Source organism: Diadema antillarum, unplaced genomic scaffold (genome assembly GCF_040938485.1).
Source record: "Diadema antillarum isolate AM-2024a unplaced genomic scaffold, OU_Dant_1.0 seq00001046_RagTag, whole genome shotgun sequence".
In the NCBI taxonomy this organism is placed as follows: Eukaryota; Metazoa; Echinodermata; class Echinoidea; order Diadematoida; family Diadematidae; genus Diadema; species Diadema antillarum.
Window position 1 is genome coordinate 383,495 of NW_027271877.1, and position 60,948 is coordinate 444,442.

At 39.3% G+C, this 60,948-nt stretch overlaps 2 protein-coding genes across 2 annotated transcripts; one reads left to right on the plus strand and one right to left on the minus strand.

Moving 5' to 3' along the window:
- Positions 1–4,395: 4,395 nt before the first annotated feature.
- On the plus strand, positions 4,396–25,558 carry LOC139743090 (integrator complex subunit 5-like). Its single transcript, XM_071653599.1, has 20 exons — positions 4,396–4,416; positions 5,121–5,325; positions 6,056–6,159; positions 6,829–6,937; positions 7,395–7,533; positions 8,161–8,359; positions 9,309–9,423; positions 10,820–11,067; positions 11,623–11,792; positions 12,762–12,870; positions 13,946–14,056; positions 14,642–14,906; positions 16,855–16,973; positions 17,857–18,093; positions 18,774–19,024; positions 19,901–19,971; positions 20,405–20,553; positions 21,429–21,533; positions 23,811–23,883; positions 25,396–25,558. The coding sequence occupies exons 1-20, from the start codon at positions 4,396–4,398 to the stop codon at positions 25,500–25,502; spliced, it is 2,907 nt and encodes a 968-aa protein (XP_071509700.1). The 3' UTR covers positions 25,503–25,558.
- An 8,133-nt stretch (positions 25,559–33,691) lies between these two features.
- On the minus strand, positions 33,692–48,928 carry LOC139743086 (uncharacterized). The gene is made up of 5 exons (XM_071653594.1): positions 48,820–48,928; positions 46,936–47,063; positions 45,160–45,227; positions 36,418–36,475; positions 33,692–33,836 (listed from the first exon to the last, which is right to left on the minus strand). The coding sequence occupies exons 1-5, from the start codon at positions 48,926–48,928 to the stop codon at positions 33,807–33,809; spliced, it is 393 nt and encodes a 130-aa protein (XP_071509695.1). The 3' UTR covers positions 33,692–33,806.
- Positions 48,929–60,948: the final 12,020 nt, after the last annotated feature.

The following is a 60,948-nucleotide window of genomic DNA, read 5'->3' on the forward strand; positions in this document are numbered from 1 at the left end:
GGGGCGCACCGGGTGCAACTGCTGGCAGTTGCTGGCAGTAACATCAGGAGAATGGCATAACGATTAAATGCGAGCGAAAGTCCACTTGATATGCTTTTTCGAGCACTTAATAGGTTTGTTTTTTTGAGGGTGATATAAAATCTGATAAATTTAAGAGGGGTCTTTTGAGGGTGATTTAAATGTATAAATAGGCAACCCTAAATTTTGATATATTTTGGCGAGCGAGCGCAGCAAGCGAGCCGAAAATTTTTATATTTCAGCTTTATACATAACATGGAATTCTTGTCATTTTTGGTTATTAAATCTTCAAATTACAATTCTAATCATAGTGACGGCCTTATAGATAACGATTTGTTCCAACAGTGTCCAACTCCATCCCGGTAGGGACTTAAAAAAAGTCCACATGATGTGCTTTTTCAAGTACTTATAGAAGGGGTCTTTTTGAGGGTGTTTTAAATGTAATAGATATTGAAGAATTTTGGCGAGCGAGTGCAGCGAGCGAGCCGAAAATTTTTGTATTTCAGCTTACAAAACATGGAATTCTTGTCATTTTTGGTTATTAAATCTTCGAATGACAATTCTAATCAAGATATAGTGACGGTCTTATAGATAACGATTTATACCAACAGTGTTCAACCCCAATCCCATCCCGGTAGGGACTTTAAAAAAGTCCACTTGATGTGCTTTTTCGAGCACTTAAAAGGTTTTTTTTTTTTTGAGGGTGATATAAAATCTGATAAATTTTGATAAATTTTGGCGAGCGAGCGCAGCGAGCGAGCCGACAATTTTTGTATTTCACCTTACAAAAATGGAATTCTTGTCATTTTTTGGTTATTAAATCTTACAATTCTAATCAAGATGGGATAGTGACGGCTTCATAGATAACGATTTATGCCAACAAACTAAGGACTTGGAAAAATACTCTAAATTACTACGAGTGAGTGACCCGAAATTTTTATATTTCCACGTCATCATTACGTTTTGTTCTTCTTTTTTTTTGGATAAATTTTGGCGAGCGGGCGCTGCGAGCGAGCCGAAAATTTGTATATTTCAGCGTTACAAAACATGGAATTCATGTTTTGTTTTTATCTTGTTTGATTTGGTTTTCTGTTTGCGCGTCAGCTTCGCGCGCGGTGCAGTAACGTAGTATTAACACGTACTGTACACGAGTTCTTTAGTGCGTATGATATTATGTAACTCCATAATGTATCATCATCCACACAAACATTAAAACAAGGAAGAGAGAGAGAAAAAAAATGGACGCAAAAGAAAGGAAATGCGGAATTCAAAACGGAAATAAAAGCGGTAAAGACAGCTTTTGTTTCATTTGTCAACATCTAAGCATTGCTGAAGAGGGGTGTTGAATACTGAGCTCAAACACCTCCCTCTTGCCCAAGGGGGGTGTTTGAACACCTTAAACACCCCCCTTTTGGCAAAGGGGGGTGTTTGAACACCCAAAACACCCCCCCCCCCTCGGTACGCCCTTGCGTATAAAGGAGGAGGACGAGGTACTAGTATATCTGAATTGAAAGTTTCCCATGTTTTGAAGACATGCCAACATTGGTTATAATGTGTCAGTTATATATGTTAATTAGATGGGGCGATTATGTCATCATTTGAATACTCTCAAACGATGATAAAACATGTTTTTGTCGGTAACATACACAGAACTCAAATTTTTTATACTGCAATATCGAATCCGAGTGCGACTCTCATTATGATGAAAAAGGCATGGTCTCTTTTATTAAAAAGAAAGAAAGAAAGAAGAAGAGGGAAGCTTTTTGATGTTAATTCAACTTTGGTTCCACTGCAGGATGAATCGACCTATGATAAATTAATTAATACGTGATAAACAAGTCGTGCACAGGTATGGCGATATTTTATAGCCTGGGTCCTGTTGTTTAGGTCTACATCATTAGATACCGACATAATTAGTATGATAAAGTCTGTAATCACTGTATTTTCAGTTCAATGCATAACTTTTCTACTAAGGAAATTCCACTCACTGCTTATACGGTGGTATTGTTTTATTTTGAAGTCATCACAACGCACATAGGCCTAAATGCATGTTCAAGTTCATCTCATATAAAACGTATAGATGAAAATTAAGTAAACAAAATGGTACAAAAATTTTCATATAATCGAGTACTTTTGATTTGAAAGGTGCAAGTTTTTCTTCATAATACACACAGAAAAAAAAGAGAGTAATTTGGTGAATATTTTGTGTGAGGGTTCACAATGGGAGGCTTTTAGACAGGAACGTCATTATCCCATTCGATTTGTCAAAATACTGTGGTTGCGACTATAATCACTGTCTGTCAATGAATCATGCATTTATCAAAGTCCCATAACTTGAGTATTTCATGTCCGATTTTGATAAAACTTGTCAAATTCTGTTTTTGCTGGATTTTACTCTATTCTATTAATATTAAAGCTAACTTCCAGTTTGGAGTGGAATCCTCTTGAAAGAATCTTGCATTTATTTTACAAAGGATTGAAATAGGATTTTTAATGACAATCTAAATTGCCATCGAGTAAAAACAAAACAGAAACAAAAACAAGAATACTGGTGATTAGAAATTATAACATTCTAATATAAATATTATGAAGAGTTTGGTAGCAAAACGAGTTAACTCTATTCGCGTTAAATTGAAATATTTTCGATTAAAGCAAAAAAAAAAAAGAGTAAGAAAATATTGGATACTTCTAATCATGATTATCCTCAAGGATATTCCCTGTTGCGTTACCTATATGAGATATCACTGGAAAGCTTTTATTTTGCTCAATCTGATGATGGCCTGATTTTAAAATTCATAACAATGACGCTTCGATCTTGTTGCATCTGATCGACAAATTGCCCTACATCGACCTAAATAAGCACTGAACTGTCAGTATTTTAGTAGTAGCCATGAGATAAAAGAAATCATGGGCGTACGTATACTTCAGCAGGATTCGAACCTATACGACCTCCAGATCTCCGGACAGGCGTCATCTCCACTATAGACCACCGAGCTCCCCATCCAGCAAGTGCTTCGCTCTTTTTGCGATAGAAACACTTCATTCATGATAATCAAGAGTCAAAGAATCAAGGAATCTTCCATGTTCATTACATATTATGTGCTTACAAATTAACTGAGAATTGCTTTCTATAATGCATAAATAAATTCCTAAATGTAAAAACTGTTGTTACTTTTACCTCATGGCGATGAATGAGTGGAGAATGATGTCGACCTCTCTTCCTTCTTTCTCTGCCCCTTAGTCTCCCTTTCTCTTTGATCTCTGCCCCTTATATCATTCTCCCTTTCTCTTTGATCTTCATTGCAGATGCATAATTGCTTCTATCAATATAATAATACATAGAAACGTTGCAATAAAATTCCTTCATACAATCTAAAGTTTATGATTTGTACTTCTTAAAAAGAAGGTTAACAATATGATTTATCAAAGTAATTTGTATAGGCCCTATATCTCTTGTTGGATGGAAATGAATTGAAATAAATTGAAAGGTGTTCTTTCCATTCGCGTTTCTCTCTCTCCCCCTCCCTCTCTCTCCCCATCTTTTCTAGTGAGTGAGAGCCATTGCAAGAGAGTGGGATCCCGCATCCCGGAAGGGGGCAGTATACTGAGTAGCCCCCAGCCCCCCCCCCCCCCCATTTTTACGCAGTCCCTGAATTTAGTACAATATGTACAATGATTAGGATAAGTACCCATGATTTGAGCAGCTTGTTATCACATTGTTAGGCGACAAAACAATAATATATTCAAGATTAGATACATAGATACATTTTGTACGGTAATAAACTGGCATAATTATCACCCCCCCCCCCCCCCATTGATACAGTCTGCATCGAAGAGCTTATAATGAGCAATGTTGTGTAGTGAGAACAAATTTCTTTCGTCTGCCGAGGTGTTGCCAATTTAACGTGATACATGTATACTCGTACCGTTCACTACAGTCCAGTGATTTAAACACATTCAAAGTCTCATGAAAAATATTAAAAAGTTGAGAGAGTCGTATGTACTTTTATCAAAGTAGTAATATTGTTTGAAATTTTGTGATTTTTTTTCAAATCTAGAATTTAAGAAATAAATTGCATCCCTGACAGGTGGAGAACAGTGTTCATCCACCGATGTTCATCGTGTCTGCCTTGTGTGTGCGTATTGTTCACTACTGAGACTGCGGCCAGGGGGCCATGCGTCCGCTGCTCACATCGTCTCGCTGGCGAGTTACCCACGGGGAGGGTAGGGCGCAGAACGTAGGCACCGCGCACTATCCAAAAGCAAGCACATCTAGCGAACACTTTCATTTGGACTCTAAACAAGTGCTATTGTCTGATTCGAAACACAGAACCAGTGGTTTGTTACCATTCCTGGAAAGACAGAAAAGAAAGAAAGATGGAGACTGCCGAAGTTCAGGTAGGCCTATTGCAATGTGTTGCGGTTGTAGAATAAATTATGTGTATATACGAGTACGACTCGCGACTTGCTTGCATCTCATCAACGACAACGGTCACACCACTTTGTCGCGCAGTTGATAACAAAAATACATCAACGCCACTACCTACACACACCCAGCTCCTGCATTTAAAATTGTGTGTTATCAGAAACTTTTGGACAATGAATGATATAATGAATTTTATGAGAAAAAGTGTCTTACATTTTGACCTTGGGTGCTCATAATATTAATAATTACCAATCAATTGAATTGTGTATTGGAGTAGGCTTGACGCTCTGTGGTAAATAGACTAGATCCTATATACCGTATTCCCCGGGATTAAATTATAGATAGCTCTGCTCTGGGTGGTTAATTAAATTACCTTGCCCCTTATTACTCAAAATTAATTTAATTTTAAATATGCATATTCACAAAACACAGGACTCGGGAGGGTGAACAGCATTCTGCATTCTGAAAGCCTTCGATTCGATAGTTATGCATGGTAAAAAATACAATTCTAATGCTTGTCCATCCATGTTATGTGAATGTATCACTGATATGCTGGGTCTAGGGACGAAGAGGTTTAATGTTTGAGTTTCTGGTATCCTTTGTACTCCCCTTGTACTCCCTTGTACTACAGTACTTTGCTCACATCTGTTTTCAACTTATCTGTTTGTGTTGACAGGAAATCCTCTTTAACGTTCGCACATTCGTGAAAGGGGTTGATGCTCGCCATGGCCGAAAGCTTAGCAGTGAAGAGCACGCACGATGTGCCCTCCACCTCCTGCAAACCTTGCCGGCTGCACGGACAGCGGTCCTCGACTTCCTCTGCCACATCTTTGATGAGAGTGTCAACCTCTACCTCTACGAGCTGGAAGGAGAGAATGCATGTAGGCAGAAATAACAGTGTACTCAGACAGCCTTGTACTTAGTCTATAATCTAGGCAGAGGATGCAGCTATTGTCTTTGGTGTTACGCTAAACGTCTGATGCGGTGAGATTATTGTCTTTACGAAGCGATGCATCTGATGCGACGAGACTACGAACTGTGGAAGCATCCACCGCTCGACTAAAGCAAGACGAGTAGATATAGGCGGTGGATGCTTCGCGTGCATCCACTGTTCATAGTCTCACTGTATCAGATCAGACGTATTGCTTTGCGAAGACAATAGTCTCACCGCATCAGACGTTTAGCGTGACAGTAAAGACCATACTTGTAGCTGCACCCTCAGCTTAGATTATAGGCTACCTTCTACTAGGTTCTAAGTTGTTTCCCAAGGCTCAAAATCAAGAGAAAGATGGGTGTCACAGTTTTTACTTTACAAGATTTAGATTTGATTTCTATGAATTAAGAGATGTTTGGGCAGCATTTTTCTTCCTCTTATGCTTGTGATAGGAAAGGGGAGAGAAAACTCACTTTACCAGTAAACACACTGTTTCGACAGACTTTCTTTTTACTTGGGATTAACTGAGTGTAGAGAAAAATAAACCTATTCTATACATTCTTTTTTATTTTCCCAATGAATTCAAACTTTTTAATTCATGAATCGTGAGTGTGTACGTGAGAAAACGCATAATTTGATGCCTTTGTCCATATTTTGCATTCATTTCTCTATTTCAGCGAGCATGGGACTGCAGCTGGATGAGCTGATTGAGGACATCTATGGTGTTCTGAAGAAACTGATTGAGAACAGCCCCACTGCATGGGCTCCGATCCTCTCCACTGTGAGTTGTGCAAATCTTGCCATCCAGAGAATTAAGTAACAATCAATGTTTCTGCCATACCTGCATTCAAAGGTGTGCTAACCAAGAAGACAAGCAGAGCTTAGGATAAGTTTACAATAATAACTTAAAACAGATTGGTTTCCCTTCAATTCTCGTCATTACTATCAGGGGTAGGAAGTGATTGTTTGACAAATGTTGATCTTGTTCCCAAGTGGAATGTCATATGCCTTCAGTGTTACTGGGAGATTTTCTAACTATATCATTGATGGGGAGATTTTCTAACTGTATTGCAGGATATGTTCATTGCACATATTTTGTCTTCTTCTTTTTTTTCACAGAAGATGAGCTCTCTACAACTAAAAGTGATGGCAGTTCTCATTAAATCTAGCTCAATACCTGCAGATGTTTATGTTGTTTGTATGATCAAATTTTTAAAAAGTCTTTGAATGCATGTATATTTTATTGTGCAACCCATTTTTCCACCTCCTTTTTTTTGTGTGTGTGAAAAGAGATAGACATAGATTATGAAGCTCTGTCATGTCTGTCAATCTTAGAAACTATACATCACAAAGAAAGATGTATCATGATAAAAGATTGTATTTCATGTTTGAGATACAGTAAATCAGAAAGATATTCTTAATGATTTCTAATTTTTGTGTCACTCTGTAGTGGTCCATTGCTCTCCTGGGACAAATCAGCAGTAACTATGCCAACAGGAGGGGAGTCCCCCACCCGTCCAGCCTGAATGAACTCCTACAGCTGTGGATGACTTGCAAAGGTACTTTACCACACCTCTGCCAAGTTTCCATTGTATAGTAATAGTAGTTGGTATTCAGTAATTTTTTTTTTTTTGATGGGGGAAATCCCCAGTCCATTCAGCCTCAATAAGCACCTTAACTGCTATTGAATTACAATATATACATGCCATATATGATAGCAAGTTTAAGTTTTCGTGAATCGGGACTTCCGGACAATAATGGCAAGTGGTTGAATTTGTAGTCTTGGAGTGCTTAAATTATCACACACCTTGTTCATGCACTGTGTACCAGTACATGTATGCATGCACATGCATTCACGCCAGGATCAGAGCTAATTAGTTCATGTGTTGTTAAATTCGCGAATAGCACCCAACTAGTAAAAATGCAAACCCTGTAAAATATGTGCCAAATACAGTATTCTATTTGTTAAAAAAAAGCAACCACAACAAATGATAACTTTTCCTTTTTAATGTATAGCCACGAGGACCATCATGGACCTCGCCACCAGCTGCATTGGGGCCATGAGCTCCTCCTGCCCAGACCACTGCGTGGATGCCCTCCTCAACACCTCGGTTCAGCACTCTCCTCACTTCGACTGGGTTGTGGCTCATATTGGGTGAGTGACCCCCAACCCTCCCCACCCCCTTCCCCACCCCCATCCCTCGCTGTCATGTACATGTAACTTTACTAATTGGGGTGTCTTATAGGGCACAACTATGCTTCAAAATATCTACACTTCTTTGATTTGTGTTTGTGACTATTGCAGCCTAGCATTACACAATTGTGTTTTAGAAATTGTATAAAATTCTTTGATTTGTATTTGTGACAGTGTAAAATACTGCTTCATTCCTTCTGAATATTGCTTCATTTTTTCTTTTCTTTTTTGTAATGATAGTGTTTATTCGTAGGACATACAGCATGTGTTTGTTTCATTGTAATAAAAGATCAATATGTACCTTGCACCAAAATGTGATATAACTTTGCACAAGTATAAATTTTGCATAGCCATTAAAATGTGAGTAACTCACAAAGGCTGTGTACTTTTGGTTTACATTCTACTTTGTTGAGTAAGGTAAGGAGCTCTCAATGTTGTTAATGATTTATTCTGAACTCATTGAAGACTAATCCTGAGTATACTCGAGCAGGTGTATGTGGGAAATGCGTGTTATAGCCAAATCGGCTTGTCCTCAACGGGTTAAAAGAAAATCAATCATCATCTCTCTTTTCAACCAATCCATCCCAGCTCCTGTTTCCCCACCACCATCATCACCCGCGTCCTCTCCTGCGGCCTGAAGGACTTCTGCGCCAGCCAGTCGCTGGAGGGTCAGCTGGTCGCCACGGAGACCAAAGTGCCAAAGGTGGCATCAGTGGTGGGCATTCTGGGACACCTGACCGCCCAGCACTCTCAGGACATCCGTAGAGCTCTGCTGGATCTCTTCCAGGTGTAGTGTCCATCCTTTTTTTTTTCTTCCTTCTAAGAAAATTTGGACCACCACCCCCTTATTATCATTTTAATAGCTTATTATATTTAAATGATGATTTTCCCCATGGAAAACATTTCCCACATGAATCTGTTTGTCATTTATTCTATTTATGACATTCATGAGAATGGACTTTTTTGTTGGAGGAACCAACTATGAAAGTGGTCATTTGAATGGTTAGGGAGGTAATTTCCTATGATGCATAAATTGTTTAGTGTTGATAGAATATGAATTTTAACTGCATCCTTGTGCTGGATGTTGTCTCAGTGGACACTGATACAATTCTTTCCAAGTTATGATACCATTTTTTGACAGTTGTTAACCAAACTGATAAAATCATGTGAATAATGAATGCAGAACTATGATCAAGACACAGACAGAAAGATCTTGGGATTCTACCACTGTTCGTCATTCAGAACACTGTTGATATTGTAATGTGCCATTTTGTTGGATCATATTCCACCTGTAGATCCTAAAAGAATCTATGCCTGTCCTGCATGTCGTTTCAAAATGAGCTGTAAAGTCAGGTAGTGAGGTACCATTTTGTTTTGCATCAAAACCACAGTCCATGACTTATAATGTCTTACTGGTACCACTTTAAAGAAGTTCAGTTGATAAGAAGAAAATGTTTAATACTCGCATGTGGTGTGGCATAATGCATTTATGAACTTAGTGACAGCAGTACATGTATTATAAGAAATGATATGTATTCATGAACCATAATTATGTGCATTTTTTATGTTAAAATCATAGACTGTTGCACATGAAGTCATTTTATTTTTGAGACCCATGAAGATATGATCAGATCATTTGTGTCGACACTCATGAAAAATGATCATAACAGATAAAAGGGTTGAATAATGTTAATTTCATACATGATTTGTATTTGTCTATGCCTTTGGTTGTGCAGGAGAGCCTTGATAGCAAGAAGGACCATGATGTGTTCACTGTGCCCTTCTTGCTCCAGCTGGCCACCATGTCATCCACCCTCCTAAAGATCATCACCACAGACTTTGTCCAAGCATGTAAGATGACATCACTATATTCTTTATGAGATTATTAGGAGCGTCTGTCGGCTAGCTCATGACAGATTTGAAAGGCCTGAAATTGAGGAGGAATACTAAATTTATGATTAATTCTATCGATGCAAATCTGCCCAGCTAGTCTGTGAGGAGGGAAGTGACCTTCAACTGTAGTGAATGTTATTTATCAATCAGAAAAACAGTAACTTTTATTTTTTGAGAAGAGATTGTATACTCAAAAACAACTTTTTATCTGAGAAACATATACTACATACACCATGATTTCATGCAGTAAAACAGATACAACAGATTTACGAATCTGTGAGAGAAATCAGACATTTCCAACTGCAAAATGAACATCAGTTGGAGCTCATGTACACGCCAAATGAATCTGTCTTTGTCAAGAGTTGTGATGTCTCACACGCAGTATTTCCTATGAGTTTTATGATTATGCAAGAAATGTTGGCAATATATATATTCATATATTACTGTATATGCCATATATTATGCAGGGTTTTTATTTTTGCGAATTTTGCAAGTCGGCCCTATTTGCAAATTTTAAAATAAGCCAAAATATCAATTCTGATCCTGATGTGAATGCGACGTGTATGTGTACATATCTCCATCCATTGCTGTACTCCATGATTGCAAATTTAACCACTCACAAAATCGTTGGGAAGTCCCAATTCGTGAAAAATTAGGCTAGCCAGATAGATGATGTATACGGCAGCCTCGCCCTGGCCTTTGTTCATCTGGCCTTACTCTCCAGGTGCCCATCACACATCTCAAGGGGTCACGGAGACCGGGCATTTTCCTCTATTGCTCCTCGCCTCTGGAACTCCCTCCCATCTTTCCTCTTTGAAATTGACAAACTTGATCACTTCAAAGCCTCCTCAAAACTCACATTTTTGACCGGGCATTCAATTGCTAACTGTCTGGGAGGAGTCTGTGCCTTTGAATGTTTCTATAACAGATATATGGCGCCATACAAATGCTGTGGATCATCATCATATACAGATACATATTTTTCACTGTAATTCCAGGTAAGATGCATCAAAGTCAACTCAGGATGCCCTAAAGAAGCCACTATGAAATATTCTTCTTTGTGTATTTTTTTTTTTAAAGTTACTGTGCATGTCGTATATTTAACGAGTCTTAATTTTCGCGAATCAGGACTCCCCGACACTTCCTCGAGTGGTTAAAATCGTGATTGAGGAGTTCAGGATCACAGTCAATATTTTCACGTCTTTAAATTCATGAATAGCACCTGACTTGCGAAATTCATGAAAAATAAAAACTTGCAAAATATTCAGTGTGTACAGTATTGCGGGGATGAGAACATTCCAAACTGAGCCCAACAACACTGGCTCCATCACTACCTTCCGTCTCCTGCCCTCAGTGACTCCGGAGGTCCTGAACAAGATCTCGGAGCAGTTCCGGGACTCGGCGGTCCTGAAGCGAGACCGCGAGACCCTGCTGCGCCTCATCATCCACCTCATCTGCCGGTCCGGGAGCGGGGCCTTCAACCTCCTCCTCTTCCTCCTCGACACCGCCTGCGACGGCCGGCCTGCGGGGTCGGTGGCGGAAGAGGCCAGGGAAGGGGCAAAGGTCAATCAGCTGGTTCGAGACACCTGCGCTCTGATCCTGGTAAGATGACTCTTCTGTCAATGTAAAATCCGTCATTCAATCTTGTGAGTTTCCAGCGGTGAAAGATAGACAGACAAACAGACACATGTGCAGACTGACGAAAAAACATGGAAACATAGTTTACACAGACATTGCTTTATATGAAAAGTCAAATGGGGAAAGTTCTTTTTTTTTTTTTAAAGGGGGAAGGGTATTTATAAAGTCAGTGTCTTTTTTTTTTGTGACCCAACTTGTCAAAGAAAATCTGCATGTGTGATATGATGAAACCTTTATTTCTGCAGGCACATGGCAGAAATTTGTCGAGCTTTGTTTATTAGCACGTGGCTAAATTCTCAAATCTTTCTAAAAACTTCAGTTGCATGAAATTTGTATAGATCTTGAGAGGATGAGCACACACACAGTCAATGGTAGGACATCAGTGGTAATCAGGTCAGCAAAGAGAGCGTGGCAGAGGATGTGCTCTTCTCTGAACTTGGTGTAATGATCACAAATTAGAATAGCAATCCTGTGTTTGTTGCCATTCTGGTCATTATTTCTTCTTTTTTCTTCTCTCAGGATCTGCTCCTGCTGGACCTACAGCGGTCAGCCTACAGCCAGTCTGGCAACCTATCTCTACTGGCCACGCCCCAGGTCAGCCAGGAGACAGGTAACATCCCCTTCCTCAGCGAACTCCGGAAGCACACCTCGCTTCTATGTGAGGATATCATCAGCTCCCAGGGAAGAAGGTTGGTGCAAAAAAGAAGAAGAGATCATACTAAAAGAATCCATGCTTGTAGATTTTTACTAACTACAAACAAAATGATCCTGATTTCATGTATTATGCATATTCATGAGATTGACTGAGCAGCCCATTATTTTTGAATGAACGTTCTCAGTGATGGTTTTACCGAGACATCATCACCGAATCTCTTTGCCCCATGCCTCTAAGTGCATATAGTATTACTTGTAATGTTTCCTACAGTACTAGTCACATTCACAGGATAGAAAAAGCAGTTTGGACTAGTTCAGACACCTCAGTAGATTGATAATCAAGCGAGTGCTGTTTTCCGTGTTGTAGACTTAATGATGAGGTCAACTCTAGGGTCATTAGAGTCATGTGACCAGTGTATGACAGTTTTGATTGGGTGGTTATGGCATGTGAGCTGCAGAACCCACTAGACATTTATAATTATCGACCTTTGCCCAAATTTTTTGCAGATCTGCTGTGTTGTGTGCCACTGCTTCATTCACATGACTGTTCTTTGCTTTGGAAAGTGTTTAGAAGTTTAATATTTTAGGGCATGAGAATTATTCACTGCTTTTTTCCCACATCATGGCCTGCAAGGATCAAACTGTGTATGCCGATCCAATGTGTCCAATGTGGCAGAACAATGAATAAGCCCTCCATATCCTATCAGTACACTTGTTTGATAATGACTGTCAGTGGCAGAAATCTTGTGTGTTCGATGAGACAAAGACATCTCTGTGCAGAAAGAGCGCATTCATTCCAAAGGACCACAGATCATACAAAGGTGTGACCTATGTGATGGGAGATGGTCAATCGTGCATAGGTCCGTTTAGCCACAAGCTAAGTTGTTTCAAACGACCAGACAACAACTGGGACGCCACACCCACGTTCATTCTTGACTGATGGAGTCCCTGCTGCTACTGCTTCACAAATAATTTTCCCCCTCCTGTGTGTGTCCATTGACCAGGGTCAGCTGGCTTCAGAGAATCCTTTCCCTCATCGCTGTCCAGTCCGGCGAGTCCTGCGCCTCCGACATTCTCAGCTTCATCCTCATCAACGAGTCAGATCCATCCAAGGTGAGACCTGGGATCAACTGGGATTAACTGGGATTAACAGCACTTGTTGAAAACCTAGAAAATCATGGCTATTTACAAACTTCTTCACGGGCCTGGATAACTTATGAAAGCATTCAACATTAACAAAAAGTCTTGCAGAAGTCATGCAGAATGATGGTACTGAAATTTTGCAAGTTTGTCAAACTCACAGCAACCTTTTTCCCAATTTCAAATCTGATATAATAACATTTATTAATAAATGCTGCAATTACATGTTTATATAATGTTGCTGTGATGGTGTCAAAATTTTACAGTCTTAACCATTTAAACGTCATGGGTTTGTTTTCGTTTTTGTTTTGCTTGTTTTTAGATGTTGCAGGAGCTCTATTCATCCTTCTCATGCCTCATATACTGGTCAACATTTATTCACTGTAATGATTTATTCGTAATATAAATCAGTTTTACCTCAATACTTCACACACAGACATGCAGAGGTTGTTTAGTTGTTTTATATTTTTAATTCATTTCATCTCAAAGTTTCTGTCAACTTGATTGATCCATACCACTGCTTGATGCTGGCAACATCACGCACCTACAAACCAGGAGTCATGACTTTACTGTGTCACGAATTAGAAAACAATCTCTCCTTGAAAAACAAGGATGCAAAATGTGGCGTAATATGTTCAGACTCACATTTTGTTCCAATAATATTCCTATCATAATCCAAGCCGTAATCTTTTGTTTGCTTTGATTGCCGATTAGCATAGAAACATCATAGCATTATACACACTGTCCAAAGACCATGGCATACAAAGGGTAATTAAGCATTACTCAAGGAATCCTTGTGAAGATGGCACTTCAATGAAGAGGAGATTGGGAGGTAAATATTCAAAATTGTCAGAACTCAGAGTCTCAGGAATAGACTTATTACTCTACCTACTCTGCTATATCAATCAAAGTGTGCCTGGCTGTGTCAGTGCATTCACCTTTAAAAGTCTTCATCTTCATTGTATCAGAGAAAGTTTGACACTCTGCATCTCTTACCTTGATGTGTTTCTTTTTCATTGTTTGTTTTTTCCCCCCAACCTGAATACAGATCGGCCTGTACATGAGAATCCTGTCTGAAATGGAGACTAGCTATCCCACTATCCTCCCAGCCACTATCCATAAATCAGTCAGCCAGCTTCAGCGAACAAACCCAACTCAGGTATGTCAGACCTTGTCCTAGGGTTGTTTTTATTTTAATAAAAGAAAAAAAAATCAGGTAACTGCAATTGATGTGTAAATGTTGCAAGCTATTTCAACTCTTTGTGTTTGGTAGCTTTACTTACTAAACCCCAAAGTAATAGAAAAAAAAAAATCCAATAGACAAGAACTGTTGTCATCAAATCTGTCTCAACTTAGCCAGAACTTAAGTTTACATTAACTTCTGGTCAGTGGAGTGTATATCCTTCATGATTTTCACAATCCACTCTTAGAATCTTACAGATATATGATCATGTAGTAATTGGTCAAATGTTATATTAGATGGCAAGCTGTTCAGAAATTAATGTTTTATTTTGTTTAATTAAGTCAGTCTTCAAAGTCGGACAGGTCTTGTGTAATTTTTTCTTCCCTTTATCGAAAAAGCTAAAGACCTTACAGCCAAAGGATCATGTAGTAATTGATCAAATATAATTTAGTGGGGAAACTGTTCAGAAATTCATATATTTATTTTGTTTGATTACGTCAATCTTCCAAGTTTGGTAGGTCTTGCATAATTTTTTTCTTCTCTGTATGTAACAAACTAAAGACCTTACAGCTGCTGACAAATCTGACGAAACTCGTGGCGTTTAAGTCCAGTAGCAAGACGGACACCCCAGCCGTCCTCTGCACCCACCTCACGGCCCACCTGCGGATGATTGCCAGTCAGCTTCACCACGGCGACGTGGGCGTAGCCGCCCGTACGGTGGAGCTGCTGAAGCTGATTGGTCTGCCGCCGGTGATTGACAGCGCCACCTTGCTGTGTCTGTGCCAGTCGTCGGTGGAGTTCTTCTTCACGGCTATGCAGAGGGAAGGTGGGAAGAATGATAGAGAGGGTTTCATGCTGCTCCTTTGCAGGAAAAGTGCTAGAAGTGTGAGGTAGAGAGAAGGGGGGAGGGGGCAAAAAAAGAAGAAAGAAAATCCTGATAAACATCAATCTGTGGAACCACAGTTAAATGCAGTGATGACACTGTGAACTTAAAGAAGTGTCAGAAATTGCAACTGATTGACAAATTGCCCTACATCGACGTAAATGATCGACGGAAGAATTTAATGAAGTTGAATAGTGTCAGAAATTGTTTGACAATGGTAAGCAATGTCATAAGCAGGTTTGTGAAATGTGAACCTCCTTTTTTTTCAAATAAATGCATACATTGTTGTTATTTTTCCTTTCTTTGTGCCATAACTATGGTCTCCGACAACTCTAAAGACGGCAACTCTGGCTCTAACTCCTAGTCCTCCAACCGACAACGCCTTGACTCCTCCAACGACGCTTCCTCCTCCCGTGACTCCTCTGACTGCTCCTCCTCATCCGACTCCAACTCTTCCTCCTCCTCCTGTTCTTCCTCTTCCTCTTCCTCCTCCTCTTCCTCCTCCTCCTCCTCAGACGACTCCTCCTAGTCTGACTACTCTTCCTTAAACGTCTTCCCTGACGTTTCTCTGATTTCTGCTCTGACTTTTCATACCCCTTGGATATTTCTCATTGTCGGTGACATCATTGTAACCATTTATCATTGCCATATTATTATAATCATCAGTGTGGACAGCATCTTGCCATCATGACTTTGCAATAAGAGACCAGAGAAGTTTGTAATGATTATTAAAGGACAAGTTCACCTTTATAAACATAAGGATTGAGAGAATGTAGCTATATTAGTAGAACACATCATTGAAAGTTTGAGGAAAATCAGACAATCCGTTCAAAAGTTATGAATTTTTAAAATTTATGTGCAGCAACCGCTGGATGAAAAGACTACTGCAGTGTTTGAATAACTTGCGTACAACAATATAAGGAAAATATAAAGAGAATTTCACAAAATTCCATCTTTTGAAAAAAGTACACATTCCCCTGACTCGTTACCGACAAATGTTATGGGCAATATTATTCCCCCTGCCTTTAGAAAGAGGCAAGTCAAGAGCTCTTTTATTATGCGAAAAAAGTGAAAATATGTTGAATTTTCTTTTACATTTTCTTTATACTGTTGTACGCATATGACTCACAAGCTGTAGTAGTCTCCTCATCCAGCGGTTCCAACACAAAAATTTTAAAAATTCATAACTTTTGCATCGATTGTCCAATTTTCCTCAAACTTTCACTGATGTGTTCTGCTAATATTGTTGCATTCTCTCAGTCCTTATGTTTATGAAGGTGAACTTGTCCTTTAAAGGACAAGTTCACCTTCATAGACATGTGGGTTGAGTGAATGCAGCAATATTAGTAGAGCACATCAGTGAGAGTTTGAGGAAAATCGGACAATCCGTTCAAAAGTTATGAATTTTTGAAGTTTCTGCTCACTCAAGGCTGGATGAGAAGACTACTATAGCTTGTGATGTCACATGAGTACAACGATATAAAGAAAGAATAAAGAAATTCAACATATTTTCACTTTTCTCGCAAAAACAAAAGAACACTTGACTTCTCTCTTTCAGAAGGCAGGGGGAATAACATTACCCTTAACATATGTCAGTAACAAGTCGAGGAAATGTGCACTTTATTAAAAAAGTCAAGTTTTGTGAAATTCTCTTTTTATTTTCTTTATATGGTTGTACGCATATGACATCATACACTGTAGTAGTCTTCTCATCCAGCAGTGACTACGCAGATACTTCAAAAATTTGTAACTTTTGAACGGATTGTCCGATTTTCCCCAAACTTTCACTGATGTGTTCTACTAATATTGCTGCATTCACTTAATCTACATGTAAATGAAGGTGGACTTGTCCTTTAAGTATGTTTTTTGTGTTCATCACATCACTCCCCAGACACCCTGGAGCGGCTCCAAATGATGCGATCCTGCACGGAGTACTTGACCTTCCTGAGTGCCAACCCAACTGCCCAGACCATCATCCTCAGGGTGCTGCTCCAGAGTGCTGTGCAGAAGGTGTGTATAGTGTATGTATGGTGTATGCTCCTTTGTGGATCTGCCATTCTACTCCCAGTGTCATACCATCCACCAAGTGCAGATTTTCTACCTGTTACAGGGATGGTACAGTTTTTGTTTACACAGATGTGCCTGCAGGTTTCCACCTTTGTGTGTTTGTGTGTTTGTGAGATCATGTGAAACCTCTTATGAAATATAAAAGAATGTGTAATTTTTAGAGGAATTCACAGTTTATTTGATGGCTGAGATATCAAATTACGTGATCTTAATAAAATGTGACAGGCCACAACTTTTATTAGGATCTCTTTCTTTTACCTTGTTTTTTGGATATCAGTCATTTCAAAACCGATTTTCATCAAACAATCTTTCAATTCCCCTTAGAATTGTATGGCCTTTAACATTTCATAGAGTGCTTTCTGAAATCCATATGTCATAGATTAAACCCTGCAGCTGAATTCTCACCTTAGCCAATACTATACTGTCCCTTTAATAAAGACACATGGTGTGTTTCATACCGTTTGACTGGATTAACCCTTATTGTGCCGCAAGACTTATAGGACACTGCTGGTACAGCAATGTACCAGCTTTGCTTGTTTTTTTCTTTCATACTCACTGTCTGTCTTCTTTTTTTTGTCTGTCTATCTGTTGTTTTGCTCAGTGTTATTGTTCTCTTTTTAAAGAAAGAGATGAGGCACTATTTTGGTAGGAGAAGTAGGAAAGAAGAAGAAGATATCTACATCACAGAAAAGCATGCATGTCATAAATGTGAATTGTACAAACACAAAGGCAGGCAGCAACCGATTCAAGACCTTGAAGCCTCAATAGTCACACCCAGCAGGTTCTAATGGTAGTTTCTCATGCTTCTGTTGCCACCCGACGACAGCACCACGCACACCTCTTCGCCAATGCCAGCAAGCACTCTCAGGCATGGTCTCAGTCCCACCCACAGACTTCTAGCGGGGGTCCGTCGACCAACTCCTCCCTGTACCTGCTGAAGCACAACCAGGATTTCTTTGGTTCCCTCACAGTGCCGCGGGGGGCGTCGACCGTCTTCCATTCTGGGATCATCGGGCAGGGGGCTCGGATGAAACCGGAATCCACCGAAAACACATCAGATATGGTAGGCAAAACACTTTTTAAAAGGAAAAGTCATTATTTTTGTTATCTCGCACAATAATATGTGGACATTGTGTGAATGCCATAACAGAATTTTATACTATGAGATATTACCATTGAGTATGGGGTTAAAGGAAAGTAGTAGCTCAATAGCATAGCTCATATCAGACACATTTTTGAGCTGTGCATCCTCATGCAGTGTAATGTCATGTGCCAGTGGTGATGTGAAGATGTTGTTTCTTTGTGTGTGTTTGTGTGTGTGCAAATGACTTCTTCCTTATAGATATTACCATCCATGGCCATTTAGAGCTTTGCTATTTCTTTAGTGTTATGGCCATTTAGAGCTTTGCTGTTTTCTTCAGTGTTAGAATCAGTAAAATTGCCAGCAAAATATACCAAATCAAGTACAGTTGTAACAATTGTGAATAATAGTCATTTATCGACTGACCCATTGCTTTTTATCTAGAGTGCATTAACTCCAAAGTTGTTAGCTGGTAGAGTAAGCGTTGCCTTGGAGACAATTATTTGTAACACTATTTGTGGTGCCAAGGCATCGCACTGTGCTGCATACACTGAAAAGGGTCAAGGTTTTTAAGAGAACAGTATCTATGGTAGGGAGATCATATTCCTCAAATTTAGACTGGTAATATAATATTCTGATTGTGATGTAAACCCATTCAGGAGGAGACGAGGCTCACAAATTCGCGGCAGCTGGTAGCGGCCATCACATCCTGCGCTCACGTCGTCCCCGACGCCGGCGACGCAAGGAGCCCTGCCGCCGCCACCTCAATGGCGGCTGCACCGCCGCCGAGGCCCATCGCCAAGGCAACGGCCAAGCTCCTGGCCACCATCCTCGTCGACATCGTCTGCCCCGACGTGAGCCACGAGGACGAGGGCTGGCCGGACGAGGAGATGGTCAAGCACACGATCGAACGGTACGAGGGCGCTCCTTTGTAACTGAGCGTGGTGTTCTTTTCCTGATGAAATACATGTATATAATCAATACACCTGTCCTGTACTATTGGCACCACTTTTGTTGCTTGTTGCTAAATGGACTTCCTGCCAACCTGCAGATTATTAGCTTGGACAGAGTCAATAATGGCCAATGGCCATTTCCTGTTGGCATCAAGTTACGTGTGAAGGAGAGAAATAGAGAGATAGAGATAGATAGATAGATAGATAGATAGATAGATGGATAGATAGATAGATAGATAGATAGATAGATGATAGATAGATAGATAGATGGATAGATAGAGATATATGGATAGATAGATGAATAAATACATTACAAGATGATTAGATAGATCGATACATGGATCGATTGTTGGTTGGTTGAATGATTGATTGATTGATTGATTGATTGATTGATTGATTGATTGATTGATTGATTGATTGATTGATTGATTGATTGATTGACTGATTGTCTGACTGGTAGATTGATTGATTGATTGAGTGAGTGATTAATGCAAAAAATATTTTATAGATAGGTAGGTAAACAGATAAAAAGATGGAAAATAGATAGATTGATGCAAGAATAATTGAAAGATAGGTTAGAAGAATTATATTTCTTTTTAAATCAATCTAGATAGGAAGGTATATGAAAAGATAGACTGATGTAACAGTGACACAGAGATAGATATGCAAATAGGTAAATTAATCAGTAGATAGATGAATAGACAGTAGATAGAGAAAGAGAAACAGCGAATGAAGGTTCTATGCATTCACATGACATTTGTGTGAAATAGACAATATCCCTGCACGTGACCCATCCCAGATGTAATCGGTAAAATATTCATTGAATCCGATCACAGAAACCTGAGCATCAAGAAGAAGATGGATCAGTATCCATTCCTGTGGGACATCCTGGAGATTGTCGCCAAGGGTGAGTGTTGTTCGCTGTCTTTTCTTAAGCAGCTGGGGATGAGCTGATTTTGCTATAACATGCATTTCCCATCTAGACATCTGACTGAGTATACTTAGGACTTAACAGGTTAACGACACCATTCAATCTTACAGTGGCTTCAATTTTGCAATTTTTTTGTAAATTTTGTTGCCTGAGCTGCATAATGCTGTGCTCACATGGCTAAAAAAAAAAGAGCACCCAACAACACTCCAGCAAATAAAAAGGTTTCAAATGTATGCTTCCACCATCAAGATATCTAACAACAGATTTTGCTGAAGGTGGTGGACTGTTTTCAAAATGATTTATTGTGATACTACTCTCTTTGGGATAAATTGAGTATGGTAAATCCAGTCAATCAAGGATTTTTTTCTTTTCTTTATCTCCTCACTATCATGCACTGACCATTCTCCAGCCAAGCCAGCCCTGTGCTACTGCATGGGCATCATGTCCAGCGTCATGGCAACGCTCATCTCGTATTGGGAGTCCTCCAGGCACGGCCTGGCCAGGGACTCCAAGACCCACCTCCACATCACCTGCCGAATCGTCCACTGTATGAACCTGGTAAGACCGTATATTGGGGACAGTTGATTAGTTTTCCCTTCTGAACGTGGTTGATTGATATTCTAATTTTTTGAAAAGGGCCATTTTTTATTTATTTGGGGCTTTTCTTTTTTTCTGTCTTGCATAGTTCGTATTAAAGAATCTTCTATGACCTTGTGTGACAGTGGATGATTTTATATCAACATGGAAAAATTTTGCGAAAGTTTGTACATGTGCGAATGAGGCAGTAATTGTACGTTAAGAGTTCTGGACACAGTTTCATTCCTGGCGTGACCGCTCGTGGAAGGTTAAACATTTGTGATGAATTAGTCATAATTTTATTTTGTAGAAAAGGCCATTTCGAATCCTGGTGTCACTCCTAGTGAAAGGTTCACTAATCCTATTCTATAGCATGCAGCGGGTACTGCATAATTATTATTACGTCGTTTGTCAATCAGTTGCAATGAAAACACCTCGACGGAAGAATTTCATGAATTTGAATAATTACGCAGTACCCGCAGCATGCTACAAGGATTAGAACCAACACTTGCTGTCGGGCGGAAGCTCGGTGGTCTAGTGGAGATGATGCCTATCCGGAGATCAGGAGGTCGTAGGTTCGAATCCTGCTCCAGTACGTACGTCCATGATTTTTTATCATGGCTACTACTGAAACACTGATCAATTCAGTGCTTATTTCAGCCAATGTAGGGCAATTTGTCAATCAGTTGCAATTTTAAAGAGGGTTTCCCAGTATCTCGCAAAGAGTTAAGAGCTAAATCCTCACCTCAACCAATACTATACCATCCCTATTAACATGGCGACCAATTTGTCAATGTCATCTTAGGTGTGCTTTCTGCAAGGATTGAAGAGAACTTCCTTTTATGTTTCCATTTCAGGCCGGCTTTATTCCCCCGCCCCTGAATCAGTGTCATCTCATCTTCATCTCCCTCACACCGAGGGAGGTCTACGTCCTCCTCGATAACATCTGGGCCTTTCTCAGGGTGAGTTCCCGTACTGTAAGACCAGAAATCTTTACATGCATGAAGCTGTTGTGAATGCTGCGAGGAGCCAGGATTCGCAAAAGTAAAATGCACTTGTACTTTTTTTTTTTCTGCACAATGCATTGAATGCCAATGGCAGCGCGTGAAAGTTTCATAATGCAAATGTTTGTGGCTTTACAGTATGTGTGCAACTATCTGTCTGTCTATCTGAATGTTGGTTTGTCATTTTGTCTCTGTTCCTGTCAAGCTGCCCTTAACCCTGACAGTGTTTACTTCTCCATCTGAGACATGGTCAGGAGCGGATCCAGGAATTCTGTAAAGGGGTGGAGCCGTTACAAATTAAAGGGGGTGCACGCCCCCCCCCCCTATATTTTTCTGTGGTTTTTTTTTGTTTGTTTGTTTTTTGGTGTGGTTTTTTTTTTTGTTGACAAAAAGTAAAGAGGGGGCGTGCGCCTCGTGCGAACCTTCAGGATCCACCACTGATGGTATACATCCTGTGCTCGGTCATTTGGGCCGTTGTTTCTTGTTCTTACATGTCAAAATCTCATTTTGTCTGTCTGTATATCAGTCTGTCACTGCTTTGTTTTGTTGGTTGATCGTTCTGCATGTCTGTGTGAATAAATTGTTTTGAGTTGTGTGTTTTTTTTTCCATGTGTCTTCCTTTGTGTGTGTTTATGTGTAGATTGTGTGAAAACCATTCTGTGACATATTCCATCAACATATGTTTTTTTATGCCTCCGCAACGAAGTGGCTGGAGGCATTATGTTTTCGGGTCGTCCGTCCGTCCGTCTGTCCGTCCGTCCGTCCGTCCGTCCGTACGTCCGTCCGTCCCGTTTTGTTTTTGTCAATATCTCAAGAACCGTGTGGTGGTTTTACATCAAACTTGGTATGAGGGTATATCCTTGGGGGATGATACTTTGTGTGGATTTTAGGGTCACAGGGTCAAAGGTCAAAGGTCACAGGTTATTTTGTGAAAAAAAAATTGAAATTTCATGTTTTTCTCCATATCTTGCAAATGGTTCAAGGTATCTTCATGGAACTTAGTATATATGCTTGTACCGATGGGCAGTGATTATCTAGGGAAGTTGGGGGTCATGGGTCAAAGGTCAGGGGGTCAAAGGTCAAGGTCAACTCCTCAAAATATCACTACTTTCCTTAAAATGCAATATGCCTGAAGATTTTTTTTTTTTAAACTTGATGTATGGCATGTATTACCCAATGTATATTTTTGGGGAAGTTTCTTGCCAAAAGGTCAAAGGTCAAAAGGTCAAAGGTCAAGTGAAAGTGCTAAATTGCACTTTTTCCTCCATATCTCGAAAGTAACTTGAGGTATCATCATGAAACTTACATATTCATGCATGTTCAACCTAACAGTGATTCTCTTTGGAACTGTGAGGTCAAAGGTGAAAGGCCAGGTTTAGATAATGCTATTTTCCCATTTGATACTGAAATTATACTTTTTCTCAATACCTTGAAAATTACTCAATGCATAAACTTATAAAAGGGTCAAAAGTCAAGTAAAAATCATCAGTTCCCCAAATACCTGCACTCTGACATTTTAATCATTCATCCAATTGAACCTAGTTCTAGGAAAGTGAACATTCAGCACATTTGTGTCAAACCTGTCATTTTAATATTTTGCCAATTGTGTGAAACTGTCATCACACATTGTCAAGACATTGTACTATAGACCTATTAGGAGAACCATGCATTATGGCGGAGGCATATCAGTCGCCGTAGCGATATATCTAGTTTCCATGTGTCTTCCTTTGTGTGTGTTTTTGAGTAGATTGTGTGAAAACCATTCCGTGACATATTCCACCAACATATATTTTTTGTGTGTTTGTCATGTTTTGTAATGCTCATGTTTATTCATGTCTGTCTGCATTTTCCCCATTGTCCGAGTGTGTGTGCTAATGTATGAATGCTACGAAATGTGAGTTTGTTGCCTGTATGTTTGTTTTTCTGCGTGCTTGTTTGCCTGTATGATGGGCCATCCTTTTCACCGACATCTTTTCGTTTTGTTTCTGTGTGTATGTATGTGTGAAAGCTTTCATACGCTAAACTAACAGACAATAGTCCTTCTTTTGCTTTGTATGATATTGATTGATTTTTATCAATCCCAGCTATTACTCTTACACAAATGTTGCAAGTAACTGTGGAAGTTGGAATTTCATCAAAAATGGTTGAATAGAGCTGGTAGTCATAATGTGGTCTGCATCTCCGAGAGGAATTCACAAATTCGCGACTCTCCATTTCCCTTCTGCTCCTAATCAGGATAACCCGCCGATAGCTGAGGTGTTTATAGAAGTCGACGAGCATGGGCAGCCATCCAGGACGTTTCCGCAAGGTGAGGCATTCTTTGAGCAGCAGAAACAAGGACAGGATATGATGTAAATGATGGGTCATATTCTTGTAGGAGATACCAATGATTGCGTGATGAGTGGAGGTGTCACTGTTGACTTGCACGCAACAGTCACTTCATTCTAGTTACTTTTATTTCTAATGTCAAATTTCTGCAAAGTACATGTGATGGCATTATTTCTAGACCAACATCTTTGTCATGAATTGTGGCCGTACGTTCTTTCATTTTCATGACCATTTCAAAATGAACTGAAAGATGAGGAATGTCCATAATGAGTTCATATCATATCGCGACCATCAATTGTAAGCCTCTTAACCGGCCTATAGACCTTTTTTTGCGGCCTTCGCTGGATTTTCATCGGTAGGACAGTGTGTAATTTCAGAAGCTGCTAATGGCAATCTGTGAAACCCAATATGTGAAACTTCGCCAGATTTTGATGCATGCTATTTTTAGTCCAAAATGTGACAACCAGATGGACATAATAGTGGATGGTCTTGGAATGGAAGCCGTACTGCATTTCTATCTGCTTTAGTTGTACTGAGAAGTGGAATGAGATTTTCAGGTTTCGTAACAGATTAATCTTACAGGTGTCTATCATTGTTAGATTGTTTGGATGGTTCTCTATGCGATATGCAATTTTTCATTTATCAAAAAAGGGGGGGGGGGATCAGAAATCCAGAGGGTCCCATTACTGTCTTCGCAGAACTGGGTTGTACTCTCATGAGTTGCAAATATAGATTTGCAGCTCATGCAGGAGCCTCAAATATGCAAGCAAACAAGAGGAAAATTTTCAATGAGATATGCTGTCATGCAGTGATTGTAGGTTTTCTCTGTAGAAGATAAAAGCTTGTCAACATGTGCAAACAGTATGAGAAGATTAACCCATTGAGGACGGACTGATTTTGCTATAACACGCATTTCCCATAGACACTTGCCTGAGTATACTCGGGACTTGTCCTCAATGGGTTAAGAGAGATGTCTGGGTTGAAAAAATGGCAATATATGGAGACTGCGCAAGTCGCAGCATTTTTCAGTTCTTCATTTCAAATTCTGTCCTGCATGTATACGGAGGGCAGTCATTCACATGCTCTATTTTCACAAATAAGAATGCCGTGAAATTTTCCAGCTCGGTGCAAATCATCATGATATTGCAGGCTAAATCTTGCTGGAAGAGAAAGGGGAAAAGTAAAAAGATGTAGCTTAGATTATTTGCTACTCAAAATTCTCAAATGCGATGGATGCAACCATTTAACCCTTGTATAGGAGGAATATTTTTGCTTTTTAATACTAGTAATGTTACGGCTCGTAACAATGTGATTCATTATCTCAGCTTGGGGGAGGCAGGGAGGGTTGGCAAAAATTGGGAGATAGTAAAGTGTGGCATTGCTTTTTCATTGAGCTTTACAAAAGCAAAGTAATAATGTTAGTTTGCTTCAATTCCTGAATTACCTACCAATGTCTATCCATGTGCTCTCTCTGTTTCACACACACGTGTAGAGCTGGTGGCTACGTATGCCGAGATCGTGAGGAGCCTTGTCCACCGCAACATCCACAAATTCGGGCTCCTCTACACCAGCCTGTTCCCCTTGCCCGCACAGAGCTGAGAGTCTCGCTCGCAGGCCTTCCTCGAGAGGAGGACGATGACGACAGCGCCCTCGGAGACTGACTCTCAACGGACTCTCGCCAAACACCGCAGAAACACAGGAACTGATGCCATTTGTGTTTACTAACTTCCCATGGATTAGGAGGAGATAGGAAAAGTACTGCGTGATCCCAAGTGTAATACATATACACCAACCAGTACACAGACGAGGCCACACGTTGCAGCGCTGTGTTGTGCATGCGTATCTTTCCAGTATGGATTCACCAAACATCCGTGAACTGTTAACCCCACTTTTTATAAATCTGCTCTGTGAATGCCAACACCAGTGAATCCTTAACATTTTCTGGGCAGTTTTGTTCGGGGTTTGTTCATTTGTTTGTTTCTTTTTCGGGGGGGGGGGGGGGGGGAATAATGTTCACAATTAATCGTGTTCCAAAAAAACCTCATTATTTTTTCATTGTTCCAGTTGTTTTATCAAAACCCAACCAATAAGATAGACAAAACCTTCAGATAAGACATCATATCTACCTTTACCTTGCATAATGTGTTAATACGAGGTCCAACTAAATACAAGTGCAAGATTTTGGAAGAAAAATCTGGCAAAACTGTGGTGGTTTTCAGAAACACTGCCCACCCAAGGCAAATGGAAGAATTCTTCGGGAAGGGGGGGGGGGGGGGGGGGATGGGGGGTGGGCTTTCACCGGGGATTCATGTTTGATTTCTGATCCTTCATCGTCAGTGACATTCCGTTCAGTTTCTTCAACAGGTCAAGATGGCAACTCTACTGGCGCCATGATATGGGGGTTGAAACATGGAATTGTGGATGAGCATGTTAAAAGCTCATTTGGGGGGGGGGGGGGGGTAGGGTGGGGAGTTGACTTCCTTTGTCTATATATGGAAAACATGTAGGGGAAAAAATGAAACATTTGATCATTCATTTTCTGAGCCAGACATGTAGTTCTACATTATGGAACATCATGGGCATGCTATAAACATGTGCAACAGTGTCCCGAGTTTTTGAAAGTTCATGTAAATTTCCATGCATACTAGTGCTGTAAATAATCATATTTTGTTATGCATGATCATGAATAAATATTTTTTTGTTACGATACATGGCAGTTATTAATGTTTGTGTTTTCCTGTATGACACTGTCCTCAAGAGTATTCTTGGTTTTTTTTCTTAATTCTCATAATTATCAAGGCAATTTTTGTTGTTGTTTTTATGCTTCTGCCAAAAAGAATGCCAGAGGCATGATTTATTGTTTTTTTTTTTAAACTATTCATTAGAAAGAAGAGCATAATATGCTCTTATATATATTATACCGTGGAAAACTGAACTTTCTTTATTTTGTCTACAGTGGATTTGAATAGCTTTCAATATTCAATGAATGGAGCATTATGTCTATATAGATATAGAGCGTATATCTATATGTGCACGTAATAACACACCATCGTCACATCAAGAGCCTTCAGTTGATTAATCACAACACTCCAATCAAAATCTCCAGAACAAACCATAAGCATGTATACACAACTTCACGTTTCTCGGCAAGATGAGAAAAACAATGTTCTTCAATATTTTAATGAAAAAAACATTCCACACTCTCCATTCATCCCCTCTGCAAACATAGTATAATGATAAACGATGATATAAAAAAAAGTGGTTATGATATAATAGGCAACTAAAACACAACACACAAAATATATTTTTGATAAATGTGAATGAATGACTACAGTTAGACATTTACAGGGGAACCTTGTTATAAGGAGGACCTAAGAACTATAACAATTACCTAATGTTGTTTGAAACTGACAATGACCTTGTTATATCAGGTTCTTCAACATATCTGGGGAAGAAAACAAGGAAATAAAAAAAAGTTGGAACCTGTAAAATCAGCTCGTTAGAGGCGTTTTGTTTCTGACCTCTTCATAAGGAGGTTCCCCTGTAGTAGCCTTCATTTTGCAAGAACCGCGGGAGCATCTGACTGCAATGTGCTTGCCTGTGCTGGAAATTATGTACCCTTTCTGTAGACAAAATATGTATACAGCTGTAGCTTTCCAGCCTGTTACAATTCAAACAGTCCCAGTCAAAAAAGTATCCCAGCTCCAAAGCGTAATCATTCATGAAGAAGAAGAAGAAGAAGAAGAAAAAAAAAAACAACCCAAGAACATGAGATATTCAAGGAAATGTTTGCAGTTGTCACAGCTCAACCGATTGATGGTTTGAGTCCTACAAGTTTTACTTGGCCGTGGAAAAGGGAATGCCATTTTCTACAACACACTTCTGTTCAGATCAGATTTGTGCACAAGGAACAGCTACAGTATCTCTGACGATCTTTGGAACATGGCTGTAAGTGCTGACCGCTCGTCAATCGTACCATAGTTCACAATATAAATCAACAGACCTATTGTAACGCGACGAAAAAGTGAACATGATGGACCCCTGCGTCACAATTTTGCGAGATAAAGTCGCATACAACATTTTCATATCAAGTCCTTATGCTTCAGATTTACAACGTACAATATCATACACATGCCAAAAACAAAACAAAACAAACAAAACAACAAAGTTAAGACATTAGTGCATTGGGTTCCTTCAAATGCTGCAATTCCAGGGAAAGGTGGTACTCCTTCCAATACCATGGGCAACATACCTACATATATAATACACAAAGTTGATGTGATATTAAGCTGGTGGTCCTCAAAAGGTTAAAGGTCAAGATTTCATTTGACTAGTCAACTTGCAGACCAACTACAATGTACTGGCTTGCTTTGCCTTGATGAACATACATCGTATGTAACAATGGCTCCACTGTAATACCCTATATCAATCTGAAGTGTTTGTGACATTGTACAAATATGCTCTTGTTGGACATGCTTGACACACTTTTTTCAACGCAATTTTTTTTTTCTTCCGTTCAGCACCTTGCGATCAAGCTGTAGCTTTCATCGTTTGTTTGTTTGTTTGTTTTTTAAACACAACAGGCAACAGCGAAGCTTTCAAATTTCAACAACAAATTCAAAGTCTGTCTCCGATCAGGACACATTAGGCACACATGCGTAGTAATAAAGAGGTGGAGTTGAAGGCACATGTTACTAATTTGACAAGTATGACTGCAATAATATGACAATAAAGTCCAATTTACATGTACTACCACGTATGCTTAAAGCAGGTACATACACTCATATTTAACTGTAAAAGTATAGCATCATTCCATGTACCGGTCATTGGAATATAGATACGCGGAAGTCATACGACTTGATTATCTATCAGTCTTTTTAAATAGCTGCAGGTTTGCAGTATCAATGTGTCTACAGGGCACATGCTTGTACATACCAACACCAATTTGGAATGGGTATTAAAGCAAAAGGGTAAAATATCTCTAACTTTTCTCTTAATTCTATTGCCATGCATTTGACTTTCTTGGTTCATGACTACTTTTGCTGGATTATTTCGTATACTTCTGTAATTTTTATTTTGTAACCCCTTCAAAAAGGAGAAAAACCTTACAATTATTGAATATCACATCCATAAAAACTTAGCAGTGCTTCCACACTAAAATGGAGTAATTTTTATAGTGGAATTTTGGAGATGATGTGAAGTATTTCACAATCTGCAACGTACCCCCGCCTTCACCCTGAAATTTAGTCTCTTTGAAGATTTACAGTTCACATCTGCCTTCAAATACACATACACAATTACCTGATAAGGCTTTTGTTATACTACAGGCATTATGATGAAATTCTAAACACCTGAAAAAAATGCTCACGAGAGTTGAGGTTTGTGCATGAAATGGTTACAAGCAAAGCAACAACAACAAAATGTAAATCTAAAGGACTGGGCACTGTGCGATACGATTTCCATTCAATAAATTTCCAGTCACAGACAAGTTGAAAATTCTCAGATCTCTGGCGTAGATGCCTCCCACACTAACGTCTGCACAGAGAAAGCGTAATCTGATTGTGGATTAAAGTGGAAATATCTTCTTGCAGATACACGGAGATTGAAAACATAACAAAACACGTATGTAATTGACATTTCAGCAAAAGCACGGTACACACAACCACACTCCATACTCAGAAATACATACCCCATCAGTTATACATCTTATCTACCACTATCTTATTTTTTTGTTGTCTCACTCCTAATTTTTCCATGTATATTTTACAAAAATATTCACCCATTTACATTACAGAGTGCAAAAAACGAAGACATACGTATAGAATTAAAAAAATTATTTTCTATTTACACCAGTTTGACAAACAAAACTGAGGCATGTCATATAGTGTACAAAACATTGTGAATCAATAAGGCATCAAATATTTAAATTACTCAATAGTATCAATTTCACTGACAAATCAACAACAAAAAAACCACACGAAATAATAGATTTATCTTCTCATTCCACATATCTTGGCATGCTGGCAAATCATATCAAAATCAAACAAATGCAATATACTCTCTGTGTCAAATACATTTACAAGATAATAACAAAACATTTGAACAACACAGCATCCGCTTTGGTTGATCCAACTGCAAGAAGGCGATTGTCAATGCTGGACAAAAAATTGGAGGGAATGTCGCAAATACTGTACTCTTTTATCATCATACTTTTGAGAGCGGTCACAAACCCTACCAGCAGAAGGTAAGATGAGCTATACCAATGAGCGTAAACAGCAACCCCGTCCATTCCACACTCCCCCACCCCACCCACTGATCCAAAGTGGTTACCACAAATGAGAATTATCCTTGGTAAACTACAATCTGTGACTATGCAAACATCCCAAGTTCCCAGTTTGATACATGAATCCTAACCAAATTGAAAACTGCTAAAAAACACAAAAAAAAGAAAAAAGGTTGTGAATGCAAATATTACTTGCAGGGCTATCTGTTTTCATTCTATCAATAAGCATTACTGTCCAGAAAGCTTATTTTCCCGGAAACATACAGTGCAGACGATAAGCACAACAGATTGATACACTCTTGTGGAATGTTGGTGAAGGAATAAAATTCCGGCACAAGAGTGGCAATAGCCCCTTTTACTCGGCCAGTAAAGCTTGTCACATGAATATTGGTAAAGACATAAATGTGAGAACCAGTCCTACGGGAATGATACACATCTCAACAACCCAACAGACCCCTCAAAAATTGCAATATCAATTTGAAATATTGTACGCACTCGTCCAATTGTGTGAGATCTGAGGTCTAATGCATGCGAGAGATGATAAGCATGTTGCAGATCTTGTGTAAGCATCACTACAGAACTCTTTATAATTCTGCAGACAGAAGACTGATCAGAGACTTATTGCATTACCCTGGGTTAGTACCTCCAAGAGATCATAATGACACCAGTGACGTAAACACAGCTGATGGGGGTTTATGCACTCATTGTCGTTCACAGACTCAATGTCGATTAGAGAACCACCTTCCATTCTTTCACTGACAGCATCGGCCATTTTAAAACACATGAATGTCGCATGTCTGAAATTCTTGATGTCACCACGAAATACTGCAAGAACCACAACTGTACAGACTTCCATTTTAGTTTGTTTGTTTGCTTTTTTTACACCCCAGTTGGATAACGACTAGCTGAAATCAAGAAAACAAAACAAAATAAAAAAACTTGAAACCATGACGACCAATCTGCAGCTGTCAAAGACATCTAACACAATGGCTCATGGCTGATTACCTGTTCTTTGCCTGGCCGTCGCCATGGCAACTGCAACAGCTCCCGCCTGCAATTGTTGTTGCATGTGATTTATCAGAATTACACAAGTCCTGCCTGGATTTATGTATCCTGTAAAGCTGCAAATTCAATAGTATCATTAAGAAACACTTAATATGATAAGACACTGCTAGAAATACCTCGGTCATCACACTTCGCTCGTGCCCACTTGCCCAGTCTATTCTAACCACTACGATGTCCCGGCCATTGAACTTTCTGTGGTTCCATAGATTTTTGTCGCAAGATAAGTCAACACTGATTACACTGCATTTCATTCATTTTTCTCTCATTAGTTTGATGACCTTTCTAGCATGGATAATAGAGACAAATAAACTATGTTGAGCCCCAGTGAGTTATCGAGTAAATGTGTATGCCCTCTGTAACAACTATGTTCTCATTTGCACATAGAATATGTTTGCTTTTTTAAAGAGATAAGAATATGACAGTCTTGTCTAAATTATACATGTTTTTGATAAATACCTGCTTATCTGTAAGAGGCAAGGGATTACACATAATTACGTAGACAATTTCTTGTGGCTTATACCTTGAGTCTTGGAGAAAAGAGGAATTACTGACTGGCAATTCACTCGCGTCATGCAACTATCCCATGTCATAACAGATGTCTACAAAGGAGTATTCTCTACATGTACACAAATAGTCTTAAGCATCAACAGGGCTTGCACTATTTGTGTCAAAAATGGAATGCCACAAAAATGGAATGCGAGGAAGTTTTATTCTCAGAAGATATATCATCAGACTTACATACTATTTCCACTTCTGATTTTATAGTCTGTATCACAACTCTTAATTGACCTTTGATCTTGCATTTGGTGCATAAAACAGATCAGTTTTACATCATTTCCTAAACCTTACACATACAATGGTATATATAATTGTTTTTTTCTTCTTCTCACAGAGAGAGAAAGTGACTTCTCCAATAACCAATACACTCTAATCCTGAATAATCTTTGTTTGGCATTTCTCATGAGTTTTGTGGGTTTTTTTTTAAGTATGTGATTCTGTTTTAGCAGTGTTAGTACCAATAATCAAGGATGAAGATGTGATAATGCATTATTTCAGTTCATTAGGAGGACATGCAGACAAGCTAGAATGGCACACAGTATAGGATTTCTTTTGACAAACAGCATATATGTTTAAATATGCTTAAAATCTTCCCCTATAACCAAGAACGACAAGACTGAATTGCAATCCCTTGGAAATATCACTCACTTGACTTTACACAGATCAAGCAGCTTGTTTTTCAGCTTTTCTTTGCCTCTTCAACTACTTGCACACATGTGCATCATTTCCTTTGTTTTTAGCTTCTCTCTTCCATCACGCCAGGAGGGGAGACAATAAAACATACTTGGCCCTCCAGACAATGACTTTGTATTTCCTGTTGGCGTAACTGACACGTAAATACACTTTACTATTTACTTGCGCTGAGGTCTGAAATGAAGCTCCATATTACTGTATGTGCCACAATATTTCTCAAACATCATATTTCACAATTTTCAGGCTTCTTTTTTGCAGGCAGTTAAACATTTGCAATTAAGAAACACAATAGCAAAGTGAAAGATGTGCATAATCCGTCTTAAGGGGAATGGTAAGTGATTTCCCAACCACGGAGATGATTAAACACTCCATTCGTGTATACATGGAGGCGTTAATAAAATTGAATTGAATTGAATTTTGGCGTGTTGCTCAATTTCAAGAGCATCAGCTGATTTGCAAAAATGATAAAAGATTACGTAGTATCAATATGGCGTACAATGAATGTGAGGTATAGAAGACTTAGTGAATGCCCCATCAGTCCGAGACTGAGCTGCCGTCATGCTTTTTGCTTGAAGCATATTACTCGGGCTTCTGGGAAGTCGACTTCTATACCAGAGATCACAATAGGTGGAATGTTGACCACTCTGAGGAGGCAACAACACATAAAAGCATTGCCAATTTGAGGAAGACCATACAGTACAACAAGAACAGCTCACCGTACCTTCTCACAAAGTCAGGCAGATATGCTATCGGGAGCATTTAACTGGCCTGCGTGTTTTCGCAGTACAGTCAATAGATGTGTGTTCACAAAATGCGACCAATATTGGCATGGTCTGAGAGCGGTGAATCAAAAAATGTACCCTCGTTACACATGCGGGCCGGTGCACAAACACATGGTTGCAAAGCAAGCTTGTGCATACGAAAGTACTATACGGCTCAATATGATTGACAAATCAAGCCATATGATTACAACGCCAATATCACAACATAAGCATAAACAAAATATATATCTTTACATCTTGAATAGAATTACACATTTCTTTCATTTTTGTATCATACAAAATAAATTCCATCTTACATTGTGGATGCAGCAAACACACAATATATACAAAAAAAGAGAAGAAGAAAAGGGAAAGGGTATAGGTCAGATATCCATGGCATTCAAGTTTTTTCAATCCTATTCCTGTCCCCACGTGAGTCCAGTCTTATATGGTCCAATTCTATACAAGTCTTGACCCTTTGGTGGCATTCCTGCTCCACATCACTACACGGCACAACTGGAAGAAGCCGCTGGGAGACTGGTGTCACGTCTCATCATCTGGGTCGTAGTGTCCCTGTGTGGGCAGAGGAAAGAGAGAAGTGAGTAGACTGGTGTGCACCCACACGAATGACACAACATGCATACTAGTACCCTTGGTACATATTCATGATTTCACTCTGATTACCATTATATGTGCACGATCTCTGATTCCAACATGATATCAATAATGCATTTAATCATATCTATACCTCATTCACACTTTTTACCATCACTTGTAGGCCACTTATTCTTAAATTCGACACTGCTACACTTGTAGGCAAACAAAGGACATACTGTACGTAAAACCACAAACAATTGTGGCATGAAACTCTCATAAATTGGAGGCCTTTTCGCGGCATGAAACTTTCGCAAATTGCCACTGGCAATCAATGCATTGTGTAGGCAAACACTTTCGCGTGAATTTTTACTGTCGCAAATCTTGGCTCCTCGCAAAACATGTGAGTGTTTCATGCACACGAAAATCTTTGTTTCACAGCATATGTCACACTCATAGAGTTTACTGGGTTTTAAACTGAGAAGATACTAATAATCTTTCCCTGAAGCATATGAGAAAAAAAAATATGTAAGACAAATGACACCAATGGTCTTGTTGCTGCCTCATATATTTTGTGTATGATTTAATGTCTTTTAAAAAAAGAAAGAAAGAGAAAACGTAGAGCTGCTTTCATTCTGCTCTAATAATGACTGCTGACAGCAAATGTCAATGGTTAGTCTGCCCTTTTTATCCTCCAAAAAGCTTGCTATTAAAGTCATTTCAATCTCGCCTCACTCCCTGCACACAAAACCTTGAGGAGAAATGAAAGCGATTCTTTCTTTGTTTCTTTCTTTCTTTGAAAGTGCATGCAGTACAACCTGGCCTACGGCAGTTTCTCTCTATTCAATGGCTTTTTTCGCAGAGATCCGCCGAATCAAATCTGCATACCTCGCTGATGGATGCGATCACTTGATCTCGTGTATAATTTGATGGCAGCTTTGAGAGGAGGCGACGCCTCTCATTTCGAACGGAGGGGAGAAGTTCCTTATCGCAAACCATCGAGAAGGAATTATACATGACTTGTACCATTAAAGACCCGCAGGCTAACAAAACATCCAGGGTCGTATCATATCCTGGGCATTGTCACAGCAATTGAATACAGACCCTGGGAAATCTTTGATCACCTACACTGTATGTTTCCTGAAAGGCTGAGTACATTGATACTCAAGAGGAAAACCGTCAGAAGAAATGGCTATTACATTCTATTCGGTGACTATTCTATAAACAGACATAGTCAAACAGCATACATGAATAGGTAATGTGATAAAACAGAAATGATACCAGCACTCTCTGAAACAAAACAATATCTTGACTTCCATGCATGACATATTCAACAGAAATACTCCCACATGCCCATTTCACGTTGGCACTCTCTAGCCAAGATTGTATCAAACATGCTTTTCATGATTTCGCTTTGATTTTTGCAACTCCAAACATTCAATAATCAACTATTAAAAGTCAATTATCAAAATTATGCTCAGGTATTAATTATCTCTCAAAACCTGGAAGTATTGCAAATCTTCATGCCAGCATGGCAGCTGAGAGAGAAAAATCTTGATGAGAGCTGCAACTCTACGAGGCATGCAAAATCTCTCTCGAGGATATGAAAGCATGTGTGGCAAATAGAATATACTTCTGGTAGCTTTATATCCACATATGAGATGTTGCTACTTGGTTACCATGGTAACTTGTTAATATGTAAACTGGGAAAAGCATGGGGAGGGGAGAGGAGGGGGGTGAAATCTATCTAAATTCAGCTATTCCTCTTTATCTCCGAGGATACTAATTTCATATTCATGATAAAATGTCTTACTGAGCTTCTGCTACTTACAGCAGCTTCAATATTCACACATGTCAAATGGCGTAGGCCTACTATTAGCAAGAAGAGGGATGAATTTAAAATGATCGATGAACGGATACTAACAGACAACTAAGACTGATTTTACGATACCTGTGTAATGATAGCTGCTATCATGTCAAAAACATCATCATCATCATCATCATCATCATTTCAATTTTCATTATCATTATCTTCATTGTTAGCAATATTACTGTCATTATCATAACTAGCAATTTCTTTTTTTGTTATTGCTGTTGCTGCTTCTCTGATCACAGGGCAGTAATGTACATCTAACTATAACAACATTGCTTTAATATTGTATCATCAAGAGAATAGGACATGGATTGTGTTTCAGCTCAGACTGCTCAGTTTACATATGATGTTCTTGCAAGAGCTATACAGGTGAAAAGACAAATCTGCCAGTTCTGGAGTAATACCCAAGTGACTGTCTACTAAGGGCAGACCCCCCCCCCCCCAAAAAAAAAGAGAGTAAATAATAATAGTAGTAGTAGTAGTAGTAGTAGTAGTAGTAGTAATAATAATAATAATAATAATAATAATGATAATAATAATACTACTACTACTAATAATAATAATAATAATAATAATAATAATAATAATAATAATAATAATAATAATAATAATAATAATAATAATAATGAATAAATCAAAAAATAAATAACAAATAAATGAATACAATTTAAAAAAAAAAATCCTCACCTGTTCTATCTTCTCATCCAGCATCTTGAAGAAATCTGACTGACTCTTGGAAACTTCCCTGTGGATAGGAAAGAAAGATAAAGATAAAGATAAATGAAAAAGCAGAGAAAAGGAGAGGCATACATGAAAGAGCTTTTAAATGTAAGAATTTCAGAGAAAAGACACACCAACATCTTCTTAATATAGTGAACTAAATCACAGTTTACTTCAATCGAATCTCTAAAATGATATATTTTACTCAGCATATGCCTTCATACAGCACTTCTTCTCGGGCTTCACAAAAGCTTTCCTCTTGTTTGAAAACAGTTTTCAAGTCAGTCCTACACGTGTACAGAACATTGTATCCATCTTCCCTCACACACACTATTACCATGCATCAGTTCAACAAAAAAGAGAAGAATGCATCAAAGAGTTTGTGCATAGATAAACCACATTTAACGTCACTTCATTGATTTTTTCCAGAGGTGTCACCAAGTACAAGTACTGCAGGTAGGAAGCAAAACTAATCGGTGCCATATGCACTATGACAATGAGTAATGCTTGATCTATAGGTTAAACTGCATGGTTCTTTAATAGAGCACGCATTTGCAATTTCAAGCCCAGATTCAGATTCTTCAACTTGGACTACAGGCTCATCAAATAATTATACGCCATGATATTAAAGTGGACCTCAATTTGGTATACTGTATTTTTCAAAAATCAAATGTCCTATTAAATACACTCGAGAGAAGCACGAGAAGGACATCATATCTCCCAAAACACATCTTTTTTTTCTTTTTTTTATATCTTCAGGCGCGAATCTTCAGGTCGTATCAGTATCTCTTTGGAGGGATTCATTTATCTCTCGCTGTTTACTCTGATCAAGTCGTACACCTCTGAGCAATTAGTCAGAGGAAAACGGCACGTTTTGGCGGAGTAAAGATTTTCCACTCAGATGTTTATTTTCGAGCCCATTCGGTACTTGTCCGTCTGTTGAGTCAGCTCCTTCAATAAACATGGAGGGTGCCATAAACCCAATGCAGCGTCGAATCTCTGCAGCGAGTCGAGCTCTCGAACATTGTAATAGGTGCTCGTGATATTCTAGCAATGAGGTGAAGAATTGAACCTAAAACATAGCACCTCCTTGATGTAAGGTGCCTGGTAACAAGATCTACACTCTTTGTGCAAACAGAGCGACAAGCGTGCTGTGTACTCTCTGATAATACAGAGACAAAATCACCAAGTCAAGGTTGCCTTTAACTATCTGCCGACACAGAGTGCTGATAATTTAAGGACCTCTCGACCAACACCTCCGATCTTACATCCGTAGTATTCTGTGAGGTTTCTAGAATCTTCAATTAAGTTTCTCTCTGCGCTCTTTATCGCTTCTCTCTTTAAGCATATGATAGACGAGTTCAGTTCAGTGGCACAAGCTGCACACAATGCTGATAAAGACTTCAAGATCTGCCCAGCTGCAATTTTTCATCCATGCATGGGTCTATCAAGAAGTTTCCACAGGATCTTGAAAGGCCTCTCCACTCTGATTCTTCCTTTGTAAAGCATGATAGCTGAGTTCTGGGGGGTGTTTCATCAACGTTTGTCAGCGCTGACAATCACCATAGTAACAGTCAGTGACCAGAGCATCTCATCCAATCAAAACCAAGGATTTTGCTGAAATTGTCAGCGCTGACAAACGTTGAGGAAACACCCCCTGGTTAGCAGCTCAAGTAGCAGAATGGCAAAACCCACATTTCTCTGAAGTGACCAACCTGCTTATCCTCTACAGAGACCGCGACAGCGTCCAGCATGAAACAAAGTTCATATCATCTTTGATTGTTGTTGTTGTTGCCGTTTTTGCTGTAGCTGTTGTAGCTGTTTTGTTTTGTTGGCATGATCAGCTCTGGGTAGCTAGTCTTTACCTCCTAGGCATTCACTGCATCTACACCAGATTCTCGGAATTGTCTTCATGTAGGCCCTATGGAGCTACGGGATCAAATAGTATGCGGTATTCCACTTCAAATTCCTAGAATACCACTTCTATTCATTCACAGCCTCTCACTGCTTTTGGACAAAAGGAATGCATGCATAGTCATGTCATTGTACAAAACAAAAATGTAAGTGTCAATTTTGATGATTGTTACAAAGAATGCTTTACCTTTTTTTTTTCTTCCATTTATTGCTTTACTTCTCCCATTGTTCTCTTTGCTTAAAAAATGTAGCTTCAGGCTTACTGTTGGTTTTTTTTTTCAGATTGTTGAAAAAAGTATGATCAGGTGCATGATATACACACTTCATTAATCAAAGGTGAAGGTTTTGTGAACAAAGTCAGTGGGTGATTTCACATCTGCATGTTAAAGAAAAATTGATGGTCTCCAGCCTGGAAAGGTAGAGATGGCAAACATGGAGCCAACTGGTACGTACGTGGCATACAGTAATATCTCCACAGCAACATAAAGGTGGCGCAGCAACCTGTCAGAAGTTCCCCATCCACTTTTCCAAGCCACGGCTCTGCGCAAACGGAGCTCTTTTCTGATAATTGTGGCCAGGCAAAGAGATGCTGATCTCCCATCAATCGAGACACTTCTTCTCCAGCCCTCGTCCAAATATTTGCCCTCCGAACAGGTCACATAATGAAGTCTGAAAGGGGGGCATCATGAATGCTGGGCAGCAGGGCAAACACATGCCCAGGAAATCACGCAAGGGGGCTAGTTCTCAGGTAACTGGCTTTTTGACTATACACTTTGACGAAATCTCAGCTTTGACTGAGTCAACACCAGTGGCGCTCTGCTCCGATCGCCAAGTGTTTTTGCTGAAAGTGTAATGCTTAAGAGTGTGATTGCAGTGTTATTAGTCATGCAGGCATACAAAACATAGTTTCTGACAAACCACGAAACCCTTATCACTGGGAATAAAAGATGTCCTACGGAAAAAAAGGGCAAAACCAAACAAAACCAAACAAATTGCAATGCCCTACAGAGGAAAATGCCTTCTTCTTTCAATACTGGGTATAATTAGTCCAAAATAGAGTGTGTCATTGAAAATAAAAGGCAGTCTGCATCGAATGTTCACACCAGTTTTTCCTGAGGCAACCAAGATTCTACTGTCTGGCAGCTGATGTAATAAAATCACACCTGCCTGACAAATGAATATTGCATAATTTGCCCACAGCAATGGGGAAGTGAGTGGGTATATGATCATATTTTTGGAAAGTCCTGGAATATGATATTTGTTTGGTATATCAAAACAGATTTAAAATCAACTGCTGCTGTTTCTTTTGATGATATGTATACACAGAGAAGCAGGTATTGTTAAGTCATAATTCATTTCTCTTTTTCTCCAAGTCCCAAATAATGAGCATAACCACATTTCATATCTACATAATGCCACACTCACACAAATATCCTAACATATAAGTGCATCTTCTAGAATGTTCTGCTGACAGCATAATTAAGTATTGGTAGCTATTTTCACACCAGCATAATTAAGTACTGGTAGCTACTTTCACACCAGAAACTGGCACACGCAAGTGTGAAGTCATACAATCAAAGATGCACTAGGTTTTTGTTTGTTGATTTTTTTTTCTTGACGGCCTCGATCCTGACTCTAAATTGCATGTACATTTGTACCACGACTATAAATAACTGCCCTTCCCTTGATACGTAGCAAAAAAAAAAAAAAAAATGGCTTTAAAAATGTAAAGACAGAAGGAATCAACAAATCAAAGATAAAAACCTCGGCTTGAATCTAAGCACAAGATAAAAATTGTTCTTCCGTCATCAATTTGCGGGCAGTTCTTGGCAGCCCTACAGGAAGTCTGTTATTCACAAAAATGCAGCTGTCGTCCCCGGCTCTGAATCCAGATACTATACCAATGCCGCGAGTGGTGATCTGAAGGCATTCATTCATTCATTCATATCCCGGAGGGGGAAAAAAATGATTTCTACTTGGATAATTAAACTGCCTGGTATATATAGCTCCAAGAGGAAGTGACTACACAATTGTCAGCACAGATGTAGAACAAGCTGGAGAAGGATATATATCCTCTATATATATTCACATAAATACAGCTGTATATAATCTAAGTACATACTTAGATTTCTCTCTGTCCGCACTATATTCAGCTAACTCTCAGGTGGTGGCGTGACTCCTTCCACATCAACGACTCAATCTCACAACGCCTGTAGCATCACTAAAGATGCAAGTGAGCTCTTGGGCGACGGAAGTGAAATCTCTGTCGTGAGAAATCGTCATATTCTAGAGAGAGGACTATGTAAACCCTGCTCTGAGGCAGTGGATGGCACAGAACACTCCTCTTTTCAGATAAATAGAACTGTGCATAGGCACTAAAAAACAGACAAACAAACAAACAAAAAATTTACAAAATCCTGCTAAATATTACACAGTACAATGGAATCCCCCATCGAGAAAATGAGAATGTGGGAGGAGCAATCACAAATACATATTTTTCTGTTCACAAACACATAAAAATGAACATAAACATAAACAATAACACACACACACACACCGAAATTCACATCAATGTGGAAATGTGCTGTCAACAAAACTTTCTAGAAGGTAGGATAATAATAGTGGTGTCATGTGGATGTAGGATCTGATGTGTACCATGGCCTCTACAATATGAATTCTATATAAATCGGTCTTGTCAAATGAGAGGCTAAAAAGTTTTCCCTTTATTCTTTAACCTGATTTGCCGAGAGACTCATCTGAGCTCCAAGCAATTCATTAAGTGAGCTTTGCTTCTTGAAGGAGTAACCATGCTTTGAAAAGGAAACAGGACTTTGCACTAGAGGAAGCAATCATCATCTTGCATTGCCCACTCATCTGGGCATCCATACAACCAAAACAATCAGTAATGCAAGGAAAAGGCATCTTTGTGCTTCATTGAAAAAAAAAAATATTGAAGTAATATCACAACCCAAAGAGCACATCCTAACCATCAAATCCCAATATCACATCATAACATCACAGCCTTAAATCTCATCCCAAACATCACATTCCACACATCACATCCCAAACATCACATTCCAAAATAACATATCCCAAACAACACATCCCGAGCATCTCATCCCAAACATCACATTACAAACATAACATCTTAAAAATCTCATCCCAATCACTTCCCAAACATCTCATCCCATCACATCCCACCATCACATCCCAAACATCTCATCTCAAACATCAAATCCAAAACATAAAATCCCAGATATCAAATCCCAAATATCATATCCCAAACATCACATCACAAACATATCATCCCAAACATCTCATCCCAAATACAGTGTATCACATCCCAAACACCTCATCCAAAACATATCTCAAACATCATATCCCACACATCAAGTTACAAACATCACATACCAAACATCAAATTACAAACATCACATCCCAAACATCTCATTTCAAACATCACATCCAAAACATCAAATTACAAACATCACATCCAAAACAACAAACCTCAAATCACAAAAAAACTCATTTCAAACATTTCATTTCAAACATCACAACCCAAACATCACATCCCAAACATCACATCCCAAACATCACATCCCAAACATCACATCCCAAACATCACATCCCAAACATCACATCCCAAACATCACATCCCAAACATCACATCCCAAACATCACATCCCAAACGTCAAATAACAGACATCACATCCTAAACATCTCATGTTAAACATCCCATCCCAAACATTATATCCCCAACATCACATCCTAAAAATCACATCCAAAATATCCTATCCAAAACATCACATCTCAAACACCACACCAAATACCAAATCCTGAATGTCACATCCCATACATCTCATCCCAAACATGTCATCCTAAACATCTCATCCCTCACATAGCCAAACATACAGAAAATATGTGCGTCGATGGGGAAGTAACCTCCTCTTCTCTCGCTTCACACCAACAAAGTTGTGTTACCATAACAGGACTCTGTTTTCATGATGAATCCAGAGTCCAGATGTGTGTGTGTGTGGGGGGGGGGGGGGGGGAGGGGGGGAGGGGCAGGGAAAGGGTTGGTGTGCACCTAAATAGCGGTTTGGCAGCTTAAAGGGGAGAAACATCATCCTGTGTCAGAGCATGGTCAGAGATACATGATAAAAAGCAGCTTCCCACAGCAACAGGTAGATTGTCACTGGCATGGTTACAGGTTTCTATAATCCTCCATCTAGGAAAGAAGTGGCAGAGAAGTTTGACACTTGCTGCCTTCTGAGGACCAACCCCTGCTTACTTGCTTAACACAATGAAGTTTAGTCCTGAGTATACTCAGGCAGGTGTCTAAATACAATAGATCGGAATTGTACGTATGTTATGGAAAAATCAGCTCATCTTCAACAGATTAAAAGTGCATGCCTTTCCACTTCTCAAAGGGTGATGTATACTTGTACACACGCATCATAAGGTACAGGGATACTTCCTAATACAAAGGAAGTACATGTAACTTTGGGAAATTGAAACTTAAATTCACTTTCTCTCTCTCACAAAACTTTTTCTTTGCCTAAAGCTACATAATGACAAATAGGTGACTTTTGCTTTGGTTCAAAGTTGTTTGCCCAGAGTTACTAGTTACTGCTAACAACACCCTGACCTACAGGTCTATTGTGTCTTCATCAAAATCCATATGTCCTTGCATTTCTCATCAAATTTCAAAATGTAAAACATATAACTAAAATTGCGAATGAGCAAGTCCACTCGATGCCATACCACAAATAAGTCACACGCAATTATTCTCGTCACTAAACCTTCAATTCATATGTACATTAAAGCAGATTTAAAGCACTTGTTTGCCCTGTCAAAGTCTTGACTATGCAAAGAACAAGTACCCTGGTATAAATACTCAGTGTCATCCAGCTATCCCCCAGTGGTCCTTTAATGAGCGCCCGCTGGATGGCAACGCACACATTTTGATGTCGCATCATAATCAGATACATCTTCATGGAAGCATCACACACGCCCCCAAAGACGGGATCGAGGCAGGCTGCATGCTGTTGTCAAGTTTGTCCTGGAAAGGTTTTCCCCGCCTGGCTGCCATGGCAACAAAACAATCTACAAGATCTTGGGGTTTGTTTTCTGTTTAATCTGTTTTTCTTCCCACCTATTTCACAGCACCCCAATCTGTTCTAAAGTACACTATCTCTGTTTTATTTGAAAAAAAAAACCCCAACACCAACAACAAAGAAAAGTTTTTTTTTTTAAAGCAATTTATTGCTGTCTACCTTTCAACAATGAGAAATAATTCCTTTCTCTCAATCAGCATTGTAGTTATGGCAATGGCAGTATTTTACATGAACAGTGTACTGCCATGTAGTCTTGATACGACTTGGTGTCATTTGCTGCACTCATTACATCAAAACAAACTCCAACATGTAATCATTCTCCCGACAAATGCCAACTAGCATTCCGATTTCTGCCGCACTTTGCACAAATCAAATTACTCGGCAGACTTTAGCCATTGTTTAGGCATCAGAATGGCATATATCCCCAAATAGAAACTGATTGACATTTAGCTCAAAAGGAAAATTCATCTACAAATGTCAAACATTCCAGCCATGCTTAATTCGATCTTGCAAAATCCTGGCATAAAGGAATAAATAAATTTCTTGAAATAGACAAGGTTACTTACGGGCACAACTCAGGCTGAGAGAAAAACAAAGGCAAAAAGTGCATTTTCCTTCTCAATGTGCAAATTGGCTAGACAGCCCATAATTACAATCGTAATCTGATGGGGAAAGCAAGCTCAACATCTGTGACAGGTTAATCACACAAAAAGCTACAATGTAGTTGAAGCTGATTGCATGGGATTGAGTCTTGCCTATTCAAATGTAACGACTGGCTTGCCATTAGCCTTGTTCACGCAGTCACGCTATCATCGATGATACGCTAATTAGCTCCTGACTACAAGCTAGGCTCAGATGGTGCTTACCATCAATGATAGGACTTGTAGTTAGCTAGCAACCGGCTTCACTCAATGATAAAATAATGGCTTAGTTTAAATATTCAATTGGACTACAACCCTTCCCAATGCTAGACCATGATGCAGTCTGGTACAGATTCTGGCAAGTGCTACTGCTATTCATTCATACAGCCATCTCCACGCTGTACTGTGGAAATTTCATAGGAATGAAGATGTGGATGAATGAATGGATGGATGGATGGATGGATGGATGGATGGATGGATGGATGGATGAATGAATGAATGAATGAATGAATGAATGAATGAATGAAAGGATGGATGAATGAATGAATGAATGAATGAATGAATGAAAGGATGGATGGATGAGTGGGCAAATGAGAATTCAAGTGAAAAATGAAAATAAGGCAAAACAAAGAAGGCTTGTCTGAACTTCCCCTACTATTAAGGAACAGCTAATGACTGCTTTATTGGAACATACTCAGGCATCAACAACAACAACAAGATCTCGAGAGCTACAAAGCTGGCAACAGACCAGCAAATAGCTCACATCACCTAAAAAGATCAGGAGTAAACTTGAACATAATTATCATTAAATTCTGTTGTTGGACTCTGCCTATGAATATTTTTTCCAAGGGACTAAAAACTATTGATGCATTCACATAAAATTCACATTAAATTCAATATAAAATCTATATACAATGTAATAGCATACAAAAGTAGAGATAGGATAAAATACAACGTAAAGTCAATGTCATTATGATGTAGGGTCTGCAACACAGATATTCATGCTGCATGAGGGGGGGGGGGGGGGAGAAGCTTACCTGTTGTTGTTATAGATGGGACCAGACAATGGCATCTCTTTATGTCTCTTGACACTGGAGAGATCAATCTGCAAAATATAAAACAAAACGAAAACATATGATATCTCTCACTTTTAGCACACATCAACACTGCCCCTCATGGGACTGCCAGCATGTTCATGAAATTACACAGATCTACTTGGTGAATACAGGTTTCATTATCATCATGCACATCCACAAGTCCTGAGCCCCTATTTCATGACACATATTAGCACAGCAACTCTTGCTAGAAGAAAACTGCCATGGAAACTTTGTAGTTCTAGAAAACCTCGAGCAGCCCAAAGATCTGTGAGCACACATGGTTGCTAACAATGCTGGTACCCCATTCCAACCCACCGTCTGAAACATTGTGCAATGATAGATATTGTTTGGAACCAGTACTAAGCTATAACAAAAAGACTGTGACATCATCATTTTGGTACTATCTTTCATTTAAGCCCTATTTGGTCACACACCATTGTTCATGTCAGTTGCAAAATCATCAAAAGCCACCCAAAGGGTAAATCTATGACTCGTCCTCGATTGGCAACACTCTTTGGAAGATAATTCATGAGGAGGATAAGTGAATTTGTGCATGTGTGTCTGTGTGTGTGTGTGTGTGTGTGTGTGTCAGTACTGACAAATTTGTGTACACTGTGCTTTTTTTTCCTTCTGATTTTTGAGCAGATTAAGTGAATCTAACCAGTTTCATATCTTTCTCCAATATGAGATACATACCTTAAAATTCAGAATCGGCAATTTAATGATATGATAATTCTTTCTGTTGCGAAATTCCCCCCAGTTATTTGCAAACTGTTCTCGATATCAAACATTTGAATAAATATCAGTAAGGAATTGAAACAGGGGAAATACTGTAAAAGTGGAAATTTTCGCGGTATTGAAATTTTCGCGCATCAAGAAGCTAGCGCGAAAAGAAAAGCACACAAATATTTCTGCGTGCCATATGTTCCGGTACTTGATGTCTTGATTCCGCGGAATTAAAAACACGCGAAAGTCTTCTGAAACGGGCAAGCGCGAAAAATTAGTTGTGCGAAAATATCCATTTTTACAGTACATGTAGACACAAAGAGAGAAAGAGAAAGAGAGAGAGAGAGATAAATAGATACGAAAAGGTTTATCAGGTAGCAAAGAAGACACAGACAGAGTGACATAAAATAAATGAGTGAGAAGAGTCCTTGGAAGAAAGGTGAGAAAGTCAAGTGGGAGAGACCATGCAAGGGATCTTGAGAATGCTTGTTTCAAGAACTCCCCTATTCAAGAATGCTGCACATAAAGAATGCAAGTCACTCGTAGAAAATAAAGACAGTGTAATTACAACTGTACATCGTAGCCTCACTGAAAACAAAAGAGGCCTCATCATTCGATAATAGGCTCCCAGGAGTGAGAAATGGTGATTCCAAGATGTGATGAGATGATGGGGAAATGGGGGGGGGGGGAAATGGAGAAGTGTTAAGAAATCACATGAGAAGAGCCTCTCCCACTCATACAAACACACACTTGACAGAATGCAGTCATGCAGGAAATTGCTCTTGCGGAGTGCTTTCTATAACAACTTTCCCTCACTGGAAACGCTGGCGAAAAGATTGGAGTTTACACGCTTCCTGCCAAACTTAGTGGGATGTGGACTGGTACACAAAAGACGGGTAGACTTCTGTATCATATCGCTCTGAATCGGAGCGCTCTTTGTATAAAGTAATCTTATTTTATGAGTGTGAACGGGGCGGTTGTTACTCTCACCAGGCTGTTTCCTTCCTGATGCCTCTGGTTGCCATGGTTACCATTCACCAGACCGCTGCTGAAGTCGCCCGTGTCCCTCCGCTCGAGACTTGCTTTGGACGGTATGGCAGCTGCATTGTTTGAATCACCTATAATGGCGCGGTGGGATGAAAAAAGTGAGCAGCACTTACATAAAGCTTACACCTGAAAAAGTGCAACAAAAAAAAGCAATAAAAAAATCTGAAAAGAAAAAAAATTATGTTGCTCGTGTGTCAGAGTTTGCCCAGAACATGGAGTACCTACCAGTCACATAGTGATACAAATTCTCACTTCTGCATGTGATTATTATCACACTAAATATAGACATCAAAGCACAGCATGGTATGACAGCATAGAGTTAAATTCATCCATTCATCCATTTGTTTGTTTGGGTGGGGTTGGTTCACTCATATTCCTCAAACTGGCTGAGATTGACGGTGAAAATAAACACCATTTCCCTTCTATCCCTGCTATATCGAAGATATGCTCCAACAGCATGGAAGTGCTCCAAAATGTAATTAGCATTTCAGTGCATGTTAAACAAATAGGTCTGTGTTTCGAAAGACAAGAAACAGCATCATTGTTATTGTGGAGTGTCAGGATTCCTTTAGGGTTTCATCATTTTTTTTTTTTATCTCAGCAGCAAGGAAGATAATCTTTCACTGACCTCAGATATAAGACAATGTAATACAAGTGCTTGAGGTCAAAACGAAGACTGACCACTGAATTCATAAACACAAAACCATGGGCAAAGGAATCACTGTAGGTGGCTGAATGAATGCAGTGCTGCCCAACTGTTTCTCGTTTGTTTCGTCATCTTTTTTCTCTCTTTTCTTTTCTTTTTTGTTTAGCTGCTGAGTCTTTGTTCCATTACCCAACTCACTGCTCCCTGCTTGTAATTCTTGGACTTGCAACAGATGGCTCTATCTTGTGCATTTCAAACAGTAACAGTGCTTCTTCCTAGCTGTCGTTCATTCTTTTCTGCAAGCTCATGAGCTCTACGAATAAGACATCCATTGTTGCTCTCAAACGCATGTACATGTACTGTGCAACGGGACCTCTCCTCCACGCTAACAGTAGAGTGCTCACTGAAATCTCATGAACACTTCATTAAACTACTGAACAAATCTGTAGATTTGAACAAGCCGTCCCATTGCTCTCAATGAATTGAGAGCAATATATTGGACAACGATCTCAGACTTTCTCACGTTCAATATGACACCAATTTGAAAATGTTGCTGGGGCTTCCTTGTTCTTTTCATCCAGCTAAAAAAAAACACCCAAAAACAAATAAACAAACAAACAAACAAACCATAGGGGGGAGGGGGTCCACCAAACTGTTTTGCTTCTCTGAAAAAATGAACCCACCTTCTGGGTACAAACTTCAGTGGAAATTTCAAAACTTCTTGGCCATTTTTATTTTTCTAGTCAAAGAGCTCGGAAGCTGTTTGAGCCACAATCCAAACTGCTGCACTATGAGCAAAGTAACCTTCCTACTGCAGATTTCATATGGTCCCCGTTTCAAAATATCATGGATGTTCTCTTTTTTTTTTCTTCTTTTTTTTAATGAGGTCACAAATTTTCTCATGATGACTGAAGCCATGGTGTTAAATTTGATGTAGACAAGTATGGTATCCATGAAATGTCACGGTGGTTTTTTTCTTTTTAATGAGCTTGAGGGTCCTTGGTGTAGCAATTAAGTCATTGGGGTATGTTTTGATGTACATGTTACCCATTTCAAAATGTCATGGGCCTTTTTCTTTTCTCTCTTTCCTGTTTGGGGATTTTTTTTTTCAAACAAACTCAAAAGTCCTTGGATGATGACTGAAGTTGTGCTAAATTTGACCTGTCGAAAGTAGGACATACCTTTGGCAGTTACGGTGTGGTGTCCGTTCTCCTTGGCTCTGACGTCCGAGGCCGAGGTCGATGAGGGTATCCTATCCAGGGGTGGGTTCTTGCCTGCCGAACACCCCATGGCGTTTGTGTCTTCCTAGTCCAGAATCTCGCAGGCTCCGACCGGCAGCTCGAGGGTCGGTTTGACTAATGCATCCAGGCAGGCAGCTTTGAGCAGCACCCGAGGGGAAGAAATGTCCGCACTCCTATTTTGTTTAAACAGTCCAGCACACGCTCCTGGGTACCCTACGACATACCTTGGGCGTCGGTGGCACAGTTTTGTCAAGAGGTACTCAATAGGGGATAACACTGAATTCGTTCCCAAAATCCTTCCAATATAGCTTAAAGAACGGAGCAACATCTAATAAACGATGAAAATTTGCCCTAAACTGGCCCTTCTAAATCTTCAACAAATTCCAGTCTTGTAAATATGCATCTATAATGGAAAAATTCACACCCGCAGGCAAAGTCGTGGGCAATATCATTGCAAGCACACGGCTGCTTCCGCAGAAAACAAAAACTAATCCACTCTACACACTGCGATTCTCAGTACAATAGCTGCTTCTTGCTTCTTCATAACTTCTTGACTCGAAGGTGATAGGGAGCAGCAGAGGGGTAGCTCGAGGGAAGGTCGCGGAGGTATTGCGTAATTCACAAGCACTAATGTGTCCGCTTAATGAGATTTCACTGTTTCGGCAGTGGTAATAGATCAAGAACTCAAAAAGAGTGATGATATTGTATGCCCCGAATGCCTCTCAATCTCTCCTGCACTGAATTTGGAAGGCAATATTCATTCTAGGCTGACTCAAGTAGACTGGCAACGTTGGTTTTTATTCACATCGGATTTATGGTGGAACACAGAATGGCGCTCAAGGGGATACTGTTGGATGGTTACTCCCTGTGAAATCGAGGCTTTCCAGCGGAGCGCTGCAGCAACGTATGCTGTCAAATCAAGTTCAATAGGTCCTGAGAATTCTTAGTGAAATCGAGCAAATCCACGCACTTAGAACTTCAAAGAGCTCTCAAAATGATCAGTTCTGCTGTTTTGAGACAGATTCCTTTGTAGTGGGCTGCCAGAATGTCACAAGTGGACCTGCTCGTGCACCACGTCAACTCTAATAGACCTCGGAGGGTGGCAATATGTAAAAATGCAGGCCATTTGATAGCGCTTCCATCTGGGTTTGTTTTGTGGAAATGTCAGGCGCTGTTTTCCCAAGTGTCTAATTAGCAGACCGGCCTGTCTTACTCCCAGGTACACATTGTGGCTAAGGGTCTGTCACTGCTCATGGGGACGCCTACTTCACCAACTATAGAAAGGAAAAGGAAAGGAAAAGAATGAGATGAGCTCAAATTCAACAGTTACTGAATGCTCCATATATCATCATTTCATTTTCATGAAGTATAATATCTATACTGGTAGTTTGATCTGCGACTATCATTGCATTGACTACCATTGCAGTGGCATCATTTGACTGTCTCATTAATACACCAAGGTCTTTGAGACACTGAGCTTATCACAATCAAATGAGGATAATAGTAGGAATTGTCTCAACCCCACCAAGTAAGATGCTAAAAGTTCTGAAAGAAAATGTGACCCACTACAACAAAAGGATCCAAAAGTCGGGGGAGGACAATTTTCTGAAAATTGCATGATACTATCCCTGTACTCTTCTACTTTAATTTCATATATAGCACAACTCATAAAAGTACCGGGTTGCGGAGATATCGATGATTTTATCAACGCCTGTCAAGTGGTTGAGGAAATCAGAGTTTCGAGAAAAACGCCATCAAAGTTGTCCTTCCGACGCTATCATGGTCATGGGGAGGCGAGACAGTTTTCACCACTTGACAATAGAAGGCACGCTCCTAGCGACCTCCGCCATGTTCAGTCAAGCTTAGCGCCAGCGATCTACGCATGACCAATCGGTAATCATGATGCCACACACTGACCAATAAGATCACTCCTTTGTTGCTAGGGGCGGAGTCTAGCTGCGGCGCTAAATCCAAATCTTCGGACACGTTTCTCTTACATTGAAAGTCGGAAAATCATAACCCAGAAAAACGCTTATTTCTTGCCTTTCCTTTGATTATTTAGCTTCGAAATTTCGGCAGATGATGGATAGAACATTAGACTACAAAATTATGCCAAAAACAGAAATTTGATTGTTTTGACCAATTTTGATGATGTGACTTCAAACACGATTTTCTCGGCTCGGCCGTCAGCGACTTTAGGATCCTTTTGTTGTAGCGGGTCACAAATATCCTTCCACAGCGAGACAAAAATAGATATTAAAACAGCAGACCTGTATCTATAAAGGCACAACAAATCAAACAAGCTTGCCTTCTGGCACATACTTTGTATCTTGACAGATCTAGGAAATGTTTGAATTTTTGGGGGCCAGATCACCATTGACAAGTAATCGCCAAGCATGCACTGATTTCGCATCCAGTGCATATGTTGTGCACTGTTTACAAATTATCAAACAAGAACCTTGCATGCACGACCTCTCACAATATCAGTCTACGAAGGCATGCCATGTGTAATGTAATGAATGAATAACTGATTTACATACTGTTGCATTCCTTCATTTTCTAAATGCTTTTTATGTAAAATCAGATGTTTATCATGATCCAACTTCCACATCCTTGCCCGACAGGGACAAAATACGAGGTCTTTGGGAATATCCTGTCTCGTAAACAACTTCTTCTGCAAATAAGCCCCAGGATACATTGTAAATATGTCTCTCTTTTTTTTTGTGGTACAAATACATTGTAAATATGTCGTTCTGTGTGTGTGTGTGTGTGTGTGTGTGTGTGTGTGTGTGTGTGGTAAAAGTGGTACCACAAAAACTGACATATTCATAATGTATCCTGGGGTTTATGTACAGAAGAAGTTGTTTACGAGACAAGGAATTCTGTAACCCGTAACATGGTGATTTGCAAATCCACGGGCTCTCATTGCTCTGCATCTTTCACGGAAAGTTACCCCCTCCCCCCCCCCCAATACAATCTAGTGATTAAGTCTGATTAAGAAAATATCTTTGACTCCAAACTCCCGACTGTACTCTGGCAACAACAAAAACAAAGTCTGCTGTCATTCCTTTTGTTGATGAAAGTTTACACGCGGCGCATCCTGCATGCCTAGCAACGGCAACGTAAATATTTTGAGAGGCGCAGGTGGAGCAAATAATGGCTACACGCCCGGCGTCCTGTCCGCCAGATTGCAGTCACCTCGCAAGCATAACTGCGGCGAGAGAAAGGCGCCACAGTGCACCGTGATAAGCATGGCACTGCCGGTGACAAAAGAAAAAAAAATCCAGAAGCTGACAGCAAATTAAGCATTACAGCAAATGAAGGAGCCACTTCCAAATGAGCCCAGGTGGATTTGAAGCAAGAAAAAGAGAACTTCTCAAAACATGCTCACAAAGTCTTGATAACCTATCTCCTTTAAAAAAAAATGAAAAATGAAAACAAAAATTAGAAAAAAATTGGCAAATTAAAAAAAACCACAACTTGGCATTTTTCAATAGGCTCATCCATACCAAACTTATTCTTTGTGTCATATGACTCCATATAATCACAGATTTTGTTTTTTCTTTCTGTGTAAATATCTAATTTAGTCAGCTTACATGTATTTCATATCAGAATATATTCCAAGCTTCAGAGAGCTTTATATGAAAATTAAACTGCATTCACTCCTAGGAAACCAAAAAAATAAAAACAAACAAACAACAACAACAAAATACAAATTAAGACAACAGAATGGTTGACCAAAGTGACACTGTCACAGTATTTTGCTCTAGCTTTAGTGCTGGTTCCAAACAAGATATCCTTGAATGAGGCTTTGGGCAGTCAGTTGGAACTGGGCACGAGCATGGCTAGCAATTGTTGTGCTCACAGACATTTGTGCTATGTGAGGTCTTTTACAACCAGTTTCCATGGCGATGAATGGCTATGATGTCACACTTTACTCACATACTCTATCAACCAACATGATTGGCAGTGCCTCCAACACAACCAAGATTAAAGTCTGGAGAATTTGAGGGGAAAAAAGCTCTGCATTTGTTGATGCACATTACTTCTTATCAGATGATGGACTGACTATATTCAACCATATACTACTATATGTATAGCCAAAAATGTAATTTTCAAAACATTTTTCACTAGCTAGGCTAAAGAAAAAGAACAATCTTATGTGTCTCCTGTGTGTTCTGCTTCAATGCTTTTCAGTCGCAACTTGCTACACTAATACAGCACAAAGTGTAGTCCTTGTCACTGGTAAAATCCTAGTATTTTTAATTTTTCCACTTCATTTCATCACCTTATAGAGAACTCTGATATCAAATTAAGACATAATTTTCAGAAGTCTTTCAACTGTTAGACTGACTCTTAAATTAGTAACAGATTATAGAATGAATTTTATTTTTCTCTACAAAATTGGCAACTTTCTGTCACATTTTGAACAGGGGGGGCATTTCATGAAGCATTTTGTTTGACAAAGTTGTTGGACAAATTTGCTCTCAACCAATCAGATGCAAGGATTTCAGTAGCTTGTAACATTTTGTAAGAAAAATATCAGACTAAAACACTTCATGAAATGCCCCCCTGGTTTCAAAAATTTTCAAAGTCAGTTTCAACTAATCCAATATAAGACATGCAATGAAATTCAGAGCTGCCAATTCAATGTCAATATGATGATTTCTGCAATGAATCTCCCGTGTCACTCGCTGGGATAAACCTTTAACGTCAAACAGTGATCTCTTCTCCTTGCGTGACTGGATGGGTATTTCAATTGTACTGGGTTTGCAAAGAATTGAATATTACCCACGGCCACCCAACAATAACTGTATGACTCCCCACTGCAAACCACATTGTAAAGGACTGGATGCACCTGCGGCGCAACTCGGTTTAAGGTCACAGTCTCCCTTTCGCAGTTTCTGCCATTCCGAGGATGCACTCAACATCCTCTCATGACAGAAGAGGCAGGGCGTGAGCTTCGGATCTTCCAAGGTGACAAGGCATTGTTAACTCGCTCTGGGAGCACCAAGTAAAAAAAAAATATAAAGAAGTTTGTCCACACAAAGTTTTAATTTTGTGATTAAGAGAGAGGTGCGTTATATTGCCAGAATGTCAATCACGCACAGACGCCGATGGTGGCCGTGACACCACAGACGTCAGGCATTGCTCATTTGATAATCAAATGGATTGTTTGAGTTCCTGCTAGAACATCGCTCCATTTGCTTTGTAAACATGTCATTTCGACAGCTACTCGCTCAATTGACAATTGGCACTAACTTGACATCTACTGCAGATTACATACATGTGTGTCATCTTTATGTATGCTGAGCCATTAGATCAAAAACAGGATCCCCAAAAATCCAATAATGTCATCAGCCGCAAACCAGCCTTTCCACTGCTGGATCAAACTCCATGAGAAAATTGCCACATATGACGACAGTGACAAGAGGGTAACAACAGGTGAAAGTTCAGTTTTAGCACACTGAGACTATTGCAGAGAAAATCACGACCAGCGCCTTACACACTACTAGTAAATAGTGCCCCATTGAAGGTACTCCAAGAGAAAACACACAGGAAAACACTGCTGTGGAACCACTGATTGACTATTAAATATGTTTCTTTTTGTCTCAAATTTCACCGACTATGGGTCCACTTCACTCTTGTGCTCATGAGGAAATGATTGCCTCATTGGGGAAAATTCCTTGGTGAAACTACAGTAGGTACGATAGTAGCACTGAAAACATTGTAGGGAAAGTTTCAGTAATAGTGGTTTACAGAACCTGGTCCGACACACAATGTTTGTTTTATGGTCTTCTTGCTTTTGTCTTTTTTTCTACCATCTGCATCAATAAAAACAAAACAAAACAAAAAACAAAAACCTCACAAATATCCCCACAAATTTGTAATTGGCATCTCCAATTTTGTGTTTCTTTTTTTTCTTTTTTTTTTAGTCACATAATACAAATCCAGATATCTGTAGTTTGGGTACACAATGGGGAAATTCTTTGATTAAACCAGTTGCCAGCACAGCATAGCATTGCAAAACATTGTAGGAAAGTTTCAGTGGTGTTGATTCGAAGACCACAGTCTGTCATTAGTTTTAAAGTGCTTTTGTCTTTTTCCTACCTGGTAATCTACACAATAATAACAACACTGTAATCATCTGGTTTTTTTTTTTTTTTTTTTTTTTTTTGGGGGGGGGGGGGGGGGTTAAGTTACATGATATCAATAATGATAGTGCCCAGATATCCACATGTATGGTTTGGGACACCATCTAAATTAACATTTCAAAGTTTCCTATCAATGGGTATTCATTTTGGGCATGAAACAAGGCATCATGTCCAACCTTGGGGCCACAGCAAAAACAAAACAAAACAAAACAAAACAAACAAAACAAAACAAAAACACACACACACACACACACACAATAATATCTGAAATAATGCTTCCTAAGGAATGCACTCATCATCTGGTACTCAACATTTAAATGGGTGATGCTTATTCATGCTGGTAACCCCTGGTTCCTCAAATCTAATCTGCATTGGAACTTACAGGGTGTACTTCACAACTAAGGAACAAAACCTTTCAACTGTCTTTTTTTTTCAGAATTAATGTTCACATTTTCAATGAAAAGAGAGATCTATGTAAATGAATGTGACTACTGTATGTTACACATTTTGATAAGTTACTACACAGCTTCATAATATGATCCTAATACTGGTACAGATTATTGTGATATCATCCATATTCTCAAGGTGCAGTCCAGGCAAAGGACTACAAACATGTCCATGAAAAGACTGCTTTGTTCTTAAACAACAAAGGCCATTTGGATGACATAACTGGGATGACTATAATTCATGAATAGAAGCTCCACCTACAGACACAATACTTTTTCAATGAATCCTTGTGAATATAAAGTGCAACTACTAAATATGTACAACAGTACATTGGATAGCCATGGGTGTGAGCTTGATGTTCTCACGTTCTAACTAGATATTTGCTCATCTCCTCCCAGACGGATACGGCCTTCGAACTCCTCCCCAACCGCAGAACTCGTGCTCTTGCACAGATACGATTAAACTCAAAGAATCGTTCTGTTGGGCCATGAAGAGTTTGAATGGTGTTTTACCCGAAAAAGCATGCAAAATGGCATATCAAAGTAATCAATCATGGAATACGTGAGTTTGACTTGTTCCTTGGGTATATAAACACATGCATTGCAACTTTTGTGCTCTCTTAGACGAAAAAAATGGAAATTATATATCCCCGTTTTCTACAGAACTTTATCCAAAGCAGATTTGACTACAGTAAGATCGTAAAGTGAATGGAAGATATCTGTCTGTAGTGAGAGGCCGACTGTATTACCTACGGCACAATTAACAAGCCCCCCCCCCCCCAACTAAAGGCAGATTCATTGCTCAAATCTCTTTCTAAAACACTTTTCACACCTCAATACAAGACATCCAGAGAGCATTTTACCTAGCCCCACAAGAGGAATGGAGAATATTTGCCTTGACATCTTATCTCAGCAACAAGTCAAATGCATGCTTGTCATGAAAACAAACAAATGACACGTATCTTCAAAGCCATTATTAAAAGCCATCTTAATACTCATATTCACTGCAAAATGACTGTTTTTTCCCCCTTGGGTACTATCTACTAGTGAATACAAGTCAAGCAGGTGTACTTGTACAGCAAACATACATTCTTTGAAGTTGTTCACATTGCTTGTGTAAATTCATTAAATCATGGAGAAAAGCACAAACATACCGTACGGACAAGTGAAGGACGAGGCGTGTACATCTAGACAGAAAGTGCAAGTGGAGAGAATTTTTCTCATGAATGAATGAGTGGGCTTTAATAATCGACGCATGTTTGCAAATGACTCTGTTTGTCCGGGCGGCTGAAAGTCAATCCATACACCTGAGTACACACAGTGCATCCATGTCCACGCCGGTGAAAACACAGGCATTACCGCATGCTCATGTATAGATCAAGATGCACATGGAATTTGATTTAGAAAGCCCTGCAATCTACCGTGGGAGTTCCTCCATCATGGATAAAATGCCTTTTTGACTTTCACACTAAGCATCCCTAGCCAAGTCGGTATTGACGTTTAAATCAAACTGTGACATTAGACAAATAGGTGCAATGACAGACGAATGCTTTTCTCCGACAGTGCACTTTTGCAAAGTTACATCATGGATGTACAGTGTATGCAACATCACTTTTCTTTCATCAATACCCTTCTTTCAAATTCACTAGGATTCTGTTTTCGCTTTTTGTTTTGTTTTCCACAAATTTTTCTATTACATCAAAACTTTGAGTAAAATATGTGAATATAACAACTTTCAGCTTACTTTATGTGCGTAGGTTCTGCAACTGCCCTACATCATGACTTTGCCTTTGTTTTATTTTCTTTTTTTAAAAGATTTAATCACCTCAAACTGTTACTGAATGTTCGAGACATCTTTCTGTATTCACTTTAAGCCACACTTGTATACAGGTTTGATGAGACAAACTCTTTTTATAATAGTTTGTTGTGGGAGAACGAAAGGGCTGTGAGCCCATGTGTCTGCATGCAGTATTGTCCTTCTGCTTCTAACATATGATCTTGTCTTCTTGAGAGACAAAACAGAATACATTGCAGACCTGAAAGCTTTTACTCGACCATCTATAATAAGAGGTCTGCACTATTTCTTCATATTCCAAAAATTTATGCATTTCCTATGAAAATTTACCGGTATTCATAGAATTCAGGTGCCAGTAAAATCACATTCTGGCCGATAAACAATGTATCGGCAAAGTCATCAGACGCACAATTACGAGAGCTGAGAGTGTATGAATTTAAATAGCAACTAATAATCCACATTATTATCCATACAGAGGATTTTTAGAGCCCAAATACAAGTGTTATTTTGTCGACGCACCTCATAACCTCAGACCTACTTAGAAAGTTTGTTGAACTAGACCAATATTTTTTTGCCGAAGACCAATATTTAAAATATTGGAGGGCAAGAGGGGATTCCCAAAAGTTTTTTTATAAACTGCACTGTGATTGGTTGAGATATGTGAGATGACCCGAAATATGAAGTAAAAACGTCTGTGATTGGTCAATCACAAATTAACTAAAATGTCGTTTCTTCTAAATTTCTGTGTTTATACAAACAGATTTCATATATCAATTAGTTGAAATTGTTTTTCACACAATTTTTCAAAATATCACTTTCATAACAGGAAGTTAAATTTAGGTTTGATGAAAACAAGTTGCATTTTTTGTGCATGCAGGCGCGCGCAAGGCGATGATTGATCTGCAGCTCTGCATGCTCAGCGCTACTGCTAGATAGCCCGCGCGCGATATAATGTAGCCGGTCACCGCCGCTGCGCTTGCATTTGCATGCGCGATATATGCATATTACAGTTACTGTACATGTACGTACGTACGTGTGTACAAGTACGCTACAATACAGCACAGTAGGACTAGTTGTGGTAGTACTGTAGTAGCCTAATTCGATCTGTCACGATTTACGGTAGATGTGACGTGAATTGTTTCTCAGCTCTCGGATACAAATACATCTAATTCTGGTCTAAATTAGCTAGATCTCGGTCTAACAGTAACATGACGTCTACCTTGGATACATAGATCACTGTTTTATCAGAGACTGAAGTGGATTAACTTGCACTGAAGAGTGTAGCTACATGTACCATACCCCATGTCAGGATCACTACACAGTAGGAACAGCACTCGGAGTCGGAGACAGAAAGGGTAGGCCAAAGTGAAAACATTCTTTGCTAAAATCCTCTGTAGGATAATAATGATGATATTGAATGTCCTATTTTCGATTAATACAAGGAAATATTGGACTTGCTAAGCAAAATATTGGACTCGTCTTCGACTCGTCCAATATTTGTGCATAGCTCGTCCAATATTTCCTTGTATTAATCTCAAGGCCATCCAATATTATATAAATGTCCTCCCACAGATATTTTGAAATAAACATCTCAGTCATGTGGCCTTGTTGTTGTTTACACCATAGTCTTAACCATACATTGTACACTTGTATAATTTACAAAGTTGTTTTTGGCTAGGCTTCATAACTGTTGAGTACAAGAATCATGCAAAAAAAAGGATGCAAAATACTGCACTTGCATGCATTTTGCAGTGCGTTACGTTACTCACGTAAAATTCATGGATATATATATATATCTTTTTTCTTTCTTTTTTTCTCTCCTCTTTCATGGTTTGAAAGATTTGTTGCCTGACTGGAAATGGGCACTGGAAGCAGAGGCAGAAGCATCTGGGGGGTGTTTCATCAAAGTTTGTCAGCGCTGACAACTTGAATCACCATAGTAACAGTCAGTGACCAGAGCAGCTCAGCCAATCAAAACCAAGGATTTTGCTGATATTGTCAGCGCTGACAAACGTTGATGAAACACCCCCTGGTCATTTCTGTTCAGATGTGTTGGTCAGTTGGTAGCTTTTCTCCGGAAGGTCATTAGTATTTCCTCATATTTTCCTTAGTGTTTTTCGTTTGTTTTGTTTTTTTGTTTTTTTTGGGAGGGGTTTGTTTGTTTGTTTGTTTGTTGTTTTTATGGTTTTGGTTTTGTTTTTTGTTCGTTGATGTATGTTGTTTGTTTTTTTTTGTCAAGTGAGCTATTAACCCGAATGCTTAGCAAATATCTGGTGTGTGTAACGTATAGATCTACACACCCTTGTGTATCTATGGTAGGGTCATGAAGGGCATTTCCTGCACAGCCATTGAGCCAAGGATATAATACTTGGGTCATCTTCAACACCATTGAAATTTCTCCAAGGACAAAAATACCCAGGATACTAAATTGACCTCGCATTCACATTAAAGGCATCATTTACTGTTTGCAGATGAAATGAAAACCCGCCTTTAGTGCTTTAAAATAGTTCTAAAATGTGATTTAGGGATAGAAACAATCAATGTAAAAATTTTAATCAGTATAACTAATGTTAAGTATTGTTGAATCTACAAAAAGTGAACAATAGTTATAATAACAATGTTTCTGGACTAAACTATCTACAGTTATGGTTTATTGAGAAAAATAGTGATATCTCCTTATATTTTAGGCTTTATTGTCAAATTTTTACATGGTAGGATGTTTTGTGATATACTGACCAACACACATAAGCATCAGATGCAATATCTCAAGACACATTTTTTAAATCACTGCTCCCAATGGTAAACAGTACCTTTAACTGTCCATGTGTCCCTGTTTTCAAAAGTTATAGCCTACAATGTAGGGATTACATAATCTAGAGCAGAATGATTAATCTTGCTCATGGTTTTTCTTTTTCTTTTCTTTTGGCTGCTTTGTGAACTGTGTAAGACTTGATGCAGATGTGAAAAAAAAATCACTTCAAAATTGTATCGCTGCAAAATTGTAGACGTATATTATGCACACACAGACACAAAATCCTCCCAAATAATACCTGTGTGGAACCTCTGCAATATATCTAAATTATTCTGTATATGATGATAAATTGCTACATTAGAGGAAAGAGAGCACAGTGCCCAGTGTTGTCAAACTCATCAGAGGATATCTTGGCTTCTGTCTGTTCTACACAGGATAAATCACCATGCTGCATGGGGGAGGAATAAAAACAGGGGCTTTTTCTGCCGAGGAAATCGAGCATCCCGAATCAAGCCGCCCACGCGCGCGCCAGAGACAACCGGTGGCACTTTTCTGTGGTGTGAGCCAGGGGACAGACTACTATAGATCAGTTTCGGCTGATTGGTTTTTATACCTGTACGTACCTGTTTCGGATGATGCTGGAATTATAGACAGGTCACTGCATTTAATCAGAGACTTGGATTACAAGTAATCTCTGTTTAAATTAAACCAGCCTTGATACTGCAAGTATTCCTTTGCATGCCATGCCAACTGCAATCTAGATGCAAGACTGCTCAGTTTCTTTTTTTTTCCCCATGTCCTTGTTCCTACAATCTTGACTCTCATAACTATCACTGTAAATTTTACAATAATGATTATGACTACCATAATACGCTGTTATTTTCGCGTAAAGATATTTTCACGATTGATGAGGTCTCAGAC

Bases quoted from the DNA above. Each gene is read 5' to 3' on its own strand.
- LOC139743090 (XM_071653599.1), top strand. From the start codon at position 4,396: ATGGAGACTGCCGAAGTTCAG. The intron at 5,326-6,055 runs GTAGGCAGAAAT...TCTCTATTTCAG, and splicing joins GCTGGAAGGAGAGAATGCAT to CGAGCATGGGACTGCAGCTG. The intron at 9,424-10,819 runs GTAAGATGACAT...TCCTGCCCTCAG, and splicing joins CACAGACTTTGTCCAAGCAT to TGACTCCGGAGGTCCTGAAC.
- LOC139743086 (XM_071653594.1), bottom strand. From the start codon at position 48,928: ATGGGGTGTTCGGCAGGCAAGAACCCACCCCTGGATAGGATACCCTCA. The intron at 47,064-48,819 runs GTATGTCCTACT...GCGCCATTATAG, and splicing joins CCACACCGTAACTGCCAAAG to GTGATTCAAACAATGCAGCT. The intron at 45,228-46,935 runs GTGAGAGTAACA...TATATTTTGCAG, and splicing joins ATCAGGAAGGAAACAGCCTG to ATTGATCTCTCCAGTGTCAA.